The sequence below is a fragment of the Barbus barbus genome (genome assembly GCF_936440315.1).
Source record: "Barbus barbus genome assembly, chromosome: 44".
NCBI classification, from domain to species: domain Eukaryota; kingdom Metazoa; phylum Chordata; class Actinopteri; order Cypriniformes; family Cyprinidae; genus Barbus; species Barbus barbus.
The window spans coordinates 22,781,843-22,850,000 of NC_136722.1; the positions used below are offsets into that span (position 1 = coordinate 22,781,843).

The 68,158-nt window shown below is 38.9% G+C and overlaps 4 protein-coding genes and 1 long non-coding RNA gene across 8 annotated transcripts in view; 2 read left to right on the plus strand and 3 right to left on the minus strand.

The window, feature by feature from the left end:
- Window positions 1–15,681: 15,681 nt before the first annotated feature.
- On the plus strand, window positions 15,682–23,468 carry LOC306863338 (voltage-gated potassium channel KCNC1-like). 2 transcript variants are annotated; one of them, XM_079406609.1, is made up of 4 exons: window positions 15,682–15,877; window positions 19,268–19,812; window positions 20,136–20,946; window positions 21,048–22,386. In XM_079406609.1, the coding sequence occupies exons 2-3, from the start codon at window positions 19,321–19,323 to the stop codon at window positions 20,922–20,924; spliced, it is 1,281 nt and encodes a 426-aa protein (XP_079262735.1). In that variant the 5' UTR covers window positions 15,682–15,877; window positions 19,268–19,320; the 3' UTR covers window positions 20,925–20,946; window positions 21,048–22,386. The 2 variants fall into 2 exon arrangements, with proteins under 2 accessions (XP_079262735.1, XP_079262734.1); XM_079406608.1 differs by lacking the exon at window positions 15,682–15,877 and adding an exon at window positions 18,616–18,733 and having other exon boundaries at window positions 21,048–23,468.
- A 4,439-nt stretch (window positions 23,469–27,907) lies between these two features.
- LOC306863352 lies at window positions 27,908–60,323 on the plus strand. Its single transcript, XR_013783678.1, has 3 exons — window positions 27,908–28,154; window positions 59,298–59,324; window positions 59,423–60,323. It is a non-coding gene; the product is annotated as an uncharacterized lncRNA (long non-coding RNA).
- Window positions 36,047–39,573, minus strand: LOC306863342 (uncharacterized protein). 2 transcript variants are annotated; one of them, XR_013783674.1, is made up of 3 exons: window positions 39,073–39,573; window positions 37,444–37,523; window positions 36,047–37,352 (listed from the first exon to the last, which is right to left on the minus strand). XR_013783674.1 is itself a non-coding variant. In XM_079406614.1 (2 exons), the coding sequence occupies exons 1-2, from the start codon at window positions 37,450–37,452 to the stop codon at window positions 36,444–36,446; spliced, it is 918 nt and encodes a 305-aa protein (XP_079262740.1). In that variant the 5' UTR covers window positions 37,453–37,491; the 3' UTR covers window positions 36,047–36,443. The 2 variants fall into 2 exon arrangements, 1 of the variants encoding a protein (XP_079262740.1); XM_079406614.1 differs by lacking the exon at window positions 39,073–39,573 and having other exon boundaries at window positions 37,444–37,491.
- On the minus strand, window positions 42,202–45,728 carry LOC306863343 (uncharacterized protein). 2 transcript variants are annotated; one of them, XR_013783675.1, is made up of 3 exons: window positions 45,228–45,728; window positions 43,599–43,678; window positions 42,202–43,507 (listed from the first exon to the last, which is right to left on the minus strand). XR_013783675.1 is itself a non-coding variant. In XM_079406615.1 (2 exons), the coding sequence occupies exons 1-2, from the start codon at window positions 43,605–43,607 to the stop codon at window positions 42,599–42,601; spliced, it is 918 nt and encodes a 305-aa protein (XP_079262741.1). In that variant the 5' UTR covers window positions 43,608–43,646; the 3' UTR covers window positions 42,202–42,598. The 2 variants fall into 2 exon arrangements, 1 of the variants encoding a protein (XP_079262741.1); XM_079406615.1 differs by lacking the exon at window positions 45,228–45,728 and having other exon boundaries at window positions 43,599–43,646.
- Window positions 60,324–65,437: 5,114 nt separating the features above from the next.
- The window catches only part of LOC306863340 (C-C chemokine receptor type 7-like), a 5,236-nt gene continuing 2,515 nt past the window's right edge, over window positions 65,438–68,158 (minus strand). The window contains exon 2 of the mRNA XM_079406611.1: window positions 65,438–67,218. Coding sequence (XP_079262737.1) covers window positions 65,951–67,216 — 1,266 coding nt within the window. The 5' untranslated portion in view covers window positions 67,217–67,218 and the 3' untranslated portion in view covers window positions 65,438–65,950. The remainder of the gene's footprint in view (window positions 67,219–68,158) is intronic.

Sequence of the window (68,158 nt, forward strand, 5' to 3'; positions counted from 1 at the left end):
TGCCCTCGGGAGATCGGTCTGCCAACCCTGCCAGTGTTCCAGGGCGCAGTGGTCTCCAGCGAGCGCTTCTCTCAGTTACTTCCGCCCGGAAACGTAGCGGAACTGAGAGGCTCGCCACCCCTTCGGGGGTCTCTAGAGCAGCTAGTTTGGTGAATGGAACGAGAAGTAGAGTACTCTCTTGAGGAAGGAGGCCATCGAGGTGGTCCCTCCTCACGAAAGAGAGTACGGGTTCTACAGCCGGTACCTCATAGTTCCCAAGAAGGATGGAGGGTTGCGTCTCATTTTAGATCTGCGTCAGCTGAACCGCTCAGTCATACGACTGAAGTTCAAGATGCTCACATTCAATCAAACATGTCGTGTCTCAAATCAGGTCGAGTCACGATAGATCTAAAGGGCGCGTACTTCCATGTCTCCATCCTTCCCAGTCACAGGAAGTTCCTGAGGTTTGCTTTCAGGGGCGAAGCTTACCAATATCGAGTTCTTCCCTTTGGCCTAGCACTCTCACCCCATACTTTCACGAAGTGTGTGGACAATCATCAAAACACCGTGTTTTGAAGTCGAAGTTGCAGATTAAGTTACAATGTGTAGAATGACATTCACATAAACAAAATGACACACACAAACATGTACTTTTGCGCTTTACTTCAGTTTCGCTGTAAAACCTCAAGTCAGCACTTACAACCTCTCAGATCTGGCAGTACAACTTCAGATCTTTTGCTACTCCTTTTGCTGTATTCCTGTAGCAAAACTCACTTGTGCACTTGTGAATGCAGACGTGAGAGTTTGAGCCGGGGGCAGGGCTGGGCTGCGAATGAAGACATTTTGTGGCATTGAACAATGTATAGTCAAGATATTAACAACGTGAAAATGTATTACTATTTGAAATATATTTATTGAAATATTAGCCTACTATTTGAAAATGTTTAGAACTTCTTCACCTACTTCAAAGAGTTTTAATCAAAAACTGCACCTTGGTATTTACCATTACCAAGGTACAGATGTTGTAATGCTGTATGATTATACTCATTGTGTTTCCCCCCACTGTGCTGACACTGTAGCTCAACTTCAGAGCACTGGCACCCCAATGACAAGTCTCAATCTGTGTGTAGAGAAAGGCAGGGCAAGTACAAACGAGCAGTGAGTGTTCCTTTGCCTAGAGCTTGGGGAATTCAGACAGTGTAGTTACACTCAGAATATGTTTCAGTCATGCTCCATTCCTCTGAGGCAGAAGGCGGTCAAACAAACACTCAGAGGGTGCGGCGTACACTGCTCTAGTCTTGCTAGGTGGAAAATCTACAGCGTGGACTTCATTTGGACTATTCTCGAAGAGAACAAGCTACATACGGGTTTAACAAATAACTTTTGAAAGGAAAGTTCAGTGTTTGATGGACTTCTGTATCCAGTGACTGCATACTAACTAAGGTTAGCTGACTCCATAAACTAATGTCTTGAATGATAAAATGAGCTAATGCTGATTCTTCTGCTGATTGTGTCCATTTAATCTTTAATCTACAGTTTACTTCTTATCAAATAATTACCATTATGTGAGATTTGTTTAATTGGTCTTGTTAGATAAAGAATAGTGAATGATGTATTGATGCATAGCTTGTTGTTTAAAGATCAACCTAACCTTTTATGAATGCCGAAATGCACATGCAAATAGGCCTAGTTATTTCTTTTAAAAAAATAAAAAGATGAAAAGTTTAAAAGAGTAAAAAGGTTAGAGAGTAGCCCCTGCAAATTAATGCTCATTTAAGACATTAAAACAGTACTGAGCAATTGCGCCACCTACTGGTTCTGCAGCAGATGTGAACAATCCATTGACGGCAGATTCACTGGCTGATAATGCGGTATGCATTCATGTTTTTGTGTGTATGTGGATTGACATCATGCACAAATGTGTTTAGTGAAGTTAAATGTTAAGGTGGTATTATTTTTGTGCAGTTTAGCATAAATCTCCCTTCTTAAATGTACAAAAGTGTGATCTCTCTTTATTTTGGCAAGATGTTTTCTTTTTACCTTTTTGGATTTGAATCATTAAAGAAAGAATATAGTAGTCTACAAATAAATGAATAAATTAAATAATCTTAACTAAAGGACATTTGAAATCATGTATTTCTGTACATTTCCAAATAAGGTGCATTAAAAGTCAATAAATGCTTGATTAATATGAATATTTTAATTAAACGTATCCCCGCGTATTTAATCTTTTAAATATCAGCAGAGTGCGCGAGTTTTTGGATATGGTAAGATTAAACTTATTTTAGTGAACAAAGTACCACATTTCAGCTCTCCTTTTGTTAGGGTGGGTACACAAAATGTTTTTTTATCCTTGCTTCAAGGAAATCCTCAATCTATATGCTTTCTAACAGCTTTATTTGCGGCCGTAAACATTTAATTTTAAGGTGGCTTTAAGGGGGGGTACAATGCTGTTTCATGCATTCAGAGTTGTTTACACTGTTAAAAGAGTTGGATTCTCATGCTAAGCATGGACAAAGTTTCAAAAAACAATTTGAATGTATAACAGAGTATTTCTGTGCCAAAAATCTCACTTCCGAGTTCATACAAGTTTCGGAGATTTTTTTTCGATCGTGGTTCTTGCTGACGTAAACGACGGAGGAACTCCTTATATGGGCATTTCTCCCAGAAGAACGCGCCCGTGCAGGCATCGACCAGAGCGAGAGTGCGGTCAACAACGCTTTTCATTCGGCAGCACTGCACGGCACTCGCTCGGGAAAGATAACATTGTTCAGCTTCCCAAAAGGATCGGCAGGACAGGGGGTGTTTCCGCTTGGAAAGACGCTACCCCTTCCCGAAGCGCCAAGGACCCCGGCCCAAGATCGCCTTGGATCCGGCGCCTCAGAAGTCCTCCTGAACAGCCAGACAGAAAAAGGAGGGGCCCGAGTCTCGCTACCGCCAGACCACCCCGCAACCAGCCTCTGATGTGCCTCTTGTTTCCATTTCGGAAATTTGTGAGGCGGCCGATCTAACCCCTGGTCACAGTTTTCGATAGGTTACCGATTAATTTTTGCATATCTGACATCGAGATTGAGGTACTCAGTATTATTTTGTTTTGCTCTATAGAGTGAAGGGGCCAGTGTTGTGTTTTGATTCGGCCACAACGCACACGAGCAACGATTCAGGCCTGCCATGGTGGGGTGTGTGTGTGTGTGTGTGTGTGGGGGCCCACAAATCATTCGTTTTAGTCAGTGCATTAGTCAGTGATCCACATTTCAGCATTTATATAGGTTGGTTATTTGTTTTCTAAAGGGGTTGTATAGATTAATTTATTGGTGGATATTTCTACTGTATCTGGTGAAATTCTTATGCAGAATCTACACATTTAATGACAGTTGATACTGAAATAAGTCACATAGAGACATCTAAAGGTGAACTGTGTTTATTTGGAGGTTTAATGGTTCATGTGACCCTGTCATAAACAGTGAACTATTTTATTTTATTCTATACACTATTTATTTATTTATTTGCCTACTTATATATTTATTGACTTATATATATATATATATATATTTCTCTATTTATTGCTCTATTTATTTATATATTTATCTGTGTTAACAAATCACCTAAATTTCATACTTACCTGTACTTACCTCTGGGTGAGCTCTTTTACTGTATATTATTATAGTTTACACCTAATAAAAAGGGTACTTACATACACTTACCTGGAGTAGAGATACTTTACTGTAAGTCCATTTACAGCATCCATCCCATCCTGTAACAGGAAGATTAAATTGAATATATAGTCGAGAGATTTATTACCAGAACCCGGCGCTCCACCCAGAACTTGGGAAGAAGTAAATCCTAGGAGGGTAGGGGCCGTTACATATGTACAGTGTATATATATATATATATATACACCCTTTGGGATTCCAAAAACAAAAAAACAATTCAACTGTAAATCAGCCAGAAATCTGTGGGTTCATTTTTCCCTTTGGAATATTGACTGTTCCCAGAAATTTGTCCAGATGCAGATGTTTGGATGAAAGCTTTCTCTTTGAGAATCTGACATTAATTTGACACCAAATTTTAACCACTGTTTTTTTTTATACTTTTTTTTCTTGTTTGTATTTGAATGTGTATCTTTCATACAAGATTTTTGTTGCGGTTTACCTTGTTGGTGCTTTTGTACACTAAATTGTATTGTGTGTTTGTGCTTTTATTAAACCTGAACTTAAACTAAACTTTTTTTAAATACAACTTGTATTATCACTGCAGATACTGGCTGCTAATTCCATCCAGAAGGATACTTTTGTAATAGTCGAAATAGACAGTTTGCAGATATTGTATTTATTATTAAAGAATCAGCTGCAAACCCAAAGGCTACCGGGACACAGCAGGGACACATAACTGTTGGAAGGTGAACCTTCTGCTCAGTCTGAGGTTCTGAATGCTCTGGACTGGGTTTTCATTAAGGCTATCTCTGTATTTTGGTGAATTCAGCTTTTCTTCTACTCTGTCCCTCAGTCCCTGCCGCTGTAAAACAGCCCCACAGCATGAGGCTGCTACCAGCACACTTTACTTTTGAGATGGTACTCTGCAGGTGATGAGCAGTGCCTGCTTTCCTTCAAACATGATGCTTGGAATTGAGATTCATTAGACCAGAGAATCTTGTTTCTCAGAGTCTGAGGGTCCTTTAGGTGCTTTTTTGCAAGTGTGTTTTCATGAGTTTTAACTGAAGAGAGGATTGAGTCTTAAGCCCAGATCGGTGAAGTGTTGCAGTGAAGTTTGTCCTTCTGTAGGTTTCTCCTTTCTCCACATATGATCATGGAGCTCAACTAGAGTGACCATCAGCTTCTTGGTCACCACACTAACCAAAGCCCTTCTCCATCAATTGCTCAGTTTGGCTCTAGGAAGAGTCCTGGTTGTTTCAAACTTCTTCTATTAAGGGTAATGGAGACTACATACTTCTGTGACCCTTCAATGAAGCAGGATTATTTTCTGAACTCTTCCGCAGATGTGTGACTTGATGCAAACCTGTTTCTGAGCTCTACAGGCAGTTCTTTTGACCTCAGGGGTTGGTTTTTGCTCTGATATGCATCATCAGCTGTTAGACCTTTTATTAAGACGTGTGTGCTTTTCCAAATCATACCCATTCAGGGGAATTTGCCACAGTTTACCTTCACTCAAAGTGTAGTAACAACATCTACAAGCAATGTGAATGTTCCTGAGCTAAATTTCAACTGTCCCAGATAAGGGTATGAATACTTATGCAATGGAATCATTTAAATTTTTATTTTGAATAAATTTGCAAAGATGTTAACAACCTGTTTTTTGCTTTACCATTATGGTGTATGGAGTGCAGATTGATGAGGGGAAAAAAGTTATTTAAAGCAGTTTAACATAAGGCAGCAACATAAATGTGAAAAAATGAAGGGGTATGAATACTTTTGCAAGGCACTGTACATATACATACACACACACACACATATATATATATATATATATCCTATACAACGTTCTTAGTCTAACAGTGTAATAAAGCTGTATATTGGGCTTTTGTGTACATGCAGTTGTGTCTCTTATCCATTGGAAGTCCAAAATAATGACATAAAACTTCAAAGTCAAAACTTTGTTGTAATTTTGATTTTTTTTAATCTCATAATCTTTTATATTAACATTTTGACTTTTATTTTATAATTATATTAATAAGTATTTTTTTAATCTCATAATTGTTTTACCATAGCATAATTCCTTTTTCTTGTGGCATACAGTAAATCGGTTTCTATACTTATTACATATAAAATGATAAATTATTTATTTCAGATAATCTAATTTATTGATGACACCAAGGATTATCTGTCCATTTTTTCCACAAGGTGGAGCCAACATGCTTATAAAGTCCTGTTCCCCTTCAGGAACCCTGAGCTGCGTCGTGAACGCGCTCTGAATCACATGTGTAATCTGTCCAATGGACGTCACGGGCGAGTGACGTAATCGACCAGGAAGTATAAAATCACCTGCAGCCAGCTTTTTGTCATTCAGCAACCGCTAATCTGTGTATGTGTGTTTGTCGATCGATCTGTGTTGTGAGTCTTATTTAGTGTTGTTTGTCCTTAAGCACAATCGCTTGAAATAAACTCCACAATGTGTACAAGCACTTGGGCGAGAGCAGATCACATTACAGGCTGTATGTTCCTCCCTGCACACGTTACATCGCTGCTGGGGAACACAGTCCGTGTGTGGTCTGCTTGAGAGTAGAGCACGCATAATCAACTCTCTGACTGCCCGCTTTGTGAGCGTTTGTCACTGCGTCTGCTTGCTCTCAGAAGGCTCTCTTTAAGGAGTGAGCTTTCACTAGAGTTCCTCGCGGTGCCGGTCCCGCTTTTGCCGAAGAACGAGAAAAAAGGCGGAGCGGCGGCTGCACTCGTGGGAATCGCACATGGATCAGGTGGAGGAGGTAATGAAGACAGGCGAGCCTCTATCTTCCTCCTTTCCCATCAGATCCAGCGCCCGCCCCGCGGTTTCTTCCCCCAGAGAGAGGGCTTGACGCTCCGCTTGTCTTCCTCCGAGGAGGTGGACGGTGAAGGACGTCGATGAGCTTTGTAAAGCTGCAGTGTTTGCACAAGCATCTTATGAATGATGACATCATTATATTTGCGCTGTCAGCTCTAAGATAAAGGGCTGATTTTCCCCGCCGTAAGATCTCGCGGTTCCGGTTCGCCACTGCTGAGGCATGGCGGCGAGTGAGATCGCGGGGATTGCAACATGGATCTGGCGGACGGGTTGGAGACGGGTTCGCCCTATCTCCACCTGCATTCCCCAGATCTAGCACTCTCGCTTGGGGCTGGAAGCCCGCGGTGCGGTTCTAAGAGCTAGCTGTTGCAGCGCGCGTTGACGAGGCGACTGCGTGCATTACGTCATTCTTATTATGAATCCTTTGCATATCAGACCGTGTTCACTCCTCTGGTTGTCTTTCTGCATTTAATTTTTGAGGAATTAAATGATGTATTTCATCTAACTAGGAGAAGTTAGATGTGTAAATATGTATACACATACATATATGTGTATATAGGAGCCTCTTGGGACTTTTCTCGAGTGAGAGCACAATGCTTTACCTTTCTTCCTCTGAGGAGGTTGAGGTGATCAGCAGGGGCTGCTGGGTGGAGCAGCCCCAACCGTGTTCCAGCTCCTCATTTAGGGAGCATCACTTCTCATACTCCCGATAATATTGGAGTCAGAGTCGCGCTCCCGGGCCAAAGGCTTCTAGCAGAAGGCGGATCTGCGCTGGATAGTCTTTGGCTAAAACGTCCTGCTGCCTATGACCCAGGACTTCTGAGGGCTGGCCCCTCTGGGGAAGAGCGGCGTACATCGCATTACATGGTGCCCGTCTCTCCTCAGTGCCCTCGGGAGATCGGTCTGCCAACCCTGCCAGTGTTCCAGGGCGCAGTGGTCTCCAGCGAGCACTTCTCTCAGTTACTTCCGCCCGGAAACCTAGCGGAACTGAGAGGCTCGCCACCCCTTCGGGGGTCTCTAGAGCAGCCAGTTTGGTGAATGGAACGAGAAGTAGAGTACTCTCTTGAGGAAGGAGGCCATCGAGGTGGTCCCTCCTCACGAAAGAGAGTACGGGTTCTACAGCCGGTACCTCATAGTTCCCAAGAAGGATGGAGGGTTGCGTCTCATTTTAGATCTGCGTCAGCTGAACCGCTCAGTCATGCGACTGAAGTTCAAGATGCTCACATTCAATCAAACATGTCGTGTCTCAAATCAGGTCGAGTCACGATAGATCTAAAGGGCGCGTACTTCCATGTCTCCATCCTTCCCAGTCACAGGAAGTTCCTGAGGTTTGCTTTCAGGGGCGAAGCTTACCAATATCGAGTTCTTCCCTTTGGCCTAGCACTCTCACCCCATACTTTCACGAAGTGTGTGGACAATCATCAAAACACCGTGTTTTGAAGTCGAAGTTGCAGATTAAGTTACACATGTGTAGAATGACATTCACATAAACAAAATGACACACACAAACGTGTACTTTTGCGCTTTACTTCAGTTTCGCTGTAAAACCTCAAGTCAGCACTTACAACCTCTCAGATCTGGCAGTACAACTTCAGATCTTTTGCTACTCCTTTTGCTGTATTCCTGTAGCAAAACTCACTTGTGCACTTGTGAATGCAGACGTGAGAGTTTGAGCCGGGGGCAGGGCTGGGCTGCGAATGAAGACATTTTGTGGCATTGAACAATGTATAGTCAAGATATTAACAACGTGAAAATGTATTACTATTTGAAATATATTTATTGAAATATTAGCCTACTATTTGAAAATGTTTAGAACTTCTTCACCTACTTCAAAGAGTTTTAATCAAAAACTGCACCTTGGTATTTACCATTACCAAGGTACAGATGTTGTAATGCTGTATGATTATACTCATTGTGTTTCCCCCCACTGTGCTGACACTGTAGCTCAACTTCAGAGCACTGGCACCCCAGTGACAAGTCTCAATCTGTGTGTAGAGAAAGGCAGGGCAAGTACAAACGAGCAGTGAGTGTTCCTTTGCCTAGAGCTTGGGGAATTCAGACAGTGTAGTTACACTCAGAATATGTTTCAGTCATGCTCCATTCCTCGGAGGCAGAAGGCGGTCAAACAAACACTCAGAGGGTGCGGCGTACACTGCTCTAGTCTTGCTAGGTGGAAAATCTACAGCGTGGACTTCATTTGGACTATTCTCGAAGAGAACAAGCTACATACGGGTTTAACAAATAACTTTTGAAAGGAAAGTTCAGTGTTTGATGGACTTCTGTATCCAGTGACTGCATACTAACTAAGGTTAGCTGACTCCGTAAACTAATGTCTTGAATGATAAAATGAGCTAATGCTGATTCTTCTGCTGATTGTGTCCATTTAATCTTTAATCTACAGTTTACTTCTTATCAAATAATTACCATTATGTGAGATTTGTTTAATTGGTCTTGTTAGATAAAGAATAGTGAATGATGTATTGATGCATAGCTTGTTGTTTAAAGATCAACCTAACCTTTTATGAATGCCGAAATGCACATGCAAATAGGCCTAGTTATTTCTTTTAAAAAAATAAAAAGATGAAAAGTTTAAAAGAGTAAAAAGGTTAGAGAGTAGCCCCTGCAAATTAATGCTCATTTAAGACATTAAAACAGTACTGAGCAATTGCGCCACCTACTGGTTCTGCAGCAGATGTGAACAATCCATTGACGGCAGATTCACTGGCTGATAATGCGGTATGCATTCATGTTTTTGTGTGTATGTGGATTGACATCATGCACAAATGTGTTTAGTGAAGTTAAATGTTAAGGTGGTATTATTTTTGTGCAGTTTAGCATAAATCTCCCTTCTTAAATGTACAAAAGTGTGATCTCTCTTTATTTTGGCAAGATGTTTTCTTTTTACCTTTTTGGATTTGAATCATTAAAGAAAGAATATAGTAGTCTACAAATAAATGAATAAATGAAATAATCTTAACTAAAGGACATTTGAAATCATGTATTTCTGTACATTTCCAAATAAGGTGCATTAAAAGTCAATAAATGCTTGATTAATATGAATATTTTAATTAAACGTATCCCCGCGTATTTAATCTTTTAAATATCAGCAGAGTGCGCGAGTTTTTGGATATGGTAAGATTAAACTTATTTTAGTGAACAAAGTACCACATTTCAGCTCTCCTTTTGTTAGGGTGGGTACACAAAATGTTTTTTTATCCTTGCTTCAAGGAAATCCTCAATCTATATGCTTTCTAACAGCTTCATTTGCGGCCGTAAACATTTCATTTTAAGGTGGCTTTATGGGGGGCTACAATGCTGTTTCATGCATTCAGAGTTGTTTACACTGTTAAAAGAGTTGGATTCTCATGCTAAGCATGGACAAAGTTTCAAAAAACAATTTGAATGTATAACAGAGTATTTCTGTGCCAAAAATCTCACTTCCGAGTTCATACAAGTTTCGGAGATTTTTTTTCGATCGTGGTTCTTGCTGACGTAAACGACGGAGGAACTCCTTATATGGGCATTTCTCCCAGAAGAACGCGCCCGTGCAGGCATAGACCAGAGCGAGAGTGCGGTCATCAACGCTTTTCATTCGGCAGCACTGCACGGCACTCGCTCGGGAAAGATAACCTTGTTCAGCTTCCCAAAAGGATCGGCAGGACAGGGGGTGTTCCCGCTTGGAAAGACGCTACCCCTTCCCGAAGCGCCAAGGACCCCGGCCCAAGATCGCCTTGGATCCGGCGCCTCAGAAGTCCTCCTGAACAGCCAGACAGAAAAAGGAGGGGCCCGAGTCTCGCTACCCGCCAGACCACCCCGCAAGCAGCCTCTGATGTGCCTCTTGTTTCCATTTCGGAAATTTGTGAGGCGGCCGATCTAACCCCTGGTCACAGTTTTCGATAGGTTACCGATTTAATTTTTGCATATCTGACATCGAGATTGAGGTACTCAGTATTATTTTGTTTTGCTCTATAGAGTGAAGGGGCCAGTGTTGTGTTTTGATTCGGCCACAACGCACACGAGCAACGATTCAGGCCTGCCATGGTGGGGTGTGTGTGTGTGTGTGGGGGCCCACAAATCATTCGTTTTAGTCAGTGCATTAGTCAGTGATCCACATTTCAGCATTTATATAGGTTGGTCATTTGTTTTCTAAAGGGCTTGTATAGATTAATTTATTGGTGGATATTTCTACTGTATCTGGTGAAATTCTTATGCAGAATCTACACATTTAATGACAGTTGATACTGAAATAAGTCACATAGAGACATCTAAAGGTGAACTGTGTTTATTTGGAGGTTTAATGGTTCATGTGACCCTGTCATAAACAGTGAACTATTTTATTTTATTATACACTATTTATTTATTTATTTGCCTACTTATATATTTATTGACTTATTTATTGATATATATATATATATTTCTCTATTTATTGCTCTATTTATTTATATATTTATCTGTGTTAATAAATCACCTAAATTTCATACTTACCTGTACTTACCTCTGGGTGAGCTCTTTTACTGTATATTATTATAGTTTACACCTAATAAAAAGGGTACTTACATACACTTACCTGGAGTGGAGAGATCCTTTACTGTAAGTCCATTTACAGCATCCATCCCATCCTGTAACAGGAAGATTAAATTGAATATATTGTCGAGAGACTTATTACCAGAACCAGAATATTTTTTTTATACTTTTTTTTCTTGTTTGTATTTGAATGTGTATTTACCTTGAATGTAAATTTACCTTGTTGGTGCTTTTGTACACTAAATTGTATTGTGTGTTTGTGCTTTTATTAAACCTGAGCTTAAACTAAACTTTTTTTAAATACAACTTGTATTATCACTGCAGATACTGGCTGCTAATTCCATCCAGAAGGATACTTTTGTAATAGTCGAAATAGACAGTTTGCAGATATTGTATTTATTATTAAAGAATCAGCTGCAAAACCAAAGGCTAACGGGACACAGCAGGGACACATAACTGTTGGAAGGTGAACCTTCTGCTCAGTCTGAGGTTCTGAATGCTCTGGACTGGGTTTTCATTAAGGCTATCTCTGTATTTTGGTGAATTCAGCTTTTCTTCTACTCTGTCCCTCAGTCCCTGCCGCTGTAAAACAGCCCCACAGCATGAGGCTGCTACCAGCACACTTTACTTTTGAGATGGTACTCTGCAGGTGATGAGCAGTGCCTGGTTTCCTTCAAACATGATGCTTGGAATTGAGATTCATTAGACCAGAGAATCTTGTTTCTCAGAGTCTGAGGGTCCTTTAGGTGCTTTTTTGCAAGTGTGTTTTCATGAGTTTTAACTGAAGAGGGGATTGAGTCTTAAGCCCAGATCGGTGAAGTGTTGCAGTGAAGTTTGTCCTTCTGTAGGTTTCTCCTTTCTCCACATACGATCATGAAGCTCAACTAGAGTGACCATCAGCTTCTTGGTCACCACACTAACCAAAGCCCTTCTCCATCAATTGCTCAGTTTGGCTCTAGGAAGAGTCCTGGTTGTTTCATACTTCTTCTATTAAGGGTAATGGAGACTACTTGCTTCTGTGACCCTTCAATGAAGCAGGATTATTTTCTGAACTCTTCCGCAGATGTGTGACTTGATGCAAACCTGTATCTGAGCTCTACAGGCAGTTCTTTTGACCTCAGGGGTTGGTTTTTGCTCTGATATGCATCATCAGCTGTTAGACCTTTTATTAAGACGTGTGTGCCTTTCCAAATCATACCCATTCAGGGGAATTTGCCACAGTTTACCTTCACTCAAAGTGTAGTAACAACATCTACAAGCAATGTGAATGTTCCTGAGCTAAATTTCAACTGTCCCAGATAAGGGTATGAATACTTATGCAATGGAATCATTTAAATTTTTATTTTGAATAAATTTGCAAAGATGTTAACAACCTGTTTTTTGCTTTACCATTATGGTGTATGGAGTGCAGATTGATGAGGGGAAAAAAGTTATTTAAAGCAGTTTAACATAAGGCAGCAACATAAAACGTGAAAAAATGAAGGGGTATGAATACTTTTGCAAGGCACTGTACATATACATACACACACACACACACACATATATATATATATATCCTATACAACGTTCTTAGTCTAACAGTGTAATAAAGCTGTATATTGGGCTTTTGTGTACATGCAGTTGTGTCTCTTATCCATTGGAAGTCCAAAATAATGACATAAAACTTCAAAGTCAAAACTTTGTTGTAATTTTGATTTTTTTTAATCTCATAATCTTTTATATTAACATTTTGACTTTTATTTTATAATTATATTAATAAGTATTTTTTTAATCTCATAATTGTTTTACCAAAGCATAATTGTTTTTTCTTGTGGCATACAGTAAATCGGTTTCTATACTTATTACATATAAAATGATAAATTATTTATTTCAGATAATCTAATTTATTGATGACACCAAGGATTATCTGTCCATTTTTTCCACAAGGTGGCGCCAACATGCTTATAAAGTCCTGTTCCCCTTCAGGAACCCTGAGCTGCGTCGTGAACGCGCTCTGAATCACATGTGTAATCTGTCCAATGGAAGGACGAGACGTCACGGGCGAGTGACGTAATCGACCAGGAAGTATAAAATCACCTGCAGCCAGCTTTTTGTCATTCAGCAACCGCTAATCTGTGTATGTGTGTTTGTCGATCGATCTGTGTTGTGAGTCTTATTTAGTGTTGTTTGTCCTTAAGCACAATCGCTTGAAATAAGCTCCACAATGTGTGCAAGCACTTGGGCGAGAGCAGATCACATTACAGGCTGTATGTTCCTCCCTGCACACGTTACATCGCTGCTGGGGAACACAGTCCGTGTGTGGTCTGCTTGAGAGTAGAGCACGCATAATCAACTCTCTGACTGCCCGCTTTGTGAGCGTTTGTCACTGCGTCTGCTTGCTCTCAGAAGGCTCTCTTTAAGGAGTGAGCTTTCACTAGAGTTCCTCGCGGTGCCGGTCCCGCTTTTGCCGAAGAACGAGAAAAAAGGCGGAGCGGCGGCTGCACTCGTGGGAATCGCACATGGATCAGGTGGAGGAGGTAATGAAGACAGGCGAGCCTCTATCTTCCTCCTTTCCCATCAGATCCAGCGCCCGCCCCGCGGTTTCTTCCCCCAGAGAGAGGGCTTGACGCTCCGCTTGTCTTCCTCCGAGGAGGTGGACGGTGAAGGACGTCGATGAGCTTTGTAAAGCTGCAGTGTTTGCACAAGCATCTTATGAATGATGACATCATTATATTTGCGCTGTCAGCTCTAAGATAAAGGGCTGATTTTCCCCGCCGTAAGATCTCGCGGTTCCGGTTCGCCACTGCTGAGGCATGGCGGCGAGTGAGATCGCGGGGATTGCAACATGGATCTGGCGGACGGGTTGGAGACGGGTTCGCCCTATCTCCACCTGCATTCCCCAGATCTAGCACTCTCGCTTGGGGCTGGAAGCCCGCGGTGCGGTTCTAAGAGCTAGCTGTTGCAGCGCGCGTTGACGAGGCGACTGCGTGCATTACGTCATTCTTATTATGAATCCTTTTCATATCAGACCGTGTTCACTCCTCTGGTTGTCTTTCTGCATTTAATTTTTGAGGAATTAAATGATGTATTTCATCTAACTAGGAGAAGTTAGATGTGTAAATATGTATACACATACATATATGTGTATATAGGAGCCTCTTGGGACTTTTCTCGAGTGAGAGCACAATGCTTTACCTTTCTTCCTCTGAGGAGGTTGAGGTGATCAGCAGGGGCTGCTGGGTGGAGCAGCCCCAACCGTGTTCCAGCTCCTCATTTAGGGAGCATCACTTCTCATACTCCCGATAATATTGGAGTCAGAGTCGCGCTCCCGGGCCAAAGGCTTCTAGCAGAAGGCGGATCTGCGCTGGATAGTCTTTGGCTAAAACGTCCTGCTGCCTATGACCCAGGACTTCTGAGGGCTGGCCCCTCTGGGGAAGAGCGGCGTACATCGCATTACATGGTGCCCGTATCTCCTCAGTGCCCTCGGGAGATCGGTCTGCCAACCCTGCCAGTGTTCCAGGGCGCAGTGGTCTCCAGCGAGCACTTCTCTCAGTTACTTCCGCCCGGAAACCTAGCGGAACTGAGAGGCTCGCCACCCCTTCGGGGGTCTCTAGAGCAGCCAGTTTGGTGAATGGAACGAGAAGTAGAGTACTCTCTTGAGGAAGGAGGCCATCGAGGTGGTCCCTCCTCACGAAAGAGAGTACGGGTTCTACAGCCGGTACCTCATAGTTCCCAAGAAGGATGGAGGGTTGCGTCTCATTTTAGATCTGCGTCAGCTGAACCGCTCAGTCATACGACTGAAGTTCAAGATGCTCACATTCAATCAAACATGTCGTGTCTCAAATCAGGTCGAGTCACGATAGATCTAAAGGGGCGTACTTCCATGTCTCCATCCTTCCCAGTCACAGGAAGTTCCTGAGGTTTGCTTTCAGGGGCGAAGCTTACCAATATCGAGTTCTTCCCTTTGGCCTAGCACTCTCACCCCATACTTTCACGAAGTGTGTGGACAATCATCAAAACACCGTGTTTTGAAGTCGAAGTTGCAGATTAAGTTACACATGTGTAGAATGACATTCACACAAACAAAATGACACACACAAACGTGTACTTTTGCGCTTTACTTCAGTTTCGCTGTAAAACCTCAAGTCAGCACTTACAACCTCTCAGATCTGGCAGTACAACTTCAGATCTTTTGCTACTCCTTTTGCTGTATTCCTGTAGCAAAACTCACTTGTGCACTTGTGAATGCAGACGTGAGAGTTTGAGCCGGGGGCAGGGCTGGGCTGCGAATGAAGACATTTTGTGGCATTGAACAATGTATAGTCAAGATATTAACAACATGAAAATGTATTACTATTTGAAATATATTTATTGAAATATTAGCCTACTATTTGAAAATGTTTAGAACTTCTTCACCTACTTCAAAGAGTTTTAATCAAAAACTGCACCTTGGTATTTACCATTACCAAGGTACAGATGTTGTAATGCTGTATGATTATACTCATTGTGTTTCCCCCCACTGTGCTGACACTGTAGCTCAACTTCAGAGCACTGGCACCCCAATGACAAGTCTCAATCTGTGTGTAGAGAAAGGCAGGGCAAGTACAAACGAGCAGCGAGTGTTCCTTTGCCTAGAGCTTGGGGAATTCAGACAGTGTAGTTACACTCAGAATATGTTTCAGTCATGCTCCATTCCTCTGAGGCAGAAGGCGGTCAAACAAACACTCAGAGGGTGCGGCGTACACTGCTCTAGTCTTGCTAGGTGGAAAATCTACAGCGTGGACTTCATTTGGACTATTCTCGAAGAGAACAAGCTACATACGGGTTTAACAAATAACTTTTGAAAGGAAAGTTCAGTGTTTGATGGACTTCTGTATCCAGTGACTGCATACTAACTAAGGTTAGCTGACTCCGTAAACTAATGTCTTGAATGATAAAATGAGCTAATGCTGATTCTTCTGCTGATTGTGTCCATTTAATCTTTAATCTACAGTTTACTTCTTATCAAATAATTACCATTATGTGAGATTTGTTTAATTGGTCTTGTTAGATAAAGAATAGTGAATGATGTATTGATGCATAGCTTGTTGTTTAAAGATCAACCTAACCTTTTATGAATGCCGAAATGCACATGCAAATAGGCCTAGTTATTTCTTTTAAAAAAATAAAAAGATGAAAAGTTTAAAAGAGTAAAAAGGTTAGAGAGTAGCCCCTGCAAATTAATGCTCATTTAAGACATTAAAACAGTACTGAGCAATTGCGCCACCTACTGGTTCTGCAGCAGATGTGAACAATCCATTGACGGCAGATTCACTGGCTGATAATGCGGTATGCATTCATGTTTTTGTGTGTATGTGGATTGACATCATGCACAAATGTGTTTAGTGAAGTTAAATGTTAAGGTGGTATTATTTTTGTGCAGTTTAGCATAAATCTCCCTTCTTAAATGTACAAAAGTGTGATCTCTCTTTATTTTGGCAAGATGTTTTCTTTTTACCTTTTTGGATTTGAATCATTAAAGAAAGAATATAGTAGTCTACAAATAAATGAATAAATGAAATAATCTTAACTAAAGGACATTTGAAATCATGTATTTCTGTACATTTCCAAATAAGGTGCATTAAAAGTCAATAAATGCTTGATTAATATGAATATTTTAATTAAACGTATCCCCGCGTATTTAATCTTTTAAATATCAGCAGAGTGCGCGAGTTTTTGGATATGGTAAGATTAAACTTATTTTAGTGAACAAAGTACCACATTTCAGCTCTCCTTTTGTTAGGGTAGGTACACAAAATGTTTTTTTATCCTTGCTTCAAGGAAATCCTCAATCTATATGCTTTCTAACAGCTTCATTTGCGGCCGTAAACATTTCATTTTAAGGTGGCTTTATGGGGGGGTACAATGCTGTTTCATGCATTCAGAGTTGTTTACACTGTTAAAAGAGTTGGATTCTCATGCTAAGCATGGACAAAGTTTCAAAAAACAATTTGAATGTATAACAGAGTATTTCTGTGCCAAAAATCTCACTTCCGAGTTCATACAAGTTTCAGAGAGTTTTTTTCGATCGTGGTTCTTGCTGACGTAAACGACGGAGGAACTCCTAATATGGGCATTTCTCCCAGAAGAACGCGCCCGTGCAGGCATCGACCAGAGCCAGAGTGCGGTCAACAACGCTTTTCATTCGGCAGCACTGCACGGGACTCGCTCGGGAAAGATAACATTGTTCAGCTTCCCAAAAGGATCGGCAGGACAGGGGGTGTTCCCGTTTGGAAAGACGCTACCCCTTCCCGAAGCGCCAAGGACCCCGGCCCAAGATCGCCTTGGATCCGGCGCCTCAGAAGTCCTCCTGAACAGCCAGACAGAAAAAGGAGGGGCCCGAGTCTCGCTACCACCAGACCACCCCGCAAGCAGCCTCTGATGTGCCTCTTGTTTCCATTTCGGAAATTTGTGAGGCGGCCGATCTAACCCCTGGTCACAGTTTTCGATAGGTTACCGATTAATTTTTGCATATCTGACATCGAGATTGAGGTACTCAATATTATTTTGTTTTGCTCTATAGAGTGAAGGGGCCAGTGTTGTGTTTTGATTCGGCCACAACGCACACGAGCAACGATTCAGGCCTGCCATGGTGGGGTGTGTGTGTGTGTGTGTGTGGGCCCACAAATCATTCGTTTTAGAGGTGTTTCAAATTGGCTTATGTATTTTACTCGTTTGTAATTTTTAATCATTATGTACATAGTCAGTGATCCACATTTCAGCATTTATATAGGTTGGTCATTTGTTTTCTAAAGGGGTTGTATAGATTAATTTATTGGTGGATATTTCTACTGTATCTGGTGAAATTCTTATGCAGAACACATTTAATGACAGTTGATACTGAAATAAGTCACATAGAGACATCTAAAGGTGAACTGTGTTTATTGAGGTTTAATGGTTCATGTGACCCTGTCATAAACAGTGAACTATTTTATTTTATTATACACTATTTATTTATTTATTTGCCTACTTATATATTTATTGACTTATTTATTGAGATATATATATATATATATATATATATATATATATATATATATTTATTTATTGCTCTATTTATTTATATATTTATCTGTGTTAACAAATCACCTAAATTTCATACTTACCTGTACTTACCTCTGGGTGAGCTCTTTTACTGTATATTATTATAGTTTACACCTAATAAAAAGGGTACTTACACTTACCTGGAGTGGAGAGATCCTTTACTGTAAGTCCATTTACAGCATCCATCCCATCCTGTAACAGGAAGATTAAATTGAATATATTGTCGAGAGACTTATTACCAGAACCCGGCGCTCCACCCAGAACTTGGGAAGAAGTAAATCCTAGGAGGGTAGGGGCCGTTACATATATACAGTATATATATATATATATATATATATAGAGAGAGAGAGAGAGAGAGAGAGAGAGAGAGAGTATGAAATGTCTGCAGGTGTTGATTCAGTAAAATGGACTGACAGGAAGTTCATTCCAGAACAGCTGGCTTTCATCAGATGGACAGAAAAAAAAAGAAAAAAAATAACATTCTTTGGTGAATGGTGGCTTGTCTTCTGGGACTTTGGAGGCTGGACTGCAGAAAAGTATAAAACTGCAAAGTTTGAGTCAGTGTTGCACAACTTAGAGCTACATGGAGACAACTTTCTAAGAACTTTGCAGGAAATTATACTAGCACTATTCTGTGTCCCAGGGAAACTTTCTGTGTGAAAAGATTTCAAAGGTCAGTTTATCTTTTGTGTAGTCCTTGATTTGTTTTTGAACTATTGAACTTTTTTCAGCCATAATCAGGCAATTTATGAAAAAAATACCAAAAGGTTTTTATTTATCATTCAAAAGATATAAAACTGGTTTATAATGCTTAAATTATTTATTGTTTTATTGTCTTCTGTATGTTTTCTCTTGGATTATTTATTTCTGATTGTAAGGGCAATATATCTTTTTAAAAAATCTCAATATTTTTTGATGGAAGAATAATATTTAATTATGTACATGCACCAGTATGTATTACTAAACGATTATAATATATGGAAAAATGTGGTGATTTCGGTTTCATTTTTTAATGATTCATGCAAACAATTTGTTGAATCCGTTTCTTTGAAATGGGCTTTTGGATTATTGTGAATGTTAAATGTAACCATATTTGTACAGTATATTGACATTGTCCTTTCTGTGGTGCTAAATCTATAAATATTAATGTCGTATTTACATTAAATATTGATGATAACTTAATGATAAACTTTTCATTGGATCACAGAAAAACAGCTACAGAACATCTGCAGAATACCAACACTGAGCTCTTTGTCTGCTATGAGTTCTGAGGGCATTTTCTCATTGGGAGCCTCTGAGGGCAGTAGTAAAAAAATTGTGATAAATGTCGGTGGAGTGAAACATGAGACCCACACGAGCACCCTAATGATCCTTCCGGGGTCCCGTCTTGCCAAGCTGGTGGACACTGAGAAGCCTCCTTCAGAGCTTTTTTTTGATCGCAACCCAGAAGTCTTCGCCCATGTGCTGCAGTACTACAGAAGCGGGAAGCTGCACTGCCCCAACAACTTGTGCGGGTTACTGCTGGAAGAGGAGTTCGCTTTCTGGGGTGTTAGTGGCACAGATGTGGAGCCCTGCTGCTGGGCGACATTTCGACAGAACAAAGACACCGTAGAGGCTTTGGCTCAGATTGAGCCTTCAGTGATTGAGAAAGATGAGGAACCAGGTCAAAAAGACCAATCCAGCAACTCCAGAGCTTGGCAGCAGAAGATATGGGCTCTCTTTGACAATCCATATTCATCCATTGCCGCCAAAGTAAGTGAGTTCATGTTTATGCAGGGTTGTGCGAAATTCAGAAATGAATCTATCTATCTATGTATCTGTCTGTCTGTCTGTCGTACTGAAAGCAATTTTCATTAGTCTTTTACATTACACTAATATCGCTGGTCAAGGTAACATTCAAAGACGGTTGTGACAAATGTAGTTTTTTTAGTTGTAGTTCGTTATACCTCAGTTAAAATTCATTTCAAATTCTCAGTGCAGTTCATGGTGCACAACCCTAAAATGAGTCATGCTTGCCATTGCTGTTCTCCAAATGGTTGGTTCTTTGCTCATTCTTGATGTTTCTGTCTCTCCAGGTCATGGCGATTGTATCTCTGATCATCATCCTGCTCTCTATCACTGCATTCTCACTGCAGACAGAATCCAATATATATCCTTCCCGGTTTCCCCTGTTATGGACAGGCAACTCAACCAAAGGTTTTATGGAGATCTTTTCTGTAGAATCTCTAGACGTGGTGGAGTTAGTGTGTTCGATATGGTTCGTGTTTGAGTTTGTGATGCGTGCAGTCAGCTGTCCAAGCAAACTGCGCTTCTTCATGAACGTTATGAACATCGTCGACCTGCTGGCCGTGTTCCCGTTGTTCCTCCGGTGGTGTTCGAGCATGTTCTGTGGGAAGGCAATGGGCTTTCTGCATATAATGCGATGCATACGTTTATTCCGCCTCTTCAAGCTGATGCAGCATGTGTTTGGTGTGAGAGTGCTCAACCACGCACTTCGTGCCAGTGTGACGACTCTCTTCACGCTTCCTCTTGTCCTCTTCATTTGCACGCTCATCTTTGGTACCATGTTTTATTATGCAGAAATTGACTCTAAAGATTTGTACTTCACTGGCATTCCCTCTTGTTTTTGGTGGGCTGTGATCACACTGACCACAGTGGGTTATGGAGACATGTTTCCTATAACACTTCAAGGCAAGTTGGTAGGCTTTGTCTGTGCAATGGTTGGAGTTCTGCTCATCGTCCTGCCTGTGCCCATAATTGTAAACAATTACATCAAGTTCAGCTCCCTGGTCAAGACAAAGTATTCAATGCCCAGAAAGAAGGAGAAGAACAGTGTGGATGTGGCCCACTCATCTTCTGCTTAAAGTTGCACAATAGAAACAGCAGGTATGGAGGAAACATCAGGTTATATAGTATTAGTAGACCTATGATATCTATGTCTTTGACTGCTTTTTATATGTGTCTTATATGGTTTCGTTCTCTTGCAGAATCTGTGATGGATGACTGGATGAAGATCCACTGCTCTGAGTATTAAACTGGTGGAAAAACACATCATTCATCAAGTGAAAATAGCAGTATTTTTTAAGGATATGCTATTTACACTGTGCAAATAGCTATAGACTCTTTACTCTGTTAAAATAGCAAGATTTTCTGCTATTTATACTATACTTATTGCAAATAGTGGCAATTATCTGCACCTCAGTATTGTAGTACATTAAAACTATAATCAATAATAACGCATTGAGTGTAAATGATAGTTTTAATTCAAATTATTAAATGGATGCCACCTTATTGGGACAATAAAGCCCTCCCTACACCTACCCTAACCCTACCCGATACTTTTTATTTTTAACTTTTTGATTATTTCCTTCATTTTTATTGAAAATAAATGCCTTTCTGATGCGATATGAGATTTAGAGAAGGGAGGAAAAAAAGTTTGGCAAAAGTTGGACTCGAACTCGGGTCAATCGCGTCAAAAAGCACACGCCTTATCTTTTTTTAATGTTGACTAACCTGATCCCACGTTAGTGGCCGGAGTTAGTGTAAATAGACACTCCGTTATTTTAATCAATATAACCATAATGCATTGTGTGAAAATACAATCAGAACAACAGAAAATAAAATAAGCAGACATGTTTTCAGGGGTTAGGGAAACTTTGACAATTCTGGCTTGATCTAAAAAACTAAAAACATATTCTGAATTATTAAGAAGTCTGGTTATTGAATAGCAGTTTACAAATGCAGAATTCCTTTGCAACCCACTTATTATATTTCTGTTGTTGGGTCTGAGTGATCACCGAATTGAAAACAAATTTGATTATGAGGTATCTAAATTCCAACCCTATATTTTTAGTGCTTTTTAAATATTTACTGGATAGTGGATATGTAACCAGTACTAAGCCTAAACATATAATTAATACATTCACTGCATTACAGTGAACATTAACACAAATATAATCACACTGAACATGTTTTAAGAGCTTTGCCCAACAATTTCAAAAAACCCTTTGGGATTCCAAAAACAAAAAAACAATTCAACTGTAAATCAGCCAGAAATCTGTGGGCTCATTTTTCCCTTTGGAATATTGACTGTTCCCAGAAATTTGTGAAAGATTTTTCCAGATGCAGATGTTTGGATGAAAACTTTCTCTTTGAGAATCTGACATTAATTTGACACCAAATTTGAACCACTGTTTTTTTTTATACTTTTTTTTCTTGTTTGTATTTGAATGTGTATTTACCTTGAATGTAAATTTACCTTGTTGGTGCTTTTGTACACTAAATTGTATTGTGTGTTTGTGCTTTTATTAAACCTGAACTTAAACTAAACTTTTTTTAAATACAACTTGCATTATCACTGCAGATACTGGCTGCTAATTCCATCCAGAAGGATACTTTTGTAATAGTCGAAATAGACAGTTTGCAGATATTGTATTTATTATTAAAGAATCAGCTGCAAAACCAAAGGCTAACGGGACACAGCAGGGACACATAACTGTTGGAAGGTGAACCTTCTGCTCAGTCTGAGGTTCTGAATGCTCTGGACTGGGTTTTCATTAAGGCTATCTCTGTATTTTGGTGCACTGAGCTTTTCTTCTACTCTGACGAGTCCCTTAGTCCCTGCCGCTGTAAAACAGCCCCACAGCATGAGGCTGCTACCAGCACACTTTACTTTTGAGATGGTACTCTGCAGGTGATGAGCAGTGCCTGGTTTCCTTCAAACATGATGCTTGGAATTGAGGTTCATTAGACCAGAGAATCTTGTTTCTCAGAGTCTGAGGGTCCTTTAGGTGCTTTTTTGCAAATGTGTTTCCATGAGTTTTAACTGAAGAGAGGATTGAGTCTTAAGCCCAGATCGGTGAAGTGTTGCAGTGAAGTTTGTCCTTCTGTAGGTTTCTCCTTTCTCCACATATGATCACAAAGCTCAACTAGAGTGACCATCAGCTTCTTGGTCACCACACTAACCAAAGCCCTTCTCCATCAATTGCTCAGTTTGGCTCCAGGAAGAGTCCTGGTTGTTTCAAACTTCTTCTATTAAGGGTAATGGAGACTACATGCTTCTGTGACCCTTCAATGAAGCAGGATTATTTTCTGAACTCTTCCGCAGATGTGTGACTTGATGCAAACCTGTATCTGAGCTCTACAGGCAGTTATTTTGACCTCAGGGGTTGGTTTTTGCTCTGATATGCATCATCAGCTGTTAGACCTTTTATTAAGACGTGTGTGCCTTTCCAAATCATACCCATTCAGGGGAATTTGCCACAGTTTACCTTCACTCAAAGTGTAGTAACATCTACAAGCAATGTGAATGTTCCTGAGCTAAATTTCAACTGTCCCAGATAAGGGTATGAATACTTATGCAATGGAATCATTTAAATTTTTATTTTGAATAAATTTGCAAAGATGTTAACAACCTGTTTTTTGCTTTACCATTATGGTGTATGGAGTGCAGATTGATGAGGGGAAAAAAAGTTATTTAAAGCAGTTTAACATAAGGCAGCAACATAAAACGTGAAAAAATGAAGGGGTATGAATACTTTTGCAAGGCACTGTACATATACATACACACACACACACACACACATATATATATATATATATATCCTATACAACGTTCTTAGTCTAACAGTGTAATAAAGCTGTATATTGGGCTTTTGTGTACATGCAGTTGTGTCTCTTATCCATTGGAAGTCCAAAATAATGACATAAAACTTCAAAGTCAAAACTTTGTTGTAATTTTGATTTTTTTAAATCTCATAATCTTTTATATTAACATTTTGACTTTTATTTTATAATTATATTAATAAGTATTTTTTTAATCTCATAATTGTTTTACCAAAGCATAATTGTTTTTTCTTGTGGCATACAGTAAATCGGTTTCTATACTTATTACATATAAAATGATAAATTATTTATTTCAGATAATCTAATTTATTGATGACACCAAGGATTATCTGTCCATATTTTCCACAAGGTGGAGCCAACATGCTTATAAAGTCCTGTTCCCCTTCAGGAACCCTGAGCTGCGTCGTGAACGCGCTCTGAATCACATGTGTAATCTGTCCAATGGAAGGACGAGACGTCACGGGCGAGTGACGTAATCGACCAGGAAGTATAAAATCACCTGCAGCCAGCTTTTTGTCATTCAGCAACCGCTAATCTGTGTATGTGTGTTTGTCGATCGATCTGTGTTGTGAGTCTTATTTAGTGTTGTTTGTCCTTAAGCACAATCGCTTGAAATAAACTCCACAATGTGTGCAAGCACTTGGGCGAGAGCAGATCACATTACAGGCTGTATGTTCCTCCCTGCACACGTTACATCGCTGCTGGGGAACACAGTCCGTGTGTGGTCTGCTTGAGAGTAGAGCACGCATAATCAACTCTCTGACTGCCCGCTTTGTGAGCGTTTGTCACTGCGTCTGCTTACTCTCAGAAGGCTCTCTTTAAGGAGTGAGCTTTCACTAGAGTTCCTCGCGGTGCCGGTCCCGCTTTTGCCGAAGAACGAGAAAAAAGGCGGAGCGGCGGCTGCACTCGTGGGAATCGCACATGGATCAGGTGGAGTATGGCGTTCCGATCGGCTCTTTAATATGGCTTTGCTACATGCACTCGTCTCAATGAACGTCTCACTCAACGTCTTATTTTTTTTTTCTTTCTGCTATTTATTCCATTCATTTTAAGACGCAGACGTGACGCAGACGTCACGCAGACGTCACGTAAATCACGCGTGGCAGTGAAGTGTCGAGTCAGACGTCACGCGTCATTCACGTGTGGCAGTGAAGTTATTAATTATTTTTTTCTCTAACACGTATTTAACACTCTACTCAACATGGCTCAGTGCAGTGTGCCAGCGGTTGCGATCGGTTCTTTAATATGACTTTGCAACATGCACTCGTCTCAATGAACGTGACACTTGCGTCTGTCTTATAACGTGATGTCTGCGTCTGTGATTTATATATAGGATATTGTGTGTGTGTTGTTTAACCCACATTTTGAGGGCCAAATGCCCCCACAAAGATAGAAATATGAAGAAACAAACTTGATATAGGCTATTGCATTTTTATAGCTTATTGTTGGGGTTGTTATTGTGTTTTTTTTATATAGTTTTAAAAGGCCTAGGCTACAGCACTTTGGTAGACTAGAAAACAGACAACTCGATCGCGTTTTCTGTAGATCCTTTAAATAGAAGAATAGAATTGAAAAATAGGCTACTATTTTTTATATATAAGTCACCTGTGGTGAAAAAAAAACGACTGTAAACTTTTTTTTAAATAGTTTGTAAACTATTATTTGACTTTTGTTTATGACGTTTTGCCCCTTTATTAAACATTTAAAATATTCACAAATTAATATGGATTTTTTTTTTTTTTTTTTTTTTTTACTGGATTTCTAAGGCCAAATTATTTTCCCGCAGTGCTGAATGAGAAGACATGAACATTTGTGTAAATTCATTACTATTTGGAATAAAAGCTATACAGGTAAAATCACTTAATTAAATACAACTGAAGATCAGTGGGAAATAATAATAAAGAATGTGCTGGAAACCGCCCTTGCAGCAGACTATGGCAGACGCAGACGTCACGTTCGGCAGACGCAGACGTCACGTTCGGCACACGAACGAGTGATGTGGCAGACGCAGACGAGACGTTCGGCAGACGCAGACGTCACGTTCATTGAGACGAGTGCATGTAGCAAAGTCATATTAAAGAGCCGATCGGAACGCCATAGTGGAGGAGGTAATGAAGACAGGCGAGCCTCTATCTTCCTCCTTTCCCATCAGATCCAGCGCCCGCCCCGCGGTTTCTTCCCCCAGAGAGAGGGCTTGACGCTCCGCTTGTCTTCCTCCGAGGAGGTGGACGGTGAAGGACGTCGATGAGCTTTGTAAAGCTGCAGTGTTTGCACAAGCATCTTATGAATGATGACATCATTATATTTGCGCTGTCAGCTCTAAGATAAAGGGCTGATTTTCCCCGCCGTAAGATCTCGCGGTTCCGGTTCGCCACTGCTGAGGCATGGCGGCGAGTGAGATCGCGGGGATTGCAACATGGATCTGGCGGACGGGTTGGAGACGGGTTCGCCCTATCTCCACCTGCATTCCCCAGATCTAGCACTCTCGCTTGGGGCTGGAAGCCCGCGGTGCGGTTCTAAGAGCTAGCTGTTGCAGCGCGCGTTGACGAGGCGACTGCGTGCATTACGTCATTCTTATTATGAATCCTTTTCATATCAGACCGTGTTCACTCCTCTGGTTGTCTTTCTGCATTTACTTTTTGAGGATTTAAATGATGTATTTCATCTAACTAGGAGAAGTTAGATGTGTAAATATGTATACACATACATATATGTGTATATAGGAGCCTCTTGGGACTTTTCTCGAGTGAGAGCACAATGCTTTACCTTTCTTCCTCTGAGGAGGTTGAGGTGATCAGCAGGGGCTGCTGGGTGGAGCAGCCCCAACCGTGTTCCAGCTCCTCATTTAGGGAGCATCACTTCTCATACTCCCGATAATATTGGAGTCAGAGTCGCGCTCCCGGGCCAAAGGCTTCTAGCAGAAGGCGGATCTGCGCTGGATAGTCTTTGGCTAAAACGTCCTGCTGCCTATGACCCAGGACTTCTGAGGGTCGGCCCCTCTGGGGAAGAGCGGCGTACATCGCATTACATGGTGCCCGTCTCTCCTCAGTGCCCTCGGGAGATCGGTCTGCCAACCCTGCCAGTGTTCCAGGGCGCAGTGGTCTCCAGCGAGCACTTCTCTCAGTTACTTCCGCCCGGAAACGTAGCGGAACTGAGAGGCTCGCCACCCCTTCGGGGGTCTCTAGAGCAGCTAGTTTGGTGAATGGAACGAGAAGTAGAGTACTCTCTTGAGGAAGGAGGCCATCGAGGTGGTCCCTCCTCACGAAAGAGAGTACGGGTTCTACAGCCGGTACCTCATAGTTCCCAAGAAGGATGGAGGGTTGCGTCTCATTTTAGATCTGCGTCAGCTGAACCGCTCAGTCATACGACTGAAGTTCAAGATGCTCACATTCAATCAAACATGTCGTGTCTCAAATCAGGTCGAGTCACGATAGATCTAAAGGGCGCGTACTTCCATGTCTCCATCCTTCCCAGTCACAGGAAGTTCCTGAGGTTTGCTTTCAGGGGCGAAGCTTACCAATATCGAGTTCTTCCCTTTGGCCTAGCACTCTCACCCCATACTTTCACGAAGTGTGTGGACAATCATCAAAACACCGTGTTTTGAAGTCGAAGTTGCAGATTAAGTTACAATGTGTAGAATGACATTCACATAAACAAAATGACACACACAAACATGTACTTTTGCACTTTACTTCAGTTTCGCTGTAAAACCTCAAGTCAGCACTTACAACCTCTCAGATCTGGCAGTACAACTTCAGATCTTTTGCTACTCCTTTTGCTGTATTCCTGTAGCAAAACTCACTTGTGCACTTGTGAATGCAGACGTGAGAGTTTGAGCCGGGGGCAGGGCTGGGCTGCGAATGAAGACATTTTGTGGCATTGAACAATGTATAGTCAAGATATTAACAACGTGAAAATGTATTACTATTTGAAATATATTTATTGAAATATTAGCCTACTATTTGAAAATGTTTAGAACTTCTTCACCTACTTCAAAGAGTTTTAATCAAAAACTGCACCTTAGTATTTACCATTACCAAGGTACAGATGTTGTAATGCTGTATGATTATACTCATTGTGTTTCCCCCCACTGTGCTGACACTGTAGCTCAACTTCAGAGCACTGGCACCCCAATGACAAGTCTCAATCTGTGTGTAGAGAAAGGCAGGGCAAGCAAACGAGCAGCGAGTGTTCCTTTGCCTAGAGCTTGGAGAATTCAGACAGTGTAGTTACACTCAGAATATGTTTCAGTCATGCTCCATTCCTCGGAGGCAGAAGGCGGTCAAACAAACACTCAGAGGGTGCGGCGTACACTGCTCTAGTCTTGCTAGGTGGAAAATCTACAGCGTGGACTTCATTTGGACTATTCTCGAAGAGAACAAGCTACATACGGGTTTAACAAATAACTTTTGAAAGGAAAGTCAGGTGTTTGATGGACTTCTGTATCCAGTGACTGCATACTAACTAAGGTTAGCTGACTCCGTAAACTAATGTCTTGAATGATAAAATGACCTAATGCTGATTCTTCTGCTGATTGTGTCCATTTAATCTTTAATCTACAGTTTACTTCTTATCAAATAATTACCATTATGTGAGATTTGTTTAATTGGTCTTGTTAGATAAAGAATAGTGAATGATGTATGTTGTTATTTGCCATGCGGAAATGTACATTTTCAACAAAAGAAAATAAATACATAAAAAATGTGGAATATTCTGACTCAGTATGTTTTTTTCAAAACTATTACAAATCTTTTATATTACACCAGTATATTTATTGGTAAAACACAGTAATAAAAAAACAGATATATAGGATATAGATTGAAAATGTAATGTGAAGATTTAAACAAATTTAGGCTACTCTTTTGTCCGGTATCAGATTTCAAGTCATTTTAACAGCACAACACTGTATAAACTTTTCCAAGCTTCTTTACAACTTTAACTTTTTCATAACTCGCAAACAGCAATTTGGTGACGCAGATAGAATACGGAGAACATTCGAGAACGTGCTGGAATCTCTGGCTCATGAGCTCAAACCAGAACTCTGATCCATAAAAATAAAGGAATAAACCCTGGTGTGTAAACTTTTCCAACCTTCTTTACAAATTTAGTTTTTTTCATGAATTCGCAATAAAACATTTTGGGTGATGACGCCCATAGAATAGGGAGAAAATTTGGGCTCATGGGCTTCACCCACACCTGAACACTTTACACATAAAACACAACAAGAGTTGTTTCTGTTTTTGTCGTATGTGAAATGTTGGTTGTTTGATGTGAAATTTCATTAGAAGATATAAATTGGAAATGTTAGAATTACAGTGTACATTTACTGTATCTATAACAGCAGCATTTTAACTTAAGTTACTCAATAATCTAAAGTTAAACGCTAAAGTTAATGCTCATTCTTGTAGTGTTTTTTATATCATTCTGTGTCTTTGATGCTTAATTTACACAAATTATGTAGTAATCTGTTACATGTGTACATGAATAAAAACTGAAAAATATTTATTGATTTTTTTTCTTTAAAACGATTACCAGTCTGTGATATATATATATATATATATATTGTGTGTGTGTGTATATATATATATATATATATATATATATATATATAATATTTGTATTTGGAAATGTGTTTACACTGGAAATTAAAGACATCTTTTATGGCAAAAAAGAAGATATTTTACTGTCTTTTCTACAGTAATTTTGCAGTAATGTGTTAATGTGAACACACTGTATTTCCAACATCAACTGGTTTTTTATTTTATTCTGTAAAAGGCTATTTGGTACCTATGCACCTATGTTTGTTCATAACATATAAAAAAAAAAATCAGTTCCATATATATGTCTTGTGTTTTCCATCCATCCATCCATTTATTTTATTTTATTTTTTATGATAACAATCATCTATCCAACACAGAGAATGTCAATGTTTGGGAATATTTACACAATTTCATACATATCAGTAAAAAAAAAAAGAACAGAACATTTTAGAAAAGAGTAAAACAAGGTTTTAAGGTGTCATCAGAAAGGCATTGTGCCTTTTGTCAGCGCTGTCGAGGAGGAGCAACTGCAGCACCTACAGTCCATGGCCACGTCACTTTAGTGGGAGTTTTTTGGCATACGTCAGCATGACATCAGAACAAGTCGGACCACACTCAGACACATTTCTAACAGCATACATCTCACAGGGATCACCGGTGATGGGTTCGGCACAGATTTAACATATTTTTAAAGAGCCTAAAGAGAGGGTATGATGTGGACTCCCTTTAACATTTGAGACAGATACACCACCACTTCATTCTGAATCATCAGCAGAGGTTTGATTGTTTAGGACCGGCCAACAAAAAAATACAGTCTTAAGCATGTTCAAAAAGTACAGATCTGTTAAAGTAAAAAGTAAAAGTCGTGACGTATTGTCAAGTATGGTGACCCATACTCGAAATTGGTGCTCTGCGTTTAACCCATCCAAGTGCACACACACAGCAGTGAGTAGTGAACAAATCCACACACACACACACACACACACCGTGAACACACACCCGGAGCAGTGGGCAGCCATGCTGCAGCGCCCGGGGAGCAATTGGGGGTTCGGTGCCTTGCTCAAGGGCACCTCAGTCGTGGTATTGAGGGTGGAGAGGGCGCTGGACATTCCCTCCCCCCACCTACAATTCCTGCCGGCCGGGGGCTCGAACTCGCAACCTTTCGATTACGAGTCCGACTCTCTAACCATTAGGCCACGACTTCCCCTGTTCTTCCTGATGTTATGTATTCTAACAGCTGTTTGCAATCTGTTTTGGATGCGCATCCTTTCTTTGAGTTTGTGATGCCTCTGTATATTCCCACACATTTTTTGTATCTCAAACTGAAAACAGGATTGCCACTTTCACCTGGCTGACCTGCCGTGGACATCAGAAGCTCATTTCTTTGGCTTTGCTCATTCATGCCAGAGGAATGAGTGATATCTTTGCATGTATGCATTTGGAGATTCCCCTGGCTATCAAATGTGTAGAAATATAAATCCTCGTTCTTACCGGGTGCACATATGCGGTCACGTAAACCTTTACCCAAAACATCTGTTTGCCCGAGTAATTTAACAAGGCACTGATCTTTGTCACGAAACATGTGCTGTTCTTTGGGAACTTCTGCCTCATAAATCAGAACAAAGTCTCTGGTGGGGAAGAAAACATACGCGTCATATAGACGAGCGTACTCAAATGTATGACAGGCGGTCAAGGTGTAATCATTCCCCAGGTAGACTCCATAGCAGGACTTGATTTTGTTTTCTCGTTTCAGTTTGATCAAGCATACTGGCTCTCTTGTTAACCGGAATTCATTCCAGTTTGTGATCTTAGACGGTCTAATGATCTCTCCATTTCTGAACAACAGTGGACCTGGATGTGACTTTAAAATTTCAATGCAAGCTTTCACATCAGAGGAGCTCATGCAAGGAACGGTGAATCCTTCGTTCGTTATGCTGCAGTTGAGAGACACATCATCCTCGTGGCTTGTTGAATTGGATGAGGGACCAGTAGTCTCAACAGCTACAAACACAGTCTGAAACACAGAACACACATATGAACATGTAACACCTATTTGTCGCTCTGAGAGATAGTATTATACTCATAACTGTACGGTTTGTTTTTACCTGTTGCATATTGATGAATGCAGTTTTCGTATGCGTGTCCTTTTGAACCTTCTCAATTTAGTTGTTTGATGATCAATGGCCTGAAATAAACAGAAATGTATTTAACACAGCTAAATCAATCAATTAGTGTCATGTAATGTAGATGAGAGCTAGTGCTTTAATATTTGATAATTTTATTAACAAACAAATTAAGTTGTGGCTTTACATATCGACCCTTCGCCAATTTAACCATTTTAAACATTTGGCAGACACTTCTATTCAAAGGGACTTACATAGCATTCAAGGTAAACTTTCTGTCCGTTTTTACATTCCCTGGGAATCAAACCTCATGACCCAGATATTGCTAGCGCTGTGCTCTGTAGTTTGAGACCCTCTTCCCCACCTTAATAGGGCACTTTATCTCATTTTCAATTTGAGTAAAGGCTAACTTTTACTCCCAGTTTCAAAGACAAGCCTTAAGAAGAAATCATTGAATAAAGAAATCATTGAATAAAGTTAATTTTGTTTTCTTTGTGCACAAAAGGTATTTTTGTAGCTTCATAAAACCACTGATGTCACATGGACTATTTTAACACTACCTTTCTGGGCCTTGAACGTGGAAGTTGCATTGCTGTCTTTGCGGAGTCAGAAAGCTCTCGGATTTCTTCAAAAATATCTTAATTTGTGCTCATTTGGGCTTCATTTGGACTATTCTCAAAGAGAACAACTTACATACCTGTTTAACAAAGAACTGTTTCATGCTGAGCTATTCAAAAAAGAATAATAGCCTAATAAATATGAATAATATTTATATAGAATAACATAAAACTTCAAACACCTAAGTGGGGGTGGTGATGGCATAATAATTATTGTCGATTTATCTTATTGTGGGTTGATATTTAGGCTACAAGAGAGACATATTGCTAGCAATTTAAAATTGCTGTTTTAAAATGAAGTCAAAGAGATATGATGGGAGCGGGAAAGATCCGCAAGCCAGGACGCAAAGAAGCGCAACAGTATTAAAGGTCAGCACTGTGCCCTCGAGGCTATCAGCGACGGCACACATCGTCACTGACCTATAGGCCTATACATATGTAGGCCTATCACAGAGCGAAAAATACCAAGCATAGGTCTCTGCAGGAAAGTCATGGGAGCTATCAGATCGGTGGGCGAGGCCAAAACAGAGGGGCGTTTCAATCATGTTACCTGATTGGCTGACGTCATAGTGACGGGTAGGTTTAGGGGTGGGGTGGGGACAGTTAAGGAGGATCATAATAGGTGTGTTCGACTTGAAGCGGCGCTGCGCAGACTGATCAGTGTATGACATCAAAGTACCGCGAGAGCGATTGGAAAGCATAAGGATCCATCTGCTCTCTTATCGCTCTCGCGGTACTTTGATGTCATACACTGATCAGTCTGCGCAGCGCCGCTTCAAGTCGAACACAGCTATAATCATTGCGTGATAAAAACACCCACAAATCAGAAACGCCCACTTTTGCTCTGCAGAGACCTCAATCTCAAAAATACCGGTATCATCTATAACTCTAATTTTGTTTATTATTTAATATAAAATATTAAAGCACTTAATAATGGTCAAGTAAACAACTTACCTTGTCCGGATTTGCACTTGTATTCCAGTCCAGAAATCCAGAGATCCAGCCCATCACACTGAGGTGAAACACTTGCAATGGATACTTATAAGCAGACATGATGGCAAATTTTCGGCAATCCGAAATTTGCTGTTATGCTGCGAAATGGGACTCGAATCCGAACTCAGGATGTCCGAAGAACAGATACCGACGAAGCGCACTTATGCCCGCGAGGATGCCGTCGACCCGATGTTGTACACTGCTGTTCATTCATGTTGAACAACGGATGCCTTTAGCGAATTTCCGAAGTGCACATGTCGATGAAGCGCACTCTCGTCTTGCAGGGGTGCCGTCGACCCGATGTTGTACTCATGTTGAATCACAGATATCTGTAGCGCTCATATGAACACCTGAACATGAAGTGAGATGAGAGCTCGCGAGCCGGGACTCGAACTCCAGATGCCCGAAAAGAATCGGCATTCCATGCCTGCGCGCTGTCCACTAGGCTATCGAGCCCGAAGCGCTTGATAGTGACTTCTGATATGCTTATAACAGACATAGTCAGGGTATAATACTCTACCAATCACGTTTAGCAATCGGCAAAGCAAACTGGCACACGCCACCTACCAACACGCGATGGGTAACTCGCAAAGCACAATATTCATTCGTGTTTTCCTAGCACGAGACCATAGAAAGGAAATTAAAGTACGAGTTTCAGAATTGAGGGGCGGGGGAGCTTGTCATATTAACATTCGTATTTGTAAGTTGAAATTTACACTCACAGCTCTGATCTGAAAAGCTGAATAGCCTATTTCGATTTGCACACACAGACAATCATCAAAACACCGTGTTTTGAAGTCGAAGTTGCAGATTAAGTTACACATGTGTAGAATGACATTCACATAAACAAAATGACACACACAAACGTGTACTTTTGCGCTTTACTTCAGTTTCGCTGTAAAACCTCAAGTCAGCACTTACAACCTCTCAGATCTGGCAGTACAACTTCAGATCTTTTGCTACTCCTTTTGCTGTATTCCTGTAGCAAAACTCACTTGTGCACTTGTGAATGCAGACGTGAGAGTTTGAGCCGGGGGCAGGGCTGCGAATGAAGACATTTTGTGGCATTGAACAATGTATAGTCAAGATATTAACAACGTGAAAATGTATTACTATTTGAAATATATTTATTGAAATATTAACCTACTGTTTGAAAATGTTTAGAACTTCACCGACTTCAAAGAGTTTTAATCAAAAACTGCACCTTAGTATTTACCATTACCAAGGTACAGATGTTGTAATGCTGTATGATTATACTCATTGTGTTTCCCCCCACTGTGCTGACACTGTAGCTCAACTTCAGAGCACTGGCACCCCAATGACAAGTCTCAATCTGTGTGTAGAGAAAGGCAGGGCAAGTACAAACGAGCAGCGAGTGTTCCTTTGCCTAGAGCTTGGGGAATTCAGACAGTGTAGTTACACTCAGAATATGTTTCAGTCATGCTCCATTCCTCTGAGGCAGAAGGCGGTCAAACAAACACTCAGAGGGTGCGGCGTACACTGCTCTAGTCTTGCTAGGTGGAAAATCTACAGCGTGGACTTCATTTGGACTATTCTCGAAGAGAACAAGCTACATACGGGTTTAACAAATAACTTTTGAAAGGAAAGTTCGGTGTTTGATGGACTTCTGTATCCAGCGACTGCATTCTAACTAAGGTTAGCTGACTCCGTAAACTAATGTCTTGAATGATAAAATGAGCTAATGCTGATTCTTCTGCTGATTGTGTCCATTTAATCTTTAAACTACAGTTTACTTATCAAATAATTACCATTATGTGAGATTTGTTTAATTGGTCTTGTTAGATAAAGAATAGTGAATGATGTATGTTGTTATTTGCCATGCGGAAATGTACATTTTCAACAAAAGAAAATATATAAATCAAAAATGTGGAATATTCTGACTCAGTATGTTTTTTTCAAAACTATTACAAATCTTTTATATTACACCAGTATATTTATTGGTAAAACACAGTAATAAAAAAAACAGATATATAGGATATAGATTGAAAATGTAATGTGAAGATTTAAACAAATTTAGGCTACTCTTTTGTCCGGTATCAGATTTCAAGTCATTTTAACAGCACAACACTGTATAAACTTTTCCAAGCTTCTTTACAACTTTATCTTTTTCATAACTCGCAAACAGCAATTTGGTGACGCAGATAGAATACGGAGAACATTCGAGAACGTGCTGGAATCTCTGGCTCATGAGCTCAAACCAGAACTCTGATCCATAAAAATAAAGGAATAAACCCTGGTGTGTAAACTTTTCCAACCTTCTTTACAAATTTAGTTTTTTTCATGAATTCGCAATAAAACATTTTGGGTGATGACGCCCATAGAATAGGGAGAAAATTTGGGCTCATGGGCTTCACCCACACCTGAACACTTTACACATAAAACACAACAAGAGTTGTTTCTGTTTTTGTCGTATGTGAAATGTTGGTTGTTTGATGTGAAATTTCATTAGAAGATATAAATTGGAAATGTTAGAATTACAGTGTACATTTACTGTATCTATAACAGCAGCATTTTAACTTAAGTTACTCAATAATCTAAAGTTAAACGCTAAAGTTAATGCTGATTCTTTTAGTGTTTTTTATATCATTCTGTGTCTTTGATACTTAATTTACACAAATTATGTAGTAATCTGTTACATGTGTACATGAATAAAACTGAAAAATATTTATTGATTTTTTTTCTTTAAAACGATTACCAGTCTGTGATATATATATATATATATATATTGTGTGTGTGTGTATATATATATATATATATATATATATATATATATATAATATTTGTATTTGGAAATGTGTTTACACTGGAAATTAAAGACATCTTTTATGGCAAAAAAGAAGATATTTTACTGTCTTTTCTACAGTAATTTTGCAGTAATGTGTTAATGTGAACACACTGTATTTCCAACATCAACTGGTTTTTTATTTTATTCTGTAAAAGGCTATTTGGTACCTATGCACCTATGTTTGTTCATAACATCTAAAAAAAAAAAAAAAAAATCAGTTCCATATATATGTCTTGTGTTTTCCATCCATCCATTTATTTTATTTTATTTTTTTCTGATAACAATCATCTATCCAACACAGAGAATGTCAATGTTTGGGAATATTTACACAATTTCATACATATCAGTAAAAAAAAAAAGAACAGAACATTTTAGAACAGAGTAAAACAAGGTTTTAAGGTGTCATCAGAAAGGCATTGTGCCTTTTGTCAGCGCTGTCGAGGAGGAGCAACTGCAGCACCTACAGTCCATGGCCACGTCACTTTAGTGGGAGTTTTTTGGCATACGTCAGCATGACATCAGAACAAGTCGGACCACACTCAGACACATTTCTAACAGCATACATCTCACAGGGATCAGCGGTGATGGGTTCGGCACAGATTTGACATATTTTTAAAGAGCCTAAAGAGAGGGTATGATGCGGACTCCCTTTAACATTTGAGACAGATACACCACCACTTCATTCTGAATCATCAGCAGAGGTTTGATTGTTTAGGACCGGCCAACAAAAAAATGCAGTCTTAAGAATGGAGAAGATGCTGGAGAGCATGTTCAAGCAAGATGGATATGCAAATGTTATGTTTTCTAACAGCTGTTTGTAATCTGTTTTGGATGCGCATCCTTTCTTTGAGTTTGTGATGCCTCTGTATATTCCCACACATTTTTTGTATCTCAAACTGAAAACAGGATTGCCACTTTCACCTGGCTGACCTGCCGTGGACATCAGAAGCTCATTTCTTTGGCTTTGCTCATTCATGCCAGAGGAATGAGTGATATCTTTGCATGTATGCATTTGAAGATTCCCCTGGCTATCAAATGTGTAGAAATATAAATCCTCGTTCTTACCGGGTGCACATATGCGGTCACGTAAACCTTTACCCAAAACATCTGTTTGCCCGAGTAATTTAACAAGGCACTGATCTTTGTCATGAAACATGTGCTGTTCTTTGGGAAGTTCTGCCTCATAAATCAGAACAAAGTCTCTGGTGGGGAAGAAAACATACGCGTCATATAGACGAGCGTACTCAAATGTATGACAGGCGGTCAAGGTGTAATCATTCCCCAGGTAGACTCCATAGCAGGACTTGATTTTGTTTTCTCGTTTCAGTTTGATCAAGCATACTGGCTCTCTTGTTAACCGGAATTCATTCCAGTTTGTGATCTTAGACGGTCTAATGATCTCTCCATTTCTGAACAACAGTGGACCTGGATGTGACTTTAAAATTTCAATGCAAGCTTTCACATCAGAGGAGCTCATGCAAGGAACGGTGAATCCTTCGTTCGTTATGCTGCAGTTGAGAGACACATCATCCTCGTGGCTTGTTGAATTGGATGAGGGACCAGTAGTCTCAACAGCTACAAACACAGTCTGAAACACAGAACACACATATGAACATGTAACACTTATTTGTCGCTCTGAGAGATAGTATTATACTCATAACTGTACGGTTTGTTTTTACCTGTTGCATATTGATGAATGCAGTTTTCGTATGCGTGTCCTTTTGAACCTTCTCAATTTAGTTGTTTGATGATCAATGGCCTGAAATAAACAGAAATGTATTTAACACAGCTAAATCAATCAATTAATGTCATGTAATGTAGATGAGAGCTAGTGCTTTAATATTTGATAATTTTATTAACAAACAAATTAAGTTATGGCTTTACATATCGACCCTTCGCCAATTTAACCATTTTAAACATTTGGCAGACACTTCTATTCAAAGGGACTTACATAGCATTCAAGGTACACATTCTGTCCGTTCTTACATTCCCTGGGAATCAAACCTCATGACCCAGATATTGCTAGCGCTGTGCTCTGTAGTTTGAGACCCTCTTCCCCACCTTAATAGGGCACTTTATCTAATTTTCAATTTGAGTAAAGGCTAACTTTTACTCCCAGTTTCAAAGACAAGCCTTAAAGGATGCATGTGTCGTGGTACTCTCATGAACGAACGGCGAAGACTGACACGGAAGAAAAGAAATCATTGAATAAAGTTAATTTTGTTTTCTTTGTGCACAAAAGGTATTTTTGTAGCTTCATAAAACCACTGATGTCACATGGACTATTTTAACACTACCTTTCTGGGCCTTGAACGTGGAAGTTGCATTGCTGTCTTTGCGGAGTCAGAAAGCTCTCGGATTTCTTCAAAAATATCTTAATTTGTGCTCATTTGGGCTTCATTTGGACTATTCTCAAAGAGAACAACTTACATACCTGTTTAACAAAGAACTGTTTCATGCTGAGCTATTCAAAAAAGAATAATAGCCTAATAAATATGAATAATATTTATATAGAATAACATAAAACTTCAAACACCTAAGTGGGGGTGGTGATGGCATAATAATTATTGTCGATTTATCTTATTGTGGGTTGATATTTAGGCTACAAGAGAGACATATTGCTAGCAATTTAAAATTGCTGTTTTAAAATGAAGTCAAAGAGATATGATGGGAGCGGGAAAGATCCGCAAGCCAGGACGCAAAGAAGCGCAACAGTATTAAAGGTCAGCACTGTGCCCTCGAGGCTATCAGCGACGGCACACATCGTCACTGACCTATAGGCCTATACATATGTAGGCCTATCACAGAGCGAAAAATACCAAGCATAGGTCTCTGCAGGAAAGTCATGGGAGCTATCAGATCGGTGGGCGAGGCCAAAACAGAGGGGCGTTTCAATCATGTTACCTGATTGGCTGACGTCATAGTGACGGGTAGGTTTAGGGGTGGGGTGGGGACAGTTAAGGAGGATCATAATAGGTGTGTTCGACTTGAAGCGGCGCTGCGCAGACTGATCAGTGTATGACATCAAAGTACCGCGAGAGCGATTGGAAAGCATAAGGATCCATCTGCTCTCTTATCGCTCTCGCGGTACTTTGATGTCATACACTGATCAGTCTGCGCAGAGCCGCTTCAAGTCGAACACAGCTATAATCATTGCGTGATAAAAACACCCACAAATCAGAAACGCCCACTTTTGCTCTGCAGAGACCTCAATCTCAAAAATACCGGTATCATCTATAACTCTAATTTTGTTTATTATTTAATATAAAATATTAAAGCACTTAATAATGGTCAAGTAAACAACTTACCTTGTCCGGATTTGCACTTGTATTCCAGTCCAGAAATCCAGAGATCCAGCCCATCACACTGAGGTGAAACACTTGCAATGGATACTTATAAGCAGACATGATGGCAAATTTTCGGCAATCCGAAATTTGCTGTTATGCTGCGAAATGGGACTCGAATCCGAACTCAGGATGTCCGAAGAACAGATACCGACGAAGCGCACTTATGCCCGCGAGGATGCCGTCGACCCGATGTTGTACACTGCTGTTCATTCATGTTGAACAACGGATGCCTTTAGCGAATTTCCGAAGTGCACATGTCGATGAAGCGCACTCTCGTCTTGCAGGGGTGCCGTCGACCCGATGTTGTACTCATGTTGAATCACAGATATCTGTAGCGCTCATATGAACACCTGAACATGAAGTGAGATGAGAGCTCGCGAGCCGGGACTCGAACTCCAGATGCCCGAAAAGAATCGGCATTCCATGCCTGCGCGCTGTCCACTAGGCTATCGAGCCCGAAGCGCTTGATAGTGACTTCTGATATGCTTATAACAGACATAGTCAGGGTATAATACTCTACCAATCACGTTTAGCAATCGGCAAAGCAAACTGGCACACGCCACCTACCAACACGCGATGGGTAACTCGCAAAGCACAATATTCATTCGTGTTTTCCTAGCACGAGACCATAGAAAGGAAATTAAAGTACGAGTTTCAGAATTGAGGGGCGGGGGAGCTTGTCATATTAACATTCGTATTTGTAAGTTGAAATTTACACTCACAGCTCTGATCTGAAAAGCTGAATAGCCTATTTCGATTTGCACACACAGACAATCATCAAAACACCGTGTTTTGAAGTCGAAGTTGCAGATTAAGTTACACATGTGTAGAATGACATTCACATAAACAAAATGACACACACAAACGTGTACTTTTGCGCTTTACTTCAGTTTCGCTGTAAAACCTCAAGTCAGCACTTACAACCTCTCAGATCTGGCAGTACAACTTCAGATCTTTTGCTACTCCTTTTGCTGTATTCCTGTAGCAAAACTCACTTGTGCACTTGTGAATGCAGACGTGAGAGTTTGAGCCGGGGGCAGGGCTGCGAATGAAGACATTTTGTGGCATTGAACAATGTATAGTCAAGATATTAACAACGTGAAAATGTATTACTATTTGAAATATATTTATTGAAATATTAACCTACTGTTTGAAAATGTTTAGAACTTCACCGACTTCAAAGAGTTTTAATCAAAAACTGCACCTTAGTATTTACCATTACCAAGGTACAGATGTTGTAATGCTGTATGATTATACTCATTGTGTTTCCCCCCACTGTGCTGACACTGTAGCTCAACTTCAGAGCACTGGCACCCCAATGACAAGTCTCAATCTGTGTGTAGAGAAAGGCAGGGCAAGTACAAACGAGCAGCGAGTGTTCCTTTGCCTAGAGCTTGGGGAATTCAGACAGTGTAGTTACACTCAGAATATGTTTCAGTCATGCTCCATTCCTCTGAGGCAGAAGGCGGTCAAACAAACACTCAGAGGGTGCGGCGTACACTGCTCTAGTCTTGCTAGGTGGAAAATCTACAGCGTGGACTTCATTTGGACTATTCTCGAAGAGAACAAGCTACATACGGGTTTAACAAATAACTTTTGAAAGGAAAGTTCGGTGTTTGATGGACTTCTGTATCCAGCGACTGCATTCTAACTAAGGTTAGCTGACTCCGTAAACTAATGTCTTGAATGATAAAATGAGCTAATGCTGATTCTTCTGCTGATTGTGTCCATTTAATCTTTAAACTACAGTTTACTTATCAAATAATTACCATTATGTGAGATTTGTTTAATTGGTCTTGTTAGATAAAGAATAGTGAATGATGTATGTTGTTATTTGCCATGCGGAAATGTACATTTTCAACAAAAGAAAATATATAAATCAAAAATGTGGAATATTCTGACTCAGTATGTTTTTTTCAAAACTATTACAAATCTTTTATATTACACCAGTATATTTATTGGTAAAACACAGTAATAAAAAAAACAGATATATAGGATATAGATTGAAAATGTAATGTGAAGATTTAAACAAATTTAGGCTACTCTTTTGTCCGGTATCAGATTTCAAGTCATTTTAACAGCACAACACTGTATAAACTTTTCCAAGCTTCTTTACAACTTTATCTTTTTCATAACTCGCAAACAGCAATTTGGTGACGCAGATAGAATACGGAGAACATTCGAGAACGTGCTGGAATCTCTGGCTCATGAGCTCAAACCAGAACTCTGATCCATAAAAATAAAGGAATAAACCCTGGTGTGTAAACTTTTCCAACCTTCTTTACAAATTTAGTTTTTTTCATGAATTCGCAATAAAACATTTTGGGTGATGACGCCCATAGAATAGGGAGAAAATTTGGGCTCATGGGCTTCACCCACACCTGAACACTTTACACATAAAACACAACAAGAGTTGTTTCTGTTTTTGTCGTATGTGAAATGTTGGTTGTTTGATGTGAAATTTCATTAGAAGATATAAATTGGAAATGTTAGAATTACAGTGTACATTTACTGTATCTATAACAGCAGCATTTTAACTTAAGTTACTCAATAATCTAAAGTTAAACGCTAAAGTTAATGCTGATTCTTTTAGTGTTTTTTATATCATTCTGTGTCTTTGATACTTAATTTACACAAATTATGTAGTAATCTGTTACATGTGTACATGAATAAAACTGAAAAATATTTATTGATTTTTTTTCTTTAAAACGATTACCAGTCTGTGATATATATATATATATATATATTGTGTGTGTGTGTATATATATATATATATATATATATATATATATATATATAATATTTGTATTTGGAAATGTGTTTACACTGGAAATTAAAGACATCTTTTATGGCAAAAAAGAAGATATTTTACTGTCTTTTCTACAGTAATTTTGCAGTAATGTGTTAATGTGAACACACTGTATTTCCAACATCAACTGGTTTTTTATTTTATTCTGTAAAAGGCTATTTGGTACCTATGCACCTATGTTTGTTCATAACATCTAAAAAAAAAAAAAAAAAATCAGTTCCATATATATGTCTTGTGTTTTCCATCCATCCATTTATTTTATTTTATTTTTTTCTGATAACAATCATCTATCCAACACAGAGAATGTCAATGTTTGGGAATATTTACACAATTTCATACATATCAGTAAAAAAAAAAAGAACAGAACATTTTAGAACAGAGTAAAACAAGGTTTTAAGGTGTCATCAGAAAGGCATTGTGCCTTTTGTCAGCGCTGTCGAGGAGGAGCAACTGCAGCACCTACAGTCCATGGCCACGTCACTTTAGTGGGAGTTTTTTGGCATACGTCAGCATGACATCAGAACAAGTCGGACCACACTCAGACACATTTCTAACAGCATACATCTCACAGGGATCAGCGGTGATGGGTTCGGCACAGATTTGACATATTTTTAAAGAGCCTAAAGAGAGGGTATGATGCGGACTCCCTTTAACATTTGAGACAGATACACCACCACTTCATTCTGAATCATCAGCAGAGGTTTGATTGTTTAGGACCGGCCAACAAAAAAATGCAGTCTTAAGAATGGAGAAGATGCTGGAGAGCATGTTCAAGCAAGATGGATATGCAAATGTTATGTTTTCTAACAGCTGTTTGTAATCTGTTTTGGATGCGCATCCTTTCTTTGAGTTTGTGATGCCTCTGTATATTCCCACACATTTTTTGTATCTCAAACTGAAAACAGGATTGCCACTTTCACCTGGCTGACCTGCCGTGGACATCAGAAGCTCATTTCTTTGGCTTTGCTCATTCATGCCAGAGGAATGAGTGATATCTTTGCATGTATGCATTTGAAGATTCCCCTGGCTATCAAATGTGTAGAAATATAAATCCTCGTTCTTACCGGGTGCACATATGCGGTCACGTAAACCTTTACCCAAAACATCTGTTTGCCCGAGTAATTTAACAAGGCACTGATCTTTGTCATGAAACATGTGCTGTTCTTTGGGAAGTTCTGCCTCATAAATCAGAACAAAGTCTCTGGTGGGGAAGAAAACATACGCGTCATATAGACGAGCGTACTCAAATGTATGACAGGCGGTCAAGGTGTAATCATTCCCCAGGTAGACTCCATAGCAGGACTTGATTTTGTTTTCTCGTTTCAGTTTGATCAAGCATACTGGCTCTCTTGTTAACCGGAATTCATTCCAGTTTGTGATCTTAGACGGTCTAATGATCTCTCCATTTCTGAACAACAGTGGACCTGGATGTGACTTTAAAATTTCAATGCAAGCTTTCACATCAGAGGAGCTCATGCAAGGAACGGTGAATCCTTCGTTCGTTATGCTGCAGTTGAGAGACACATCATCCTCGTGGCTTGTTGAATTGGATGAGGGACCAGTAGTCTCAACAGCTACAAACACAGTCTGAAACACAGAACACACATATGAACATGTAACACTTATTTGTCGCTCTGAGAGATAGTATTATACTCATAACTGTACGGTTTGTTTTTACCTGTTGCATATTGATGAATGCAGTTTTCGTATGCGTGTCCTTTTGAACCTTCTCAATTTAGTTGTTTGATGATCAATGGCCTGAAATAAACAGAAATGTATTTAACACAGCTAAATCAATCAATTAATGTCATGTAATGTAGATGAGAGCTAGTGCTTTAATATTTGATAATTTTATTAACAAACAAATTAAGTTATGGCTTTACATATCGACCCTTCGCCAATTTAACCATTTTAAACATTTGGCAGACACTTCTATTCAAAGGGACTTACATAGCATTCAAGGTACACATTCTGTCCGTTCTTACATTCCCTGGGAATCAAACCTCATGACCCAGATATTGCTAGCGCTGTGCTCTGTAGTTTGAGACCCTCTTCCCCACCTTAATAGGGCACTTTATCTAATTTTCAATTTGAGTAAAGGCTAACTTTTACTCCCAGTTTCAAAGACAAGCCTTAAAGGATGCATGTGTCGTGGTACTCTCATGAACGAACGGCGAAGACTGACACGGAAGAAAAGAAATCATTGAATAAAGTTAATTTTGTTTTCTTTGTGCACAAAAGGTATTTTTGTAGCTTCATAAAACCACTGATGTCACATGGACTATTTTAACACTACCTTTCTGGGCCTTGAACGTGGAAGTTGCATTGCTGTCTTTGCGGAGTCAGAAAGCTCTCGGATTTCTTCAAAAATATCTTAATTTGTGCTCATTTGGGCTTCATTTGGACTATTCTCAAAGAGAACAACTTACATACCTGTTTAACAAAGAACTGTTTCATGCTGAGCTATTCAAAAAAGAATAATAGCCTAATAAATATGAATAATATTTATATAGAATAACATAAAACTTCAAACACCTAAGTGGGGGTGGTGATGGCATAATAATTATTGTCGATTTATCTTATTGTGGGTTGATATTTAGGCTACAAGAGAGACATATTGCTAGCAATTTAAAATTGCTGTTTTAAAATGAAGTCAAAGAGATATGATGGGAGCGGGAAAGATCCGCAAGCCAGGACGCAAAGAAGCGCAACAGTATTAAAGGTCAGCACTGTGCCCTCGAGGCTATCAGCGACGGCACACATCGTCACTGACCTATAGGCCTATACATATGTAGGCCTATCACAGAGCGAAAAATACCAAGCATAGGTCTCTGCAGGAAAGTCATGGGAGCTATCAGATCGGTGGGCGAGGCCAAAACAGAGGGGCGTTTCAATCATGTTACCTGATTGGCTGACGTCATAGTGACGGGTAGGTTTAGGGGTGGGGTGGGGACAGTTAAGGAGGATCATAATAGGTGTGTTCGACTTGAAGCGGCGCTGCGCAGACTGATCAGTGTATGACATCAAAGTACCGCGAGAGCGATTGGAAAGCATAAGGATCCATCTGCTCTCTTATCGCTCTCGCGGTACTTTGATGTCATACACTGATCAGTCTGCGCAGAGCCGCTTCAAGTCGAACACAGCTATAATCATTGCGTGATAAAAACACCCACAAATCAGAAACGCCCACTTTTGCTCTGCAGAGACCTCAATCTCAAAAATACCGGTATCATCTATAACTCTAATTTTGTTTATTATTTAATATAAAATATTAAAGCACTTAATAATGGTCAAGTAAACAACTTACCTTGTCCGGATTTGCACTTGTATTCCAGTCCAGAAATCCAGAGATCCAGCCCATCACACTGAGGTGAAACACTTGCAATGGATACTTATAAGCAGACATGATGGCAAATTTTCGGCAATCCGAAATTTGCTGTTATGCTGCGAAATGGGACTCGAATCCGAACTCAGGATGTCCGAAGAACAGATACCGACGAAGCGCACTTATGCCCGCGAGGATGCCGTCGACCCGATGTTGTACACTGCTGTTCATTCATGTTGAACAACGGATGCCTTTAGCGAATTTCCGAAGTGCACATGTCGATGAAGCGCACTCTCGTCTTGCAGGGGTGCCGTCGACCCGATGTTGTACTCATGTTGAATCACAGATATCTGTAGCGCTCATATGAACACCTGAACATGAAGTGAGATGAGAGCTCGCGAGCCGGGACTCGAACTCCAGATGCCCGAAAAGAATCGGCATTCCATGCCTGCGCGCTGTCCACTAGGCTATCGAGCCCGAAGCGCTTGATAGTGACTTCTGATATGCTTATAACAGACATAGTCAGGGTATAATACTCTACCAATCACGTTTAGCAATCGGCAAAGCAAACTGGCACACGCCACCTACCAACACGCGATGGGTAACTCGCAAAGCACAATATTCATTCGTGTTTTCCTAGCACGAGACCATAGAAAGGAAATTAAAGTACGAGTTTCAGAATTGAGGGGCGGGGGAGCTTGTCATATTAACATTCGTATTTGTAAGTTGAAATTTACACTCACAGCTCTGATCTGAAAAGCTGAATAGCCTATTTCGATTTGCACACACAGACAATCATCAAAACACCGTGTTTTGAAGTCGAAGTTGCAGATTAAGTTACACATGTGTAGAATGACATTCACATAAACAAAATGACACACACAAACGTGTACTTTTGCGCTTTACTTCAGTTTCGCTGTAAAACCTCAAGTCAGCACTTACAACCTCTCAGATCTGGCAGTACAACTTCAGATCTTTTGCTACTCCTTTTGCTGTATTCCTGTAGCAAAACTCACTTGTGCACTTGTGAATGCAGACGTGAGAGTTTGAGCCGGGGGCAGGGCTGGGCTGCGAATGAAGACATTTTGTGGCATTGAACAATGTATAGTCAAGATATTAACAACGTGAAAATGTATTACTATTTGAAATATATTTATTGAAATATTAACCTACTGTTTGAAAATGTTTAGAACTTCACCGACTTCAAAGAGTTTTAATCAAAAACTGCACCTTAGTATTTACCATTACCAAGGTACAGATGTTGTAATGCTGTATGATTATACTCATTGTGTTTCCCCCCACTGTGCTGACACTGTAGCTCAACTTCAGAGCACTGGCACCCCAATGACAAGTCTCAATCTGTGTGTAGAGAAAGGCAGGGCAAGTACAAACGAGCAGCGAGTGTTCCTTTGCCTAGAGCTTGGGGAATTCAGACAGTGTAGTTACACTCAGAATATGTTTCAGTCATGCTCCATTCCTCTGAGGCAGAAGGCGGTCAAACAAACACTCAGAGGGTGCGGCGTACACTGCTCTAGTCTTGCTAGGTGGAAAATCTACAGCGTGGACTTCATTTGGACTATTCTCGAAGAGAACAAGCTACATACGGGTTTAACAAATAACTTTTGAAAGGAAAGTTCGGTGTTTGATGGACTTCTGTATCCAGCGACTGCATTCTAACTAAGGTTAGCTGACTCCGTAAACTAATGTCTTGAATGATAAAATGAGCTAATGCTGATTCTTCTGCTGATTGTGTCCATTTAATCTTTAAACTACAGTTTACTTATCAAATAATTACCATTATGTGAGATTTGTTTAATTGGTCTTGTTAGATAAAGAATAGTGAATGATGTATGTTGTTATTTGCCATGCGGAAATGTACATTTTCAACAAAAGAAAATATATAAATCAAAAATGTGGAATATTCTGACTCAGTATGTTTTTTTCAAAACTATTACAAATCTTTTATATTACACCAGTATATTTATTGGTAAAACACAGTAATAAAAAAAACAGATATATAGGATATAGATTGAAAATGTAATGTGAAGATTTAAACAAATTTAGGCTACTCTTTTGTCCGGTATCAGATTTCAAGTCATTTTAACAGCACAACACTGTATAAACTTTTCCAAGCTTCTTTACAACTTTATCTTTTTCATAACTCGCAAACAGCAATTTGGTGACGCAGATAGAATACGGAGAACATTCGAGAACGTGCTGGAATCTCTGGCTCATGAGCTCAAACCAGAACTCTGATCCATAAAAATAAAGGAATAAACCCTGGTGTGTAAACTTTTCCAACCTTCTTTACAAATTTAGTTTTTTTCATGAATTCGCAATAAAACATTTTGGGTGATGACGCCCATAGAATAGGGAGAAAATTTGGGCTCATGGGCTTCACCCACACCTGAACACTTTACACATAAAACACAACAAGAGTTGTTTCTGTTTTTGTCGTATGTGAAATGTTGGTTGTTTGATGTGAAATTTCATTAGAAGATATAAATTGGAAATGTTAGAATTACAGTGTACATTTACTGTATCTATAACAGCAGCATTTTAACTTAAGTTACTCAATAATCTAAAGTTAAACGCTAAAGTTAATGCTGATTCTTTTAGTGTTTTTTATATCATTCTGTGTCTTTGATACTTAATTTACACAAATTATGTAGTAATCTGTTACATGTGTACATGAATAAAACTGAAAAATATTTATTGATTTTTTTTCTTTAAAACGATTACCAGTCTGTGATATATATATATATATATATATTGTGTGTGTGTGTATATATATATATATATATATATATATATATATATATATATATATATATATATATATATATATATATATATATATATATAATATTTGTATTTGGAAATGTGTTTACACTGGAAATTAAAGACATCTTTTATGGCAAAAAAAGAAGATATTTTACTGTCTTTTCTACAGTAATTTTGCAGTAATGTGTTAATGTGAACACACTGTATTTCCAACATCAACTGGTTTTTTATTTTATTCTGTAAAAGGCTATTTGGTACCTATGCACCTATGTTTGTTCATAACATATAAAAAAAAAAATCAGTTCCATATATATGTCTTGTGTTTTCCATCCATCCATCCATTTATTTTATTTTATTTTTTATGATAACAATCATCTATCCAACACAGAGAATGTCAATGTTTGGGAATATTTACACAATTTCATACATATCAGTAAAAAAAAAAAGAACAGAACATTTTAGAAAAGAGTAAAACAAGGTTTTAAGGTGTCATCAGAAAGGCATTGTGCCTTTTGTCAGCGCTGTCGAGGAGGAGCAACTGCAGCACCTACAGTCCATGGCCACGTCACTTTAGTGGGAGTTTTTTGGCATACGTCAGCATGACATCAGAACAAGTCGGACCACACTCAGACACATTTCTAACAGCATACATCTCACAGGGATCACCGGTGATGGGTTCGGCACAGATTTAACATATTTTTAAAGAGCCTAAAGAGAGGGTATGATGTGGACTCCCTCTAACATTTGAGACAGATACACCACCACTTCATTCTGAATCATCAGCAGAGGTTTGATTGTTTAGGACCGGCCAACAAAAAAAATACAGTCTAAGAATGGAGAAGATGCTGGAGAGCATGTTCAAGCAAGATGGATATGCTAATGTTATGTTTTCTAACAGCTGTTTGTAATCTGTTTTGGATGCGCATCCTTTCTTTGAGTTTGTGATGCCTCTGTATATTCCCACACATTTTTTGTATCTCAAACTGAAAACAGGATTGCCACTTTCACCTGGCTGACCTGCCGTGGACATCAGAAGCTCATTTCTTTGGCTTTGCTCATTCATGCCAGAGGAATGAGTGATATCTTTGCATGTATGCATTTGGAGATTCCCCTGGCTATCAAATGTGTAGAAATATAAATCCTCGTTCTTACCGGGTGCACATATGCGGTCACGTAAACCTTTACCCAAAACATCTGTTTGCCCGAGTAATTTAACAAGGCACTGATCTTTGTCACGAAACATGTGCTGTTCTTTGGGAACTTCTGCCTCATAAATCAGAACAAAGTCTCTGGTGGGGAAGAAAACATACGCGTCATATAGACGAGCGTACTCAAATGTATGACAGGCGGTCAAGGTGTAATCATTCCCGAGGTAGACTCCATAGCAGGACTTGATTTTGTTTTCTCGTTTCAGTTTGATCAAGCATACTGGCTCTCTTGTTAACCGGAATTCATTCCAGTTTGTGATCTTAGACGGTCTAATGATCTCTCCATTTCTGAACAACAGTGGACCTGGATGTGACTTTAAAATTTCAATGCAAGCTTTCACATCAGAGGAGCTCATGCAAGGAACGGTGAATCCTTCGTTCGTTATGCTGCAGTTGAGAGACACATCATCCTCGTGGCTTGTTGAATTGGATGAGGGACCAGTAGTCTCAACAGCTACAAACACAGTCTGAAACACAGAACACACATATGAACATGTAACACTTATTTGTCGCTCTGAGAGATAGTATTATACTCATAACTGTTTGGTTTGTTTTTACCTGTTGCATATTGATGAATGCAGTTTTCGTATGCGTGTCCTTTTGAACCTTCTCAATTTAGTTGTTTGATGATCAATGGCCTGAAATAAACAGAAATGTATTTAACACAGCTAAATCAATCAATTAATGCCATGTAATGTAGATGAGAGCTAGTGCTTTAATATTTGATAATTTTATTAACAAACAAATTAAGTTATGGCTTTACATATCGACCCTTCGCCAATTTAACCATTTTAAACATTTGGCAGACACTTCTATTCAAAGGGACTTACATAGCATTCAAGGTAAACTTTCTGTCCGTTTTTACATTCCCTGGGAATCAAACCTCATGACCCAGATATTGCTAGCGCTGTGCTCTGTAGTTTGAGACCCTCTTCCCCACCTTAATAGGGCACTTTATCTCATTTTCAATTTGAGTAAAGGCTAACTTTTACTCCCAGTTTCAAAGACAAGCCTTAAGAAGAAATCATTGAATAAAGAAATCATTGAATAAAGTTAATTTTGTTTTCTTTGTGCACAAAAGGTATTTTTGTAGCTTCATAAAACCACTGATGTCACATGGACTATTTTAACACTACCTTTCTGGGCCTTGAACGTGGAAGTTGCATTGCTGTCTTTGCGGAGTCAGAAAGCTCTCGGATTTCTTCAAAAATATCTTAATTTGTGCTCATTTGGGCTTCATTTGGACTATTCTCAAAGAGAACAACTTACATACCTGTTTAACAAAGAACTGTTTCATGCTGAGCTATTCAAAAAAGAATAATAGCCTAATAAATATGAATAATATTTATATAGAATAACATAAAACTTCAAACACCTAAGTGGGGGTGGTGATGGCATAATAATTATTGTCGATTTATCTTATTGTGGGTTGATATTTAGGCTACAAGAGAGACATATTGCTAGCAATTTAAAATTGCTGTTTTAAAATGAAGTCAAAGAGATATGATGGGAGCGGGAAAGATCCGCAAGCCAGGACGCAAAGAAGCGCAACAGTATTAAAGGTCAGCACTGTGCCCTCGAGGCTATCAGCGACGGCACACATCGTCACTGACCTATAGGCCTATACATATGTAGGCCTATCACAGAGCGAAAAATACCAAGCATAGGTCTCTGCAGGAAAGTCATGGGAGCTATCAGATCGGTGGGCGAGGCCAAAACAGAGGGGCGTTTCAATCATGTTACCTGATTGGCTGACGTCATAGTGACGGGTAGGTTTAGGGGTGGGGTGGGGACAGTTAAGGAGGATCATAATAGGTGTGTTCGACTTGAAGCGGCGCTGCGCAGACTGATCAGTGTATGACATCAAAGTACCGCGAGAGCGATTGGAAAGCATAAGGATCCATCTGCTCTCTTATCGCTCTCGCGGTACTTTGATGTCATACACTGATCAGTCTGCGCAGAGCCGCTTCAAGTCGAACACAGCTATAATCATTGCGTGATAAAAACACCCACAAATCAGAAACGCCCACTTTTGCTCTGCAGAGACCTCAATCTCAAAAATACCGGTATCATCTATAACTCTAATTTTGTTTATTATTTAATATAAAATATTAAAGCACTTAATAATGGTCAAGTAAACAACTTACCTTGTCCGGATTTGCACTTGTATTCCAGTCCAGAAATCCAGAGATCCAGCCCATCACACTGAGGTGAAACACTTGCAATGGATACTTATAAGCAGACATGATGGCAAATTTTCGGCAATCCGAAATTTGCTGTTATGCTGCGAAATGGGACTCGAATCCGAACTCAGGATGTCCGAAGAACAGATACCGACGAAGCGCACTTATGCCCGCGAGGATGCCGTCGACCCGATGTTGTACACTGCTGTTCATTCATGTTGAACAACGGATGCCTTTAGCGAATTTCCGAAGTGCACATGTCGATGAAGCGCACTCTCGTCTTGCAGGGGTGCCGTCGACCCGATGTTGTACTCATGTTGAATCACAGATATCTGTAGCGCTCATATGAACACCTGAACATGAAGTGAGATGAGAGCTCGCGAGCCGGGACTCGAACTCCAGATGCCCGAAAAGAATCGGCATTCCATGCCTGCGCGCTGTCCACTAGGCTATCGAGCCCGAAGCGCTTGATAGTGACTTCTGATATGCTTATAACAGACATAGTCAGGGTATAATACTCTACCAATCACGTTTAGCAATCGGCAAAGCAAACTGGCACACGCCACCTACCAACACGCGATGGGTAACTCGCAAAGCACAATATTCATTCGTGTTTTCCTAGCACGAGACCATAGAAAGGAAATTAAAGTACGAGTTTCAGAATTGAGGGGCGGGGGAGCTTGTCATATTAACATTCGTATTTGTAAGTTGAAATTTACACTCACAGCTCTGATCTGAAAAGCTGAATAGCCTATTTCGATTTGCACACACAGACAATCATCAAAACACCGTGTTTTGAAGTCGAAGTTGCAGATTAAGTTACACATGTGTAGAATGACATTCACATAAACAAAATGACACACACAAACGTGTACTTTTGCGCTTTACTTCAGTTTCGCTGTAAAACCTCAAGTCAGCACTTACAACCTCTCAGATCTGGCAGTACAACTTCAGATCTTTTGCTACTCCTTTTGCTGTATTCCTGTAGCAAAACTCACTTGTGCACTTGTGAATGCAGACGTGAGAGTTTGAGCCGGGGGCAGGGCTGCGAATGAAGACATTTTGTGGCATTGAACAATGTATAGTCAAGATATTAACAACGTGAAAATGTATTACTATTTGAAATATATTTATTGAAATATTAACCTACTGTTTGAAAATGTTTAGAACTTCACCGACTTCAAAGAGTTTTAATCAAAAACTGCACCTTAGTATTTACCATTACCAAGGTACAGATGTTGTAATGCTGTATGATTATACTCATTGTGTTTCCCCCCACTGTGCTGACACTGTAGCTCAACTTCAGAGCACTGGCACCCCAATGACAAGTCTCAATCTGTGTGTAGAGAAAGGCAGGGCAAGTACAAACGAGCAGCGAGTGTTCCTTTGCCTAGAGCTTGGGGAATTCAGACAGTGTAGTTACACTCAGAATATGTTTCAGTCATGCTCCATTCCTCTGAGGCAGAAGGCGGTCAAACAAACACTCAGAGGGTGCGGCGTACACTGCTCTAGTCTTGCTAGGTGGAAAATCTACAGCGTGGACTTCATTTGGACTATTCTCGAAGAGAACAAGCTACATACGGGTTTAACAAATAACTTTTGAAAGGAAAGTTCGGTGTTTGATGGACTTCTGTATCCAGCGACTGCATTCTAACTAAGGTTAGCTGACTCCGTAAACTAATGTCTTGAATGATAAAATGAGCTAATGCTGATTCTTCTGCTGATTGTGTCCATTTAATCTTTAAACTACAGTTTACTTATCAAATAATTACCATTATGTGAGATTTGTTTAATTGGTCTTGTTAGATAAAGAATAGTGAATGATGTATGTTGTTATTTGCCATGCGGAAATGTACATTTTCAACAAAAGAAAATATATAAATCAAAAATGTGGAATATTCTGACTCAGTATGTTTTTTTCAAAACTATTACAAATCTTTTATATTACACCAGTATATTTATTGGTAAAACACAGTAATAAAAAAAACAGATATATAGGATATAGATTGAAAATGTAATGTGAAGATTTAAACAAATTTAGGCTACTCTTTTGTCCGGTATCAGATTTCAAGTCATTTTAACAGCACAACACTGTATAAACTTTTCCAAGCTTCTTTACAACTTTATCTTTTTCATAACTCGCAAACAGCAATTTGGTGACGCAGATAGAATACGGAGAACATTCGAGAACGTGCTGGAATCTCTGGCTCATGAGCTCAAACCAGAACTCTGATCCATAAAAATAAAGGAATAAACCCTGGTGTGTAAACTTTTCCAACCTTCTTTACAAATTTAGTTTTTTTCATGAATTCGCAATAAAACATTTTGGGTGATGACGCCCATAGAATAGGGAGAAAATTTGGGCTCATGGGCTTCACCCACACCTGAACACTTTACACATAAAACACAACAAGAGTTGTTTCTGTTTTTGTCGTATGTGAAATGTTGGTTGTTTGATGTGAAATTTCATTAGAAGATATAAATTGGAAATGTTAGAATTACAGTGTACATTTACTGTATCTATAACAGCAGCATTTTAACTTAAGTTACTCAATAATCTAAAGTTAAACGCTAAAGTTAATGCTGATTCTTTTAGTGTTTTTTATATCATTCTGTGTCTTTGATACTTAATTTACACAAATTATGTAGTAATCTGTTACATGTGTACATGAATAAAACTGAAAAATATTTATTGATTTTTTTTCTTTAAAACGATTACCAGTCTGTGATATATATATATATATATATATTGTGTGTGTGTGTATATATATATATATATATATATATATATATATATATAATATTTGTATTTGGAAATGTGTTTACACTGGAAATTAAAGACATCTTTTATGGCAAAAAAGAAGATATTTTACTGTCTTTTCTACAGTAATTTTGCAGTAATGTGTTAATGTGAACACACTGTATTTCCAACATCAACTGGTTTTTTATTTTATTCTGTAAAAGGCTATTTGGTACCTATGCACCTATGTTTGTTCATAACATCTAAAAAAAAAAAAAAAAAATCAGTTCCATATATATGTCTTGTGTTTTCCATCCATCCATTTATTTTATTTTATTTTTTTCTGATAACAATCATCTATCCAACACAGAGAATGTCAATGTTTGGGAATATTTACACAATTTCATACATATCAGTAAAAAAAAAAAGAACAGAACATTTTAGAACAGAGTAAAACAAGGTTTTAAGGTGTCATCAGAAAGGCATTGTGCCTTTTGTCAGCGCTGTCGAGGAGGAGCAACTGCAGCACCTACAGTCCATGGCCACGTCACTTTAGTGGGAGTTTTTTGGCATACGTCAGCATGACATCAGAACAAGTCGGACCACACTCAGACACATTTCTAACAGCATACATCTCACAGGGATCAGCGGTGATGGGTTCGGCACAGATTTGACATATTTTTAAAGAGCCTAAAGAGAGGGTATGATGCGGACTCCCTTTAACATTTGAGACAGATACACCACCACTTCATTCTGAATCATCAGCAGAGGTTTGATTGTTTAGGACCGGCCAACAAAAAAATGCAGTCTTAAGAATGGAGAAGATGCTGGAGAGCATGTTCAAGCAAGATGGATATGCAAATGTTATGTTTTCTAACAGCTGTTTGTAATCTGTTTTGGATGCGCATCCTTTCTTTGAGTTTGTGATGCCTCTGTATATTCCCACACATTTTTTGTATCTCAAACTGAAAACAGGATTGCCACTTTCACCTGGCTGACCTGCCGTGGACATCAGAAGCTCATTTCTTTGGCTTTGCTCATTCATGCCAGAGGAATGAGTGATATCTTTGCATGTATGCATTTGAAGATTCCCCTGACTATCAAATGTGTAGAAATATAAATCCTCGTTCTTACCGGGTGCACATATGCGGTCACGTAAACCTTTACCCAAAACATCTGTTTGCCCGAGTAATTTAACAAGGCACTGATCTTTGTCATGAAACATGTGCTGTTCTTTGGGAAGTTCTGCCTCATAAATCAGAACAAAGTCTCTGGTGGGGAAGAAAACATACGCGTCATATAGACGAGCGTACTCAAATGTATGACAGGCGGTCAAGGTGTAATCATTCCCCAGGTAGACTCCATAGCAGGACTTGATTTTGTTTTCTCGTTTCAGTTTGATCAAGCATACTGGCTCTCTTGTTAACCGGAATTCATTCCAGTTTGTGATCTTAGACGGTCTAATGATCTCTCCATTTCTGAACAACAGTGGACCTGGATGTGACTTTAAAATTTCAATGCAAGCTTTCACATCAGAGGAGCTCATGCAAGGAACGGTGAATCCTTCGTTCGTTATGCTGCAGTTGAGAGACACATCATCCTCGTGGCTTGTTGAATTGGATGAGGGACCAGTAGTCTCAACAGCTACAAACACAGTCTGAAACACAGAACACACATATGAACATGTAACACTTATTTGTCGCTCTGAGAGATGGTATTATACTCATAACTGTACGGTTTGTTTTTACCTGTTGCATATTGATGAATGCAGTTTTCGTATGCGTGTCCTTTTGAACCTTCTCAATTTAGTTGTTTGATGATCAATGGCCTGAAATAAACAGAAATGTATTTAACACAGCTAAATCAATCAATTAATGTCATGTAATGTAGATGAGAGCTAGTGCTTTAATATTTGATCATTTTATTAACAAACAAATTAAGTTATGGCTTTACATATCGACCCTTCGCCAATTTAACCATTTTAAACATTTGGCAGACACTTCTATTCAAAGGGACTTACATAGCATTCAAGGTACACATTCTGTCCGTTCTTACATTCCCTGGGAATCAAACCTCATGACCCAGATATTGCTAGCGCTGTGCTCTGTAGTTTGAGACCCTCTTCCCCACCTTAATAGGGCACTTTATCTCATTTTCAATTTGAGTAAAGGCTAACTTTTACTCCCAGTTTCAAAGACAAGCCTTAAAGGATGCATGTGTCGTGGTACTCTCATGAACGAACGGCGAAGACTGACACGGAAGAGAAGAAATCATTGAATAAAGTTAATTTTGTTTTCTTTGTGCACAAAAGGTATTTTTGTAGCTTCATAAAACCACTGATGTCACATGGACTATTTTAACACTACCTTTCTGGGCCTTGAACGTGGAAGTTGCATTGCTGTCTTTGCGGAGTCAGAAAGCTCTCGGATTTCTTCAAAAATATCTTAATTTGTGCTCATTTGGGCTTCATTTGGACTATTCTCAAAGAGAACAACTTACATACCTGTTTAACAAAGAACTGTTTCATGCTGAGCTATTCAAAAAAGAATAATAGCCTAATAAATATGAATAATATTTATATAGAATAACATAAAACTTCAAACACCTAAGTGGGGGTGGTGATGGCATAATAATTATTGTCGATTTATCTTATTGTGGGTTGATATTTAGGCTACAAGAGAGACATATTGCTAGCAATTTAAAATTGCTGTTTTAAAATTAAGTCAAAGAGATATGATGGGAGCGGGAAAGATCCGCAAGCCGGGACGCAAAGAAGCGCAACAGTATTAAAGGTCAGCACTGTGCCCTCGAGGCTATCAGCGACGGCACACATCGTCACTGACCTATAGGCCTATACATATGTAGGCCTATCACAGAGAGAAAAATACCAAGCATAGGCCTCTGCAGGAAAGTCATGGGAGCTATCAGATCGGTGGGCGAGGCCAAAACAGAGGGGCGTTTCAATCATGTTACCTGATTGGCTGACATCATAGTGACGGGTAGGTTTAGGGGTGGGGTGGGGACAGGTAAGGAGGATCATATTAGGTGTGTTCGACTTGAAGCGGCGCTGCGCAGACTGATCAGTGTATGACATCAAAGTACCGCGAGAGCGATAAGAGAGCAGATGGATCCTTATGCTTTCCAATCGCTCTCGCGGTACTTTGATGTCATACACTGATCAGTCTGCGCAGCGCCGCTTCAAGTCGAACACAGCTATAATCATTGCGTGATAAAAACACCCACAAATCAGAAACGCCCACTTTTGCTCTGCAGAGACCTCAATCTCAAAAATACTGGTATCATCTATAACTCTAATTTTGTTTATTATTTAATATAAAGTATTAAAGCACATAATAATGGTCAAGTAAACAACTTACCTTGTCCGGATTTGCACTTGTATTCCAGTCCAGAAATCCAGAGATCCAGCCCATCACACTGAGGTGAAACACTTGCAATGGATACTTATAAGCAGACATGATGGCAAATTTTCGGCATTTGAAAATCTCTTGCGGTTATCTGGCAGTACAACTGCAGATCTTTTGCTACTCCTTTGCGGTATTCCTGTTGCAAAACTCACTTGTTCACTTGTGAGAGTTTGCGCCGGGGGCAGGGCTGGGCTGCGAATGAAGACATTTTGTGGCATTGAACAATGTATAGTCAAGATATTAACAACGTGAAAATGTATTACTATTTGAAATATATTTATTGAAATATTAACCTACTGTTTGAAAATGTTTAGAACTTCACCGACTTCAAAGAGTTTTAATCAAAAACTGCACCTTAGTATTTACCATTACCAAGGTACAGATGTTGTAATGCTGTATGATTATACTCATTGTGTTTCCCCCCACTGTGCTGACACTGTAGCTCAACTTCAGAGCACTGGCACCCCAATGACAAGTCTCAATCTGTGTGTAGAGAAAGGCAGGGCAAGTACAAACGAGCAGCGAGTGTTCCTTTGCCTAGAGCTTGGGGAATTCAGACAGTGTAGTTACACTCAGAATATGTTTCAGTCATGCTCCATTCCTCTGAGGCAGAAGGCGGTCAAACAAACACTCAGAGGGTGCGGCGTACGCTGCTCTAGTCTTGCTAGGTGGAAAATCTACAGCGTGGACTTCATTTGGACTATTCTCAAAGAGAACAAGCTACATACGGGTTTAACAAATAACTTTTGAAAGGAAAGTTCGGTGTTTGATGGACTTCTGTATCCAGTGACTGCATTCTAACTAAGGTTAGCTGACTCCATAAACTAATGTCTTGAATGATAAAATGAGCTAATGCTGATTCTTCTGCTGATCGTGTCCATTTAATCTTTAATCTACAGTTTACTTCTTATCAAATAATTACCATTATGTGAGATTTGTTTAATTGGTCTTGTTAGATAAAGAATAGTGAATGATGTATGTTGTTATTTGCCATGCGGAAATGTACATTTTCAACAAAAGAAAATAAATACATAAAAATGTGGAATATTCTGACTCAGTATGTTTTTTTTCAAAACTATTACAAATCTTTTATATTACACCAGTATATTTATTGGTAAAACACAGTAATTAAAAAACAGATATATAGGCTAATGAAAAAGATTGTATTTATGAAAATGTAATGAAAATGTAATGTGAAGATTTAAACAAATTTAGGCTACTCTTTTGTCCGGTATCAGATTTAAAGTCATTTTAACAGCACAACACTGTATAAACTTTTCAAAGCTTCTTTACAACTTTAGCTTTTTCATAACTCGCAAACAGCAGTTTGGTGACGCAGATAGAATACGGAGAACATTCGAGAACGTGCTGGAATCTCTGGCTCATGAGCTCAATTGTTGCATAAAAACAGTGACAAACAAGTAAATCATTTTGAGTAAAGGAACATTTCTAAACTGCACACTTGTAAATAACATATCTTAATGATGATCATATTTCCTTCTACTTCTGTATATAGTGCATTACTTAATTTTCTGTTTTTCTTATATTATCTACTCCTGCTGTGTTATTTCTATGTCTGCACTATCATGTATGTTTGCACTATGTCCGTACTTTCTTCTGCACTGGAAGCTCTTGTTGTCAAGTCAAATTCCTTGTGTGTGTAAACATGGTAATAAAGCTCTTTCTCATTCTGATTCTTTATTTGAAAACAGATCAATAAAGTGAGAGAGAAACCAGAAGTGAGTTTTAAAATGATTTTTATTGAATGTGTGTTTTAAAAGGGATATCTTAAGGATAAATGTAAAATAGAAAGTTAAACACAGGTTGTTCTCATTAGATCTGTCTCTCTGAGACACTGCTGGGCCAAAGGCAGCTGGTGAAAGCCCATGCTACAGCCTGACATAATTGCTCCGTCATGGTTAAAGGAGGCATGACCACAACTTCAGAGTTTTCCACCTGGACGTTGAGAGACTGATGGTCGATGATGGCGATGTCCTCTGGTCTCTGCGTTCCCGTCCCTGGCTCCAGTTGCTTCCACTCCTTCATCTGTATCTCATAATCTCTCTGAGAAATTTCAGGCATCATATTCTGTAGGAGATAAATATGGAAATATTATATGTAAGTTTGACGGTGAAAAAAATTTTTACTCTTTCCAGTTGTCAGTGAAAAATGTCAGTGTCATTCTGAAGTCCATGTCAAAAAAACTAGTTTTATTTGCCTAATTTTTTTATTTATTTCAAGCATTGTTTATTTAGCAAATGTTGTACTGTTTAGGCATTTAAAACTTTCAAATAAATAAACAAACAAACAAATAATCTGTCATGAAGAATGTTAAAAAAAAAAACAGTTGTGAGAACACCGGCTAGGTGCTAGTCATCATTTTAACCACCAGATGACACCAAAGTGCCATGTGATGAAAGCCTAACAGTAATCAGCCTTTTTACTATAGAGTTGAGAGGACAGCCTCTTTTGTCAGAGCTTCATTTGACCATCACTAGGGGGCGCTAGATAATTTCACCTCCCGCTGAAAGTCTTATGTTTCTATAGGTGTTTGAGAACCTCCACCGCAGCTCATCATTTAGCTCAAAGAGTAACGAGTAGCGCGACTGAAACAGAAGTCTCGAGTTCGAATCCCACAGAAAACTTTCATTTACAAAATGTCTTTCTTGAATGTAGTGTTAGTTGATTTGGATGAAACCATCTCTCAAGTGCACAAATGCATGAATATCATAGAAACTAACAAATAAGTGGAGAAATAAGAATAAAGCAAATAATTTACCTTGTCCGGGGTTGAGGAAGCTGTGCTTGTCCTGGTTTGAGCGTTCTTGTAAGAGATCAAGTCGATAAAGCTGGAAAACTGAGATCTCTATTAATTGCTCTGATTCTTATAAGAATACATCGCAGGTAATTTAAAATTTGCTCCTTGCACCTTGATTTCCCTCTACAAGCCAATAGGGGCACTAAAACACGTCTGCTATATCTATCTGAGAGGCAACTGGCATTGTGTTGTGGTAGTTTTATACTACCATACTAATATATAGAGACACACACACACACACTGCTATTCATATATATATATATATATATAGTTGAAGGACATTTGTAACTTGGCATTGAACATTAAGTGGCATTGAACCATGTATAGTGAAAATATTAACAATGTGAATATGTTCGTCAAATTGTCATCAATTCTTATAAAAAAAAAAACTGCAGCATTACCAAGGTACAGATGTTGTAATGCTGTATGATTATACTCATTGTGTTTCCCCCCACTGTGCTGACACTGTAGCTCAACTTCAGAGCACTGGCACCCCAATGACAAGTCTCAATCTGTGTGTAGAGAAAGGCAGGGCAAGCAAACGAGCAGCGAGTGTTCCTTTGCCTAGAGCTTGGGGAATTCAGACAGTGTAGTTACACTCAGAATATGTTTCAGTCATGCTCCATTCCTCTGAGGCAGAAGGCGGTCAAACAAACACTCAGAGGGTGCGGCGTACACTGCTCTAGTCTTGCTAGGTGGAAAATCTACAGCGTGGACTTCATTTGGACTATTCTCAAAGAGAACAAGCTACATACGGGTTTAACAAATAACTTTTGAAAGGAAAGTCCGGTGTTTGATGGACTTCTGTATCCAGTGACTGCATACTAACTAAGGTTAGCTGACTCCGTAAACTAATGTCTTGAATGATAAAATGATACTGATTCTTTTGCTGATGTTTAAACATCACTGTATCCATTTAATCTTTAAATTACAGTTTACTTATCAAATAATTATCATTATGGGAGATTTGTTTAGTTGGTCTTGTGAGATCAAGAATAACAAACTGTGTTATAGAGTGAATTATGTATGTAGTAATTTGCCATGCAGAAGTGTACATTTTCAACAAACGAAAATAAATATATAAAAAGTGTGGAATATTTTTCTTCAAAACTATTACAAATCTTTCATAGTACACCAGTATTTTCATTGGTAAAACACCTTAGATATATCATAAAAAAAGATTGGTATTTAGAGTGAAAATGTAATGTGATTCATTTATGGTAAAAAAAAAAAGTAAACATTTAATTTTTTTCTCTGGTATCAGTTTTAAACTCATTTTAACAGCACAACATTGTATAAACTTTTCCAACCTTCTTTTCAATATACATCCTTTCCTTTCACCCACATCTGAACACTTTACATGTAAAACGTATGTGAAATGTTGTTTTTTTCATGTGATATTTCAGTAGAAGATATAAATTGGAAATGTTGTAATTACAGTGTACATTTACTGTATCTAGTAAAAGCATATTAACTTAAGTTACTCCATAAACTAAAGTTAAATTATTGAATGTATCTTTTAGTGGTTTTTACATCATTGTGTGTCTTTGAAGTAATTGTAATTTGTTCCACGTGTACATGTGTTACTGTGTACATTAATAAAAATATTTAAAATATTTTTTACTGATTATATTTTCCTCTAAAACTATTACCAGTCTGTGATATTACAATAATACATATATAGGCCTATTGTAAAACAGAGGATATATTATTAAAAGACTTGTATTTGGAAATGTATGTTTACATTGAAAATTAAAGACATCTTTTATGGCAAAGAAAGAAGATTTTTCTACAGTCTTTTCCCCAGTGTCAGTTTTGCAGTAATGTGTTAATGTGAACACCACACTGTATTTCAAACATCAAACTGGTTACTTATTTTATTCTGTAAAAGGCTATTTGGTACCTATGTACCAAAAGTAATCATGTTTGTCCAAAACATCACCAAAAAATCAGTTCCACATACATGTCTTGTGATTTCCATCTATTATTTCATGACAACAATCATCTATACAATACAGAGAATGTGAGAATGTTTGGGAATATTTACACAATTTCATACACATCAGTTAAAAAAACAGAACATTTTAGAGGAGAATAAAACATGGTTTTAAGATGTGTCGTCAGAAAGACATTTCTCATCGTGCCTTTGGTCAGTGCTGTCAGAGAGGAGCAACTGCAGCACCTACAGTACATGGCCGTGTCACTTTAGTGGGAGTTCTTTGGCATACGTCAGCATGACATCAGAACAAGTCGGACCGGACAACAAAAAAATGCAGTCTTAAGAATGGAGAAGATGCTGTAGAGCATGTTCAAGCAAGATGGATATGCAAATGTTATGTTTTCTAACAGCTGTTTGTAATCTGTTTTGGATGCGCATCCTTTCTTTGAGTTTGTGATGCCTCTGTATATTCCCACATATTTTTTGTATCTCAAACTGAAAACAGGATTGCCACTTTCACCTGGCTGACCTGCCGTGGACATCAGAAGCTCATTTCTTTGGCTTTGCTCATTCATGCCAGAGGAATGAGTGATATCTTTGCATGTATGCATTTGAAGATTCCCCTGGCTATCAAATGTGTAGAAATATAAATCCTCGTTCTTACCGGGTGCACATATGCGGTCACGTAAACCTTTACCCAAAACATCTGTTTGCCCGAGTAATTTAACAAGGCACTGATCTTTGTCATGAAACATGTGCTGTTCTTTGGGATGTTCTAAAAGATTATAAAATTGTATCATTTATACAGAAAAATAATCTTTATTTTGCAGTTTTGTCAGTAGCAGTAATACAGGTAAAATCAGGATACAGAAATTGAAACACGAAAATAGAAGAGAACAACATATAGAACAAAATCATTTTAATTGTAAAAATGTGTGCATAATAAATGTGTGCATAGTTTATTTACAGCATACGTATATATATATATCAATTGTAAATATATTTTCTAAATAATAATAATTTCTAAATGTTAGTACACTGAGTATACACACACACACACACACACACACATATATATATATATATATATTCAGTGTACTAAAAGATTTAGAAATTATTACTCCTAAAAACCATAGACTATTCTTTATGCTGCTGATTGTATATAAAGCTGTATATAGCTCTTTTGTGTACATGCGGTTGTTTCGCTGATCCATTGGAAGTCCAAAATATTGATATAAAATTTAAATAAAATAAAAATTACAACAAAGTCAAAACTTTCTTGTAATTTAGATTTTTTTTAATCTCACAATCTTTTATATTAACATTTTGAATTTAATAATTAATTATATTATTAAATACATTTTTAATCTCATTATTGTTTTACCAAAGCATGATTTTTTTTTTCTTGTGGCATACAGTAAATTGGCTTCTATCCTTATTACATATAAAATGAGAAATTATTTATTTCAGATAATCTAATGTGACATCGAGGTTTATCTGTCCATTTTTTAACCTGTGAAATCAGATTTGACCACAAGGTGGCGCCAACATTCTAATAAAGACCTGCTTCAGTGTTTTCCATACTTCAAAAGGAGGCAACTAACAAGAAAAAAGTACTGAAATAAATTTATTTCCATAGATTTCCATTCAGTTCTATCCATTGTTTTCAAATGATAAAATTGTATCATTTATACAGAAAAATAATCTCAATTTTGCAATTTTGTCAGTAGCAGTTATACATGTAGTTATTACCTGCAGGTAAAATGAGGGTACAGAAATTGAAAATGAAAATAGCAGATAATAACACATACATATAAAACAAGAATTTGAATTGTAAAAATGTGTGCATAATAAATGTGTGCATGATTTATTCACAGCATATGCCTAATATATAAGCCTATATATAAAACAGTTATATATAGGCAATATATAACGAGACGAGTCCCTCAGTCCCTGCCGCTGTAAAACAGCCCCACAGCATGAGGCTGCTACCAGCACACTTTACTTTTGAGATGGTACTCTGCAGGTGATGAGCAGTGCCTGGTTTCCTTCAAACATGATGCTTGGAATTGAGATTCATTAGACCAGAGAATCTAGTTTCTCAGAGTCTGAGGGTCCTTTAGGTGCTTTTTTGCAAGTGTGTTTTCATGAGTTTTAACTGAAGAGGGGATTGAGTCTTGCCACACCGTCATAAAGCCCAGATCGGTGAAGTGTTGCAGTGGTGTTTGTCCTTCTGTAGGTTTCTCCTTTCTCCACATATGATCATGGAGCTCAACTAGAGTGACCATCAGCTTCTTGGTCACCACACTAACCAAAGCCCTTCTCCATCATTTGCTCAGTTTGGCTCCAGGAAGAGTCCTGGTTGTTTCATACTTCTTCTATTAAGGGTAATGGAGACTACATGCTTCTGTGACCCTTCAATGAAGCAGGATTATTTTCTGAACTCTTCCGCAGATGTGTGACTTGATGCAAACCTGTATCTGAGCTCTACAGGCAGTTATTTTGACCTCAGGGGTTGGTTTTTGCTCTGATATGCATCATCAGCTGTTAGACCTTTTATTAAGACATGTGTGCTTTTCCAGATCATACCCATTCGAGGGAATTTGCCACAGTTTACCTTCACTCAAAGTGTAAAATTTAAACTGTGCCAGAAAAGGTTATGAATACCTATGCAATGGAATCATTAAGGTTTTTTTTTTATAAATTTGCAAATATGTTAAAAACCTGTTTTTTGCTTTACCATTATGGTGTATGGTGTGCAGATTGATGTGGAAAAAAAAGTGATTTAAAAGCTTTTTTTTTTCTTGTGGCGTACAGTACATCGGCTTCTATACTTATTACCAATAAAATGAGAATTTTTTCCTTTCAGATAATCTAATGTGAATTTTTCGATGACACCGAGGTTTATCTGTCCATTTGTATAGCGTTGAAATCAGATTTGACCACAAGGTGGCGCCAACATTCTAATAAAGACCTTCAGTGTTTTCCATACTTCAAAAATCGGCAACTAACAAGAATTAAGTGCTGAAAGAAATTTATTTCCATAGATTTCAATTCAACACATCGTTTTTAAATAATAAAATTGTATCATTTATACAGAAAAATAATCTTTATTTTGCAGTTTTGTCAGTAGCAGTAATACAGGTAAAATGAGGGTACAGAAACTGAAAAATGAAAATAGCAGAGAATAACACATACATATAGAACAAAAGAATCTTAATTGTAAAAAAAAATGTGTGCATAATAATTTATTTACAGCATATGTCTAATATATATATATATATAGAAATTAGAAATGAATATTCATAGAAATCAAAGACTATTCTTTATTCTGCTGATTGTATATAAAGCAGTATAGGGCTTTTGTGTACATGCAGTTTTGTTTCTTATCCACTAGAAGTCCAAAATATAAAACTTAAGTCAAAACTTTCTTGTCATTTTTATTTTTTTTCAAATCTCATTTTGACTTTTATTTTATAATTATGACATTTTTAATCTCATAATTGTTTTACCAAAGCATTATTGTTATTATTATTTTTTGTGGCATACAGTCAATGGGTTTCTATACTTATTACCTTTAAAATGGGAAATTATTTATTTCAAATCATCTAATGTGCATTTATTGATGACACCAGCTTATAACTGAAGTAATTTTTACCAGATATAGGTGTTGGAAAAATGAATGTTTCAGCTGTGTCTGCAGCAGGTGTGTACAGGGCAGGGGTTTTCTTGGCAGACAGGTAAGTAGATGGGAAGGGTGAAAGTATGGTTGGAGCCGGAGACGATGGTGTGACGGAGCTTCCGTTGTCATGCTGTGGCGTTATATGGGACACACACGCGCACATACACCCGCCGTCCGTCAACAGCCTGATAATGTCGTTTCTGAATCTGACACCAACGAGTGCGTAGAGCAAAGGGTTCAGGCAGCACCTCACATAGGCCAGATTGCGTGTTATGTTTTCCTGAAGGTGGAACTTGGTCCAGTCTTCGCATTGTTTCGGAGTGGGTGTGAATATTTTAATCAGAAGCACCATAGTGTAAGGAAGCTGGAACAGGTGGAAAAGAACCACCAGAAGTGCCATCAGACACAAAGTTCTCTGTCTGCGCCAACATTTGCCACCGGCACGGCTCAAGACACGTCCGATCGCGCCGTAACACACCACCATCGCCACGCAAGGGATGCAGAATCCTGCGATCTTTGCAATCTGGGCCCACAGCTTCCATTTACTCACTTCATCGCCCCAAACTTTCATATCGCACAAGAGGACCTCTGAACCAATGTCTTTCTCCACAGAGCTGAAGAGCAGGTCTGGCAGGCTCAGGAAGACAGAAGTTGCTGCGACGCCAAGAGCAGACAGCATGCTGTAAAATAGTGTCCCAGAACTCATCTTCCGCACGGCCCTGGTGCGAACCACCACCAAATAGCGATCAACACTAATGCAAGCCAACAACAGCAGGCCACCGTAGGTGTTGATGGCGTACATACCACGGTTTAGCTTACATAGCCCCTCTCCAAACACCCAGCTGCCAATCAATGTCTCTCCCGTCTGTAACGGAAGAGTCAGCAGAAGCAGCATGTCGGACAGAGCCAGGTAGAACAGGAAGACGTCGGTCATGCAGCGTAGACGTAGACGGCGGTATCGTGCGAAGGTGGCAATGACCAGCCCGTTTCCAATTACACCTAAGAAGAAGACGATGAGGAAGACCATGGTCTGGACAACAGTAATGGCCAGCTCCTGCTCTATGCTGGCTACACACAGCTCCTCAACATCAGTCACGTTGGCAGAATCGATATCAGTGTAATTGAAATCATAATCAAAAGTGGTGCCTAAAAATGATGTTGAATCTTCTGTAGATGAATTAAAGCGCTCCATACCTGTAAAACATGGCAGAAACAGTTCATATTTGATACATGAATTTCTAAGGCCTCTAAATGATCAACATGATCCAAACCTTCCCAAAAACCCTACAATCTACTTCATGCCTTCGTTTTAATCGATAGTTCATTATCTTTAGCAAGTCAAAGAATAGTATACTTGATCTTAATTCATCTTACACTCTAAAAAAAATCTGTAAAAATATGGCACAATAATTTGAAGGAATTTTTCTGTATTTATTTTTTTACAGGTGTTTTACCAGTATTTTGAATTTTACATTTCATTGCATTGTGTTTTAGAGTTAACAGAAATGCCCGTAAAATCAATGGATAATGTCAAGTGTAATGAGATTTACAGATTTATATTTTACAGTGTACATTTTGCTCATATAAATAACAACTGAACCAAAATGCAGCCAAATATGATACAAAACATATGTATTTTTCATATTTATATTTTGTAAAAAGGTTCAATATTCTTTTTTTTTTTTTGTAAAAATCAATTTTTCAGTTTTTGATTTTTTTTTTATGGAAGACTTGACAGGGTTAAAGTGACGTCAGTGCTGTTGTGTTGTTGCAGTTTTTTACCACTAAGGGCGCTATTGAGAGTCTGGCTTCATGTGAATACTAATCTCTAAACTGAGAGTGTTTATAAGGTGTAGAAGATGCGAAAAACACCAAAATGCAAACAATTATCTGATCAAACAGTTACACATTTTTCGTAATTTTTTTAATCCACCTGTTTGGTTTAGTTGACTAAATGAGTCAAGTCATTCATAATTTCGCATGTGTGTGATTCAGGCAGTAATCTGAGCGGTATCCTTGTGTAGTGATTGAAGCAGGGGAAAAATCCTATTAATCCCTTGCTAAGGGTTGCAATTTAAATTCTTACGTTAAAGAAATAATGCTGAAAAATATCCAAAGATTTAGTCAATTATTG

Coding starts and splice junctions, on each gene's coding strand:
- LOC306863338 (XM_079406609.1), top strand. CDS start 19,321: ATGAGTTCTGAGGGCATTTTCTCATTGGGAGCCTCTGAGGGCAGTAGT. Junction 19,813..20,135: donor ATTCATCCATTGCCGCCAAA/GTAAGTGAGTTC, acceptor CTGTCTCTCCAG/GTCATGGCGATTGTATCTCT.